The following is a 72,089-nucleotide window of genomic DNA, read 5'->3' as shown; positions in this document are numbered from 1 at the left end:
AGTCCTGAAGGAACATATGTTTCATTCTTAGGCTCTCGCTCAATGTCAAAGCCTCACTCTGACTCCTCCTAAATTGGGTTGGCAAAACAATTGTGTCATTCATAGACTCTGTAAAAGAAATCATGTACGCCGTAATCAAACTTTTCATTGACTTCTCAAAAGCTTGTGTATGTACAAGGGGTATGGTATTATCTATCTCATTTGTAACTATATACATATATCTCTCTCTCCCAATACTTAAAGTAGATTTTTCTCTTAAAAAAATTCATAGAGGCAACCATGCAATTAAGCAATGAGTCCCCTATAATTACATCTTCATGTTTGAGAGGAGAGGTAAAGAAGTCTTCTTTGTCCACATAACTTTGTACAGGAGTCTCATTTTCCCAATCAAGGGAGTGACCGAGGATTCTTGTCCCTTGAAAGCCCTATCCGCCTGCAAAGTATTCCCCATTTGATAAGCTTGTATCCCTAACTTGGTGGCTAGCTCAATTGATATGAAATTATGAGTTGAGCTAGGATCAAAGAGGATAAAAGCATCATGTTCCCTCACCTCGCCCCATGCATAGGCAAGTGATGACCCTTTGCAATGACCATCCTCTTTTGGAGTTTCAATCATAGAGGTTCTAGGTGGTTCATTGCGTACATTTCTTTGTGGGAAAGACTGATAGCCATGTCCTTTCTCCCCACACTTAAAACATTTGTTGTCCTTATGATAAAGCTCTAGCTCTTTGAGTGAGAGTTTATTTTTACATTTTTAAACAACTTTGCCCTTTGCCTTGTTGTTGTTGTTGTGGCTGTTAGAGTTGCCTTTGAAAGAATTTTGCATAACATTATTCTTCCCCTTGGGATCATTTTTGTCCTTAATTTTTGCGGGCTTAAAGTTATTCTTAGCCCCTTATTGGAAATTAATTCGTGAAGAAACCACGGTGTGATGAATGACCGCCAAGATGGTTTTGGTCCTTTGAGAATTGACATATTCATTCATGTCTTTGGGTAGCCCGGCACAAAACTATTGCTTTTTCTCTCCAAAGCCTATCTTTTTATAGGTAGTGGTTTTGAGATGCAGGTCCACTTATGATGGTTGTCGGTTTGTGAATTATCTTGTCTCTAGGATTCAACAAGCCATGTGAAATCCCACTCTTCAAGGAGAAGTTCAGCAACAACTTCATGCACATGGTATTCTTCCAATTCCCTAAGAAGAGAGAGCTCCTAGGAAGACTCTTGGTGGTGAGATCTCCAAAAGAGGACTCTCTATGGGTGATGAGAAAAATCTGCACAAAGAACTCCAACATCAAATTGGGATTGCATCTCCTCAAAAAGGAGATTTCATGCTCCAAATGACGAGCCTCCACCGATGGAGAGAAGTAGAAGTAAGTCTCCAAACACTTCTATTGAAGATATGGCTCCAAGAAGATGGTGGTCACAAAGGTCTCTAACTCCTCCAAAGAGAAAAAAATCATCGCATAACTCTTGTCATATTGATTCCAAGAGAGAAGAAATAACTCCCAATAAGAAAAAGTATAGAAAGAGGTCACCCTATTCTCCATCTTCATCACCCTCCTCTTGCAATGAAAGTAGCGGCTACTCCTCCAAGGAGCCTAAGAGGAAGGGACATAAAAAATTCTATGCCAAATGGAAAGGTCCAACACGTTCAAGAAGCTCAAAGAGGGAGGGAAGAAAATCACTTTCCTCATCTACAATGGTACCTTTGGTGCCACCGATACAGTCTTAGCTTTTATTCAACAATTTGATGTGGCCTTTGGATATAAGGGCTTTACGGAATCCTCTAAGCTATGACATGCTGCCATACACATTCAAAAGTCCACCAGGCAATGGTGGGCTAGTCTACGGGCTAATGGATAAGCTCTAAACACATGGAAAGCCTTAAGGGATTCCATTATGAAGCAGTTTCTTTCAAGCGATGTCAAAGTCAAAGTTCTCACTGAATGGAGAAGCTTGAAGATGTCTCCATATGACTCTATCCACAACTATGTAGACTAGTTTTGAGACCTACATCTCAAAGCAATGCCGAAGACAAATTTCACTGAATGCCGAAGCTTGAAGATGTCTCCATATGAGTCTATTCACAAGTATGTAGACTAGTTTTGGGACCTACATCTCAAAGCCACTGTCTACAAAAAGATAGGCTTTGGAGAGCAAAAGCAACAGTTTTGTGCCGGGCTACCCAAAGACATCAATGAATATGTCAATTCTCAAAGGCCCAAAACCATCTCGGAGGTCATTCATCACACCATGGTTGCTGCAAGGATTAATTTCCAACAAGGGACTGAGAAGAACTTTAAGCCCACAGAAATGAAAAGTTTGGTTTCCACGTACATGATTTTTGTTAGAGAGTCTATGAATGACACTGTTTTGCTAAATAACAATGATGAAAATCATGAAGATCTAGAGTTATCTAATTTCATAAACCAATTCCAAGAAGTTCTCATTGATGAAATCCCTGGAGAGTTACCTCCAAAACAAGGGATGATGACCATGTCATAGAGCTTCTACCAGAAAGTTCACCTCCCAATAAAGTTCACCTCCCAATAAGCCTCCTTATAGAGTCTCTCAAGCTCAACAAGAGGAGATTATGAGGCAAGTAAATGAATTGGTAGAAAAAGGGATGGTAAGTCCTAGTTCATCCCCATTTTGCTCCAATTCTACTAGTGCAAAATAAAGATGGCACTTATGGCATGTGTGTAGACTATAGAGCCCTAAATAGAATGGAAATTAAAATAGATTTCCCGTGCCTTGGGTAGAAGATCTATTTAATAAGTTGCAAGGGTCTACCTACTTTAGTAGGATCGACCTTAAAAGTGGCTATCATCAAATAAGCATAGTCAATGAAGATATTTTAAAGACCGTTTTCCGTACTAGAATTGGTCTTTATGAATATCTCGTCATGCCTTTTGGCTTGACAAATGCTCCATCCACTTTTAATTGCAGGATGGAGAAAACATTTGACCATATCTTAGCTTTAGTGGAGTATTTTTTGACGACATGATCATCTACTCCAAATCTCTTGAGGAGCAAAAGAAACACCTCCAAGTAATTTTCCAAGCTTTGAGATATAATAAGCTTTTCATTAATATGAGTTCCAAAGATTTATTGGTATGTGTGCATACTATAGGCGATTGATAAAAAATTCTCATTAATAGCCGGCGGTCCACTACATGACCTAACCAAAAAGAACATTAAGTATGCATGGACTAGAAAGTAGAAAAAAGCTTTTGAGATGCTTAAACAAAAGCTTATCTCTCAACCCGTGCTTATTTTAATGGATCTCACAAAGCCCTTTGAGGTCCAATGTGATGCATGTGGTAATTGCCTTGGAGCAGTTTTGCTTCAAGAAGAGCATACCATAGCATACGAGAGCCGGAGATTAAATTTTGACTAGCGAACATTGGGCATTTATGAAAAAGATCTATTAGTTGTTCTACATGTCCTAGAAGAAGGGCATGCCATAGCATATGAGAGTCAGAGATTAAATTCCAACGAGCGAACATTGGGCATTTATGAAAAAGAGCTATTAGTTGTTCTACATGCCCTAGAAACATGGAAGCATTACCTCTTGGGGACTCCATTTATTCTACGTACGGATCATCAAAGCCTCAAGTACTTCATGGAAATGAGTGTCACCCACTTACTTTGTGATAAAGTAATGTATGAATCTCATGATCCTCCTTATGGTGAGTTTGTAGGAGCCTTTCCATGCAGCATACGTTTTTTATGTCCCTTCCACTTCGGCTCCTTGGAGGAGTAGCTGCTACTTTCATTGGAAGAGGAGGGTGATAAAGATGGAGAAGAGGGTGACCTCTTTCTGTTTTTTTTTCTTCTTGGGAGTTCCTTCTTCTCTCTTGGAATCAATATGAGAAGAGTTATGCGGCAACCTTTTTCTCTTTGGAGGAGTTGGAGACCTTTGTGACCGCCATCTTCAATAGAAGTGTTTGGAGACTCACTTCTATTTCTTTCCACTAGTGGACGCTCTTCATTTGGAGCACGAAATCTCCTTTTTGGAGGAGATGCATTCCCAATTTGATGTTACAGCCCCGTTGGGAGATCTTCATGCGGATTGTTCTCATCACCCATAGAGAGTCCTCTTTTGGAGATCTCACCAAGACTCTTCCTAGGAGCCCTCTCTTCTTGGGCAAGTGGAAGAAAACCATGTGTGTGAAGTTGTTGTTGAAATTATCCTTGAAGAGGAGGACTGCCCATGGCTTGTTGAAGCCTAGAGACAATATAATTCACAAACCGATGGCCATCAGTAATAGCACCATCATGTGCAAAATCAAAGTCATCAACATTACTCTCTTCATTATTTTCAGCCATGCTAAGCAAAAATGCCTATGTAGTCTACCCTAGGATCTCTCTTCTTAAGCAAGAAAAGAGTAGCCTATGCTTTGATACCAATGTGTCAAAATTAAGCTAGTTTCCGTAGCAAAATTATATTAACAAGAGAGGGAGAGTTTCATTAAGGAGATTCCTTATGAGCAAAAAGAAAGCGTGTGTTTGGAGTCTATAACAAGAAACAACATAACTTGTTAGCTTGGCATGCAAAATAACTTGAAAAAGAGAGAGAGATTAAGATCAAGAACATTTGAGGAGCGAATTTACTTAGAGTTGGCGGTCCCCCCTCCAAAAGGAATTTGTATTATAACTTCTCCCATTGAGAGAGACTTGTTTACAATACAATATTTGTGTTCTTCAAAGCCCAATTGATTCCATGAAGATGGAAAGCTTCATGCACCAAAATTACACCTAATAGGGCCTCAATCCTAAGACCTCAAACACCTTCAAAGGTGGAGAAAGCTAGCATGAAGCGAGGAAAGAGGAGGAGAAGAAGAAGTATTCTTACAAGGAAGAAGTATTCTTCTCACATTAGTTCACTCATAAAACATATCATAGCATAGTAATGGAGATGGAGAAGAAGATGAGCATGCTTGTAAGCTTGACACTTGCTTGGATTTGCATTCCATGGTCAAGTGTTGTTGGTGTAGTCTTCTCCACTTCCCTTTTCCTTGAGAGGGAGTCTTCACACTGTGAGAATGAATTTTCTTGAGGTCCAAGAGAGAGAGAAACCCATCAACCCCATCTTCTTGAGCATGCTTGAAGGCTATTGGTCCTTACTTTGGGCTAGCCAATGGATGGCTCACTTCATTTCAAGCAAGAGGGTTAGCATTGTGACAAGTGTCCTTCATTGCCTCTTTGAGAAGAGATCTTAATTCTTTAATTAAATAAGTGTAAATTTTTATTGGCTCTCAAGGTGGGCTATCCAATGAGATTCAAGCTAGCTCATGAAATGCTCAGCCCCCCTCATTGGTCCGCTTGGTAGGCTACCCAATAGGATCAAAGCTTGCTCATGGGAAACTCTATTCTTATTGGTTCTCTTTGTGGGATATCCAATGAGATTTAAGCTTGTTCAAGGAATGCTTAATTTTCATTGGTTCTCCAAGATGGCTATCCAATAGGAGTCAAGCTTGCTTTGGGGCAACATAGCTAGGTGCTTAACGTTTGTCCTTTATACCTTAAGTGAAAGGGGGAGAGTTTGAATATGTGTGAGTGTCGACCTCTCTCTCATCTCCCTACAAGGAGGGCTTGCCCCATGTAGGTGGGAGGTGCAACTTGTCCACTTGGGCATCCATAGCAACCTTAGAGGTTACATTGAATGGTCTAAAATACCTAGAGTTGGCAATAGACTTTCCCATTAATCCTAGGCCCAATGGACTCTAGAACTATCCTTTGGAGGCTTAATGAAGCTTACCCTAAGGCCATTTAAAGCTTCATTGAGTTCACATTGCTCTTTGTTAGACTATCTCTCCTCTTCGTCCCTTATTGAGATAAATCTAGTAGCACATATTAATATTCTGACTCTTGCTCCCTTTATCTTCCCATTTTAAACAACCAATGTAATATGAGAAAACCATTCGGTAAAGTTAGATATTGTATTTTATGACACTACACCTGTGGTACTAGTAAATATACTCATACAATCGATGCTTCAAAATCAAAACTTGAGGAGAGAGATGATGCATCAATTGCTCAAGTACGAAAGAAGAAAATGCGAGGGAAGAGATCACTAAAGGCTACAAATTCAAATCTACTTCAAAGACTAACATAGGGACTGGTGATTACCCTGTATATATGAACCACCCAGAGATAATTCAAATTCAATCAAGACCATGGAAAGTAAGACATTTATCACATAGAGAAATCCAATGGGGTTCACCATGAGGGAAAGTCATGCAAGGGCACCAATAGGGGGGACATAAGGAAACTACTCCCATGCCACCAACAATTCAACATGTATCTCCAAGGCTATCCAAAAGGGATGAGAACCTCCAAGAGGAGCCACAAGTGCCAAAACCCAAGGAAACCACAAAGAAGATTGGGGCTTACCTAAACCCTATAGAGGAGATTGATGGAGTCAAGCACTTAAGAAGCCTAGTAGAGAAGACCCAAAGGGAACTAGAGCTAGAACGTAGGTATGTTAGGATTATAAACATAGTGTTTCCCATGCAACCTCCACCTCACAAAGACCACAAATCATTAGTTATACCTAGTATCATCAAGAACGAAAGCGAGTGTAAGTCATTGCAAACTAGGCATACACATTATTGACTTGAGAGGATGTCTAGTGAGGGAATACCTGATCCCATCAAAGAAGAGTACACCCCACCTTCACTAGCCTTAGGTCACAAAATAGAACCTCAAAAAGTACCATTGAATATTGCCAAATTAATGAGTTTCATGGCTTCTAAAGTCAGAGCCACTATCGTGTCTAAATTGTACAACATTTCTCAATGGAGAATTGAAAGTTGGGTTACCACAATTTGAGTAGATTGATAGGCCCAACGACATCACTACTGAGAAGCAATGCTTGGATCCACATCCCAAACTAAATGAAAGCTTTGTTGTTAAAATACATGTTAACAAGTTGGGACAATACTGTGAAGGTGATGAATCTAACGTAACCCTACCAAACAATCACTACTCACTAGGAAAAATATGAACGCCAAAAGGGCCCTTTAGCTTAAGTGGTGATTAAGCATGGACCAATAGAAAGAGGGTGGTGGCCACAACTATACCCTCTCAAAAGAGAGGGTAGTAGGGGGCCTATTTGTTCCCCTCATTATAGCTTTGTCCCCTAGAAAGAGAGAGAAGGGGGAAAAGGGGGAGGGGGGTTACCCTCCATTTTCATGGGCGCTCATAAAGTAACCCTAATTTTTTTTTTGAAAATCTCTAAATCTCACTTTTCACTGTCCAAAAGCTCTCCTAACCAAATACATGGTCAAAAACCTATTTTCTTTGACCAAAATGTGCATTTCTTAGCAGTACCCTCTATTCTACCTCTTCTCTCTTCTCTTTATCCTTTTGCCTCCAAGCTTTCCATATCTGTAGCACATGAGGAAGCTTTCCATAGCTGCACCACTTGTCTCCCCCTTTCATCCACACCATCCCTTCGAACTACTTCTTCTCCCCTTGCTCCACATTAGCCACTTCTCCCCCTCCCGCCAAGCTTTCCATAGCTGCATCACAAATGGAAGCTTTCCATAGCTGCATGACCTGTCTCCCCCTTTCATCCACACCATTCATTTGAACTACTTCTTCTCCCCTTTGTTTCCCATTCAACCATTCCTTCTCATTCATTTTTGAAACAAGAGGCCTCTCTCTTTAACACCACAACTCTTCTTCTTCTGGTGCTACCATGTCAACCCCCTCCACTTCAAGGAATCCAAAGGATGAGATAGAGGCGGTTTTCTTGCATAACACTAGGGATTCTGATGGAGAATGTGTGTTGCAGGTGTTTCCTAAAGGATCTTGGATCTTCATGCAACCTGCAGCTATTGGGCCGCCTCATCGAGTTCGAAACCGTGGCAACCTTGACGAACATTGGAAGGAGAGACTTCTTGGTTTCAAAAACCATAAAGTTAATGGCACGGTGGCCATTTTCAACACGTGTACTCTTGTCGTTCCATGCGCTTGAGGAATGGAAGCTCAAGAGATTTCCCAATACATTGTAAGTCGTAATACATTGTTGGTTGCTGATTGTAAATTCTTATTTTTTGTTTTTTATTTAATAGTTGTTGGTGTTGTCATAGATATATTCCCATCCGACATTGTTGAGGAACAACCAATCAAAAGTCTCACAGGAACCTTCAACGCTCTTCATGCGGACATTGGTGTTATGATTCTTCCCAACTTTCCACCTTCGATTCTGCTGCAACGCAAAATCTTCTTCTACTCACACAAGTATGTAATGCCAGCCTCGAAGGATGGATATGGTAAGATTATTGATGTTGACAAACCTTCATTACTAAGTTTGGAATGGCCACAACCCGACGCATGGTCACTTTTCTCAGTGAAGGAGAAGATGCTTTCCGATATTTGCTCCTCATTAAAATTTGGGAAGGCTTCTAGATTAGTAGGGCTTAGTTGGTGTTGCCCCGTGAATGTTTTTGTACACTTGTTCAAGAAATTTCCATTCTGTGTCACACCTACTGTGTTTTGTAGCAAGAATGTCATGTATGAAGCACTAAAACTGGTATTTGGAGATAATTGGGGAATGGTTGAGGGAGTGCACCAAGGAGATAAATACAAGTGTAAGGTGGGCGCTTCAGGTATAAGGATACGATATTTGAAAGTGCGCACTACTTTGTAATTACATTTTCACTATGAGCGTTGGATGTGTAAGAGCGGAAAGTGGATACCCTTACAATCTAGTGTTGCTAATTTTGTGACATTTGGCATCCTTGTTACTTTGTCAAATGGTGTTTCTAAGATTGTGAAAGTCAGTGAACACTGGACACTCACCAACATAGGGAACACTTGATTATCTTGGGCTACAAAGAAATCAAAGATGCTGACACCGGATTAGCCGCACCGCCCTCTAGCCCGGCCAAAGAAACTGAAGTTGACCGGTTTTCGAAACCAACACCGCAGCAATCAACTCCATTCGTGGAGCCGAAGGTAAAAAAAAATAAAAAAAATAAGGTATTATTATTGCCGCCACCAACTCGTGCACGTGAATTAGGCCGTCGTGCCTCCTTTTGGCACCACACACTCCCTCTCATCTTTTATTTTCCTTCTCTCCCTTCCACCAAGCCCATAGGGCACATAAAATATTTTCATTCTCTCTCTCCCTCGGCCCATCATGCAAGGGACAAGAACCTCTTTCTCTCTCTCTCTCTCTCTCTCTCTCTCTTGCATTATTCACACACACACCCACACTCTCGCCACCTCACCAAGCCCCTCTCCTCCCCTCAACACTCCCCCCCCCTTTGGCGGGCCGCCACTCATCCAAGCTCTCCCCATCACTCATTCCCATCTCTCTCTCCCTAGTCTCTCTCTCTCTTTCCCTCGGATATCTCTCTCTCTCGCGCTCTCTGTGTGAGCGGCCCCACGGGCCCAACCAATAATACCTCTCTCTCTCTCTCTCTCTCTCTCTCTCTCTCTCTCTCTCTCTCTCTCTCTCTCTCTCTCTCATATCACACAACACACACACCCTTCACCCTCTCTCTCTCACCCTCACCCCCCTTGCCCGCTACTCCCTCACCTTACCCCACCCCGTTGACTCTCTTCCCCCCCCTATCGTTCCTGTCGGCCAGGCAGCCCGAGCCCTCTCTCTCTCTCTCTCTCTCTCTCTCTCTCTCTCTCTCGTGCTCTCTGTGTCAAGCTTGCAGGTGAAACATAGACAGAGGTCTCTCTCTCTCTCTCTCTCTCTCTCTCTCTCTCTCTCTCTCTCTCTCTCTCTCTCTCTCTCTCTCTCTTACACCCACACTACCCCCTCACCCCCCTCAACATAGACAGAGTCTCTCTCTCTCTCTCTCTCTCTCTCTCTCTCTCTCTCTCTCTCTCTCTCTCTCTCTCTCTCTCTCTCTCTCTCTCTCTCTCTTTACACCCACACACATACCCCACACTACCCCCTCACCCCCCTCAACACTCCCTCTCCCCATCTCACTCCCACCCTCTCTGCCTCTCTCTCTCCCCTCGTCAAGCCCGCAGCCACATGCCGAGCCATTCTCTCTCTCTCTCTCTCTCTCTCTCTCTCTCTCTCTCTCTCTCTCTCTCTCTCTCTCTCTCTCTCTCTCTCTCTCTCTCTCTCTACACACACACACCCCCACACACTCAGCCCTTGCCATCTCCCCTCCCGCTCACTCACGCCATCGCCCCCCCAGCTTGCACGTAAGCAGTGTTTAATATATATATAAAATAAAACACCCTCTCTCTTGTTCCCATGCACTTTTGTTTACAAACACTCTCACACACTCTATACACGAGCACACACGCCTACATGCACGCATATAAACTCAAAAGCACGCACACATTTGAACAAGCACATGCATGTCATATGCACAACAAGAATAAAAAAAACAAAGAAATTCAACATCAATGCCATCGACAAAGGAAGAAGAAACGCCAAAAGCATGAGGAAATGACACTACATCAAGAAGTGACGTCGAAGGCACGCCCCGGTTGACACTGAAAGGAAGTGACACGTAGCATCTCGGCATCACGCAACAAAATACCAATTTTGGTAGCGTTAAACCTCGCACCGGCCACCCGAACCATCAACAAAACCCCTTGTAAATGCCCCGAACCCACTCTTCCCTAATAATCTAGCCAGTGGCTAGTGAATTGTAAAAAAACTCTCCCCACCCCACTCTTACCTCCTCTCTCTCTATCTCTACCTTCTCTCCCTCTCTATCTCTCTTACTAGAGAGGCCTCTAGACTCTCTACAGCGACTAGTGGATATTTGCAAGTACCATTAGGTAAGGACCACCTCTCAAGCCTATATAAAGAGGCCTCCGCTAAGCACAAAGGAGAGACACAAGTGAAGGAAGAACACACTAGCTCCATGCACTCTACATTTCATGCACCACTAAGCACATAATGCACCTCCCAAGCTAGGGAGATCATGACATCATGTTTTGTTGCAAGCATGGGTGTTTTAGCATTGGCAACATCACCAATCTCCACCCATGCCATAGTTGAGTTACTAGTCATGACCACCGCTTGCACATAAGGCACTCACTATTCCCACGCAAGGCAACATGAGCACGCTAGGATTGAATGCACCGACACCATGCTACCCCTGGCCACTCTTGATTCTGGTGATTGATGTCATCGGTGGCTGCATCGTCTTGATGTTTCCCTCAACTAACCTCCCACTAATGTGCTAACCTCCCACTAACTCCGAAGTTCGCCATGCAACATATGGCACTCGCATTCCATCATGCATCCCCAATGCCAAAATCAAGGTTTGGTAACAGTCGAGACCATCGTTTGTAAGCATCATCATCATCTCAATAAAAGTGTGCAATGCAGTCATGATCTTTGAGTCCATTCTCTTCTCCTTAGCTTTGTTCTCCCGATATCCGTGGGATGATTCATCTTTTGTATATCACTTTGCTTGTGCTTCATCACGTGCATCATCACCAATCAGTCATGCTCCATTCCGACCTTGTCACATACCTCTCTCGTACACACTCTCCTAACTATTGACTAGGAATTTTCTATATCCGAATGTTTGCTACACCATCATTTCATGTTGGTTACCTAGATGGCATCTCACTTTTGCTACCCTAGGTCATCTATGACTGCATCCTAGCCGCACTTATGCTAGGTGGCGCCCCTCTATAGTTATAGGATAACTCCTACCTTGAGATGATGCTTGGGGATGTTTAGGCTATGTGTGGTGTAGAGGCCACCCCATATGGCATGTCATTTTCGGCCATCATTTTCTTGGCTCCCCCACCGAGGATCCTTTCATGAAACCCTCCAATTTACAAGACTAAAACCCCTAAACTTTTGTGGATGGATGAATGGTTAGCAGGGTTTGCTAATTGGACAACAGAAGAAGAAGAGCTCCAAGCACAACTAGATGAACTTCGCATCTCCATTAAAGCTCGAGTGCCAGGTGTAATGGTAATCGATTTGCAGTGGGAGAGTCAACCAACACGTCAGACTTAGTGGATATACATAGGCCGTGTGCCGAGGATAAGGAGGAGGAAGTCGAGACCATGTCCGCAACCTACGATCAACCTGCAACGACAAGATGGAGGGAGCTCTGCACAATAGAGAATCAACACTATTCTACTTTGAGAATCGGGTACCTCAAGTCACCGAGGTAACTATCATAGTCAGTTTCCAAGTCGCACCTGATGCTGCAGTACAGATAATGGAAGCACATGGTCACGCTCTCACTAGAGAGACTAGGGATCTACTGAGCCGATTTCAGGAAAGAACACCACTCTCTCCCACAAGCTTGGACAATGAATAAGCACCTCTAAGATTCACATGAATCAGTACAACTTACCTCAAGGTAGATCACACATTCCAATACGAGTATGCTCAATCAAGGTAATACTGGACTGGAAGGCTCACGGGTCAGGCAGATCATACATTCCAATATGAGTATGCTCAATCAAGGTAATACTGGACTGGAAGGCTCACGGGTCACTACCAGCACGTCATCGACACCATGTTGGGTGGGGAGTGCTTCTTTGAGGTTCTGGCATCAGATCAGTCATTTGTCTTACCTTTGGTACAAGGCAATGTACCGTTTGAGATTTTAATTTATGTTCTAGTATAAAAAAGGGTATACACGCCTCCTTGTAAAGAAAATAAAAATAAAAATCTTTTGATTACATGCTAAGCAGTGTGTCTTTCTAGCTCTCTCTCTCAGTAATCATGGCAAGTGTTGCATTTCCAACATTTAAAGGAAAGAAGGGAGAGGATTTGGTAACAGATTTCTTAGATGACTTTGAAGTAGCATGTGCAGTAAACAACAAAGATACAAATGAGTTCCGTGTTAGAATCTTTAAGCATCTCATGAAGCTAGAAGCTAGGTTGTGGTACAACGCACTTCCACAAGCAACTAAGGATGACTGGGAGCCCTTAAAAACTGCTTCGAAGAGGCCCTTTGGGGGAGGTACCACTTCAGAGAAGCTGTGGGACAAGTTGAGAGACTTGAAGCAGGAGGGTCTTTTAGAGTATGCCTCCTATGAGTCCAAGTTTGTGGCTTTGTGGGAACGGTGGGTTGAGTCACTGGCAAGAGAAGAAGCTGCACCCGATTTCCTAAAAAAGGATCGGTTCACGCATGGCTTGTGGCTGTTGCTCAAAGAGAAGGTGAAGTGTAGATTCTCGACTACGTACGAGCTAGCCGTGGAGATTGCTCGCCTTAAGGACAAGAAGATGCGGATGAAAGCCAAAGAAACCGAGTCAATAGAAGTAGGAACATCACGTCAACCAACAACCATGACAACCACCATTCCTCCACCACCACCGGCTCCTAGGGTAAGAAATGACCAACAAGATATGTTGGCCCACATTACTGACCAACTGCAGAATTTTTCTGTCCACTTGATACAGTAAGGAAGGAATTAGGAGAGAGATCAAGACCCGGGAAGAGCACGACAACAAAACAGGGAGTATCACTGCTACAACTGCGGAGAAAATGGCCACGATATGTACTACTGCCCCAAACCGCGACAAACACCTCTAGACGAGGCCCATGAAAGTATTATTGGAGGCCATTTGTCTGGATTGTTAACTGCAAAGAAGGTGTTTCAAGTAGGACTTTGGTGGCCTATAGTTCATGTGGATGCAATGAGGTACACAACTCAATGTGATATTTGCCAATGGATTGGGCAACCGGCTCATAAGGATAGATAACCATTGAATCCGATTTTTCCACTCAAATCATTTCAAAAAATTGGGTTTGGACTTTATAGGTCCTATCAAACCGACAACAAAATGCTCTGAATGCAAATATATTTTGACGTGTATGGATTACTGTACAAAGTGGATCAAAGCTTGGGCATTGAAGGAAGATAATCTTGTTTCAGTGGTAGAATGTCTATGCCGAGATGTGTTTCCATGATTTGGTTTATCAATGGAATGGGTTAGTGATCGGGGTACGCATTTCTTGAATAAAGTGATATGAGAGTTATTGCGGACTTTTCGGATCATACATAAGAAGAGTACTCCTTATTATCTACAAGCTAATGGATTAGCAAAAAGTAGTAATAAGGTTATTATGCAAATGTTGACCAAGTTGGTATCTCTAGAACGTGATGATTGGGATTTGAAGCTTCGATGGCATTATGGGTGTACCATACCTCATTCAATGTGGCTAGGGGTTTACTCTATTCAAGTTGGCATTTAAAATTGAAACCATTTCTCCATTGGCCTTATTGCGATGATGGAGCGATTATTGCTCGCAGATTCAATAGTTTAATTCAATAGTTTACAGAATAGATCAATTACTGTGGTTGGAAGAGGACCGATATAGTAGTATAGTAGTTTTATGATGACAAGAGAGTTCCATTCAAAAACAAAAACAAATGGATCAAGAAATGTGATTTAAAATATTTAAACAAGGAGATTTGATGTTGATGTTTAATTTGCAGCAAGGGAAGTATAAAGGAAAAATTAAATTGTGGTGGATGTGCATTACATTGGGACGATGATTGGATTCAAACTGCATCATTGGTACTTTCATTCTTTGTCACACATGTGACTCCAAGAACCAATACACACTATGCATCTCTGTACATGCAAAAGAAAGTTTATTTAAGTGCGGAGAATTCATCGGCTTTACTTGCCGTTTTACTCTCCGCCTTGCTTGTGCACGTGTTGCTTATCTTTGAGCCACTCTGCATCATATACACCATGGCCCTCTCCCTACTCTTTCTTCAATTCTCTACATACACAGGCCCTAGAACCAATTGACAATCAGATGATTGAGGTGATGGAGATTTTGATGGAGCTCCAAGGTCTACTCAAATACACATTGATCAACTGGGCACATGTACATCCTCATCCACACACTACTCTTTTGATTGTGCAAGAATTAGCCACAAAGGACATCCAAGGCATCATTCACTTGCATGATGAGCCTCATCAATTTGTTAGGAAATACGTGTAGCTAAGTAGATGAATGAGTAGTTTACTTAATGAAGAGAGACAAATTATTAGACAAAATAGATTATAGAGGAGAGAGAGAGAGAGAGAGAGAGACAGAGAGAGAAATAGCACACATACAATATACGTGGTTCACCCAATGTGGGCTACATCCATGGGAAATTAGCCACTCAATGGCTTTAGTACTTCAAACAAGAAGTAGGTTACAAAGGGATTATACCCTTAATAGAGCTCCTGCCTTGCTTCACTCTGACCACCTCACACCCACCTTGTTGCATCAACTTCACACTCCAAAATGTATGTAGTAATGGCTTCCTTTTATAGGCCAAAAGGGCTACCCTCTCTCATGAGAGGCAGCCGTGTGTAGCCGCCCTTGTGTAGACAAGTCCAAATCGTACCCTCCAATTTTCCCATGTGTGGCCGCCCTTGAGAAGACAAGTCCACCTTTGAAATCGGCCACCAGCCATTGAATTCGGCCACCGTCCACCGGCCGTTGACTACTGGCCACCATCGGCCAATAGATCGGTCGTTTTTTCGACCACTTTTTGACCACCGTCCGGTCATAATATTCTGGTAAAAAGGAATATTCCGGCTTTGAAAATTTTGATTTATGGCGAGTGATTTTTCTTCACGAGCATGGCTTCTCCTCATAAGGGGACCTTACAAATGTGCGTTTTTAATACAAAAAATTACAAGGGATAAATCATGCTCCATACTTAGCACAATTCTCATAAAATATAATAACTAACTTTACCAAATGATTTTTTCATATTAAACTAATCATTTAATGTGGGAGAATAAACGGGAACAAGAGTTAGAATAGAGACATGTGCTTATAGATCTATTTCAGCAGGGGACCAAAAGGAGAGATGGTTACATCTCAATAGGGGTCCAAAAGGAGATTCTCTACCAAAGAGCAATGTGTAATAAGTGCTTCTAAACTTATCCCAACAAGGGACCAAGAGGAGATATGGTTACATCTCAATAAGGGTCCAAAAGGAGATAGTCTATCAAAGAGAAACATGCATCTAGTGGAGCTTAAAAGGCCTTAGGGTTAGCTTCATTAAAGACCTCCAAAGGTTAGTGTTAAAAGTCCTTAGACCTTAGGCAAGCTAGGGCTTTGCTTGAGGTGGGAACCCGGCCCAAGCTTGAGGTGACTAAGGTGCTTGAGGTGCTTGTCATGCTTGGTGACTAGGGTGCTTGAGGTGCTTGTCATGCTTTCCACTCACCCAAAGGGCATCCCCTTTTCAAGGGGCACATGGACACATGTCAGGCTCTCCCTATGCTTAGCCACACTGTGGTGTGCTTGAATCCTATTGGCTTGGCTAAAGAGGGGACAAATGAGCTTTTAGTTCAATTCAACAAATATCTAGATATTTTCAAGTTCTCTCTCTCAAAGAGGTAAGGAGGACACTTGTCCTAATGCTACCCATGTTGCTTGAAATACATTATGCAGGTGATTGGGGTCCAATTAGCTTCAAGCTTGAGCAAAAAGGAGGGGTCGACCAAAGCAAGCAAGGGGTGTGCTTGGGGGTATACACCCTCTTACACACTCATTTTTCACTAATTCTAACTTGGTGAAAGTAGAGGAACTCCATCTCCTTCTCCAAGCTTGAAGTGAGAACCTACACCAACACTCTTGGCTATGGAATGCAAATTCAACCAAGAGGCATGCTTCAATGCTTAAGCTTTCCATCTTCTCCATCTTCGTCACTATGCTATTATGTATGCTAGAAAGAAGAGTGATGATAAGTGAGAAACTAAATTTTTCTCCTATGGAATGTTTCTTCTTCCTCTTCCCTACCCTCATTCCCGGCTAACTCTCTCCACCTTTGAAGGTGTTTGAGGCCTTGGGACTGAGGCTTGGGATAGTTAATGCTTTCTACAAAGTTTATGTTATGCTTGTGATGCATGAAGCTTTCCATCTTCATTGCATCACCTAAGTCACAAGGAACACAAAGATTATATTATACCAAGTCTCTCTTGATGGGATAATCTATAATACAAAAGCCTATTGGGGGGGGGGGGGGGCGGCTCCACGTAAATCCGGTCCTCAACTATTGTCAAGTTCTTTAAACTCTCTCTCTTGCAAAAGTATTGTCCATGCCAAGTTAATTAAGTACTATATTTATGTTGCTACCATCAATTAAGTTCACCCTCTATGCTCTCAAAGTAATCTCACAAAAGTGCTTTCTATAAGTTTTCTAATTCCGCTACTCTCAAAGTCATAGGCCATTTCCATTACATTGGTATCAGAGCATTTGGTTTCTCTTTTCTTTCTTAAGAAGAGAGGTCCTTAAGTAGCCTATAAATGGTCGATTTTATTAATTATATTAGGGTATGTGGGACTGGGATCTATTATTGGTTTTGTTGAGCCCATTGTGTGGGATATGGTGCACACCTTGGGAGCTTTGGTCTTAATAATGGGGTTTTTTAAGACTTTCCTATGGCATTACCATTATTGAGTTATAAGAAGTCCAAAAGGAGCTATCCCTCGGCGATTATGCTATGCTAGACCCACTCCATGACTCTTTATAATTAACATTTGAGCCGTGGGTGTAGATACTTGAGTGCTAATTTTCAAAGGCTAAGAATAGTAGCAACTAAGGTTTTGAATTGCCAAAGCATACACTAAGTAAACACATAAGTTTAATTAACATGGCTGACAATAACCGAGAGAGTAGAATGAACATTGACAACTTTGATTTTGCACATGAAGGTACTAATGATGATGCCCCCATGTTTGTTAATTATCTTGTTACTAGGTTGCAACAAGCTATGGGCAACCCTGCTTTGCAAGCCGAAATTACTCAACAACTTCGTGCTTATGGGATTTCCCTTCCTCTCCAAGAGGAGAGAGAGCTTAGGAGGCCTCTTGATGAGACCCCCAAAAGAAGACTCTCTCCCATACAAGAGGAAGAATCCAAAGAACAAGAAAGTAATGAATCCCTAATTTCCTCCGAAGATGTGGCTCCACGAAGATGGCAGTCTAGACGTTCACCAACTTCTCCCAAGAGGAAACGGTCAACCCATAGTCCTTCTCCTCGTCACTCCAAAAGGTAAAAGAGGAAACAAAGGAAGAAAAGGGCAAGAAAGAGGTCACCCCCTTTTTCTTCTTCTTCACCTTCCTCCTCTTCCAACGAAAGATATGGCTATTCTCCTGGAGAATACAAGAGCGGAGGACATCGCAAAGCTTACCCTGCATGGCAAAGGTCACAAAAGGTCAAGAAGTTCAAAGAGGGAGGAAAGAGTATCTCTTTTCTCACCTATGATGGTACCTTTGGTGCTATCGACAAAGTATTGGCCTTCATCCAGCAATTCGATGCGGCCTTTGGAGACAAGGGCTTCACAGAGTCCTCCAAGCTACGCCATGTAGCTATGCACTTCCAAAAATCGGTTGGTGAATGGTGGGCTAGCCTTCGTGGCAACGGCAAAGCCCCAAAGACATGGAAAACTCTACAAGTTTCCAACATGAATAAATTCCTTGCAAGCGATGCAAAGGGCAAAGTGTTTATCGAATGGAAAATTTTAAAGCTACTCTCCAATTGGACTATCCACAAATATGCGAACAAGTTTTGGGATTTACATCTCAAGGCTATTGTCTTTCAAAAGATAGACTTTGCCGAGAAAAAGCAATAATTTTGTGCGAGACTACGTGAAGATATGACCGAGTATGTCAACTCTCAAGGTCTAGGATTATCATTGAAGTGATTCACCATACTATGGTCATTTCACAAATCAATTTCCAACAAGGGGCTAAAATGAATTTTATGCCCACAAAAACTAGGGACCAAAATGAAGCAAAGGGGAAGAACAATGCCCAAAACTCTTCCCAAGGAAATTCCAACAACAATCGGTCCAAGGAGAAGGGAGTTTACCAAAGTAAATATAAACTCTCTCCTAAAGAGCTAGAAGCTTTTTGTAAAGATCACAAATGCTTTAAGTGTGGGGAGCAAGGACATGGCTATCGTTCTTGCCCCAAAAGAAATACCCGCAATGAGACTCCTAGAGCTTCCATGATCAAAGCTCCAAAAGAGGATGCTCATTGCAAAGGATCACCTCTCTCCAATGCTTAGGGAAAGGTAAGGGAGCATGATGCCTTCATCTTGTTTGACCCTGGCTCTACTCAAAATGCCATATCAATGGAGTTGGCCACCAAGTTAGGCATTCAAGCTCATGAGATGGGAGATGTGGTTGTAGTAGCCAATGGAGCCTTCAAGGGGCAAGAACCCGTAGTTACTCCCTTGATTGGGAATTTGAGGCTTCATGTCCAAGGCTATGTTGACAAAGAAGATTTCTTTAACTCTTTTGTCCAACATGAGGATGTTATCCTAGGGGCACCATGGTTCAATCACATGGCTACCAACATGAAGTTTCCTGAAAGGAGAATCTAATTCACCTATAGGGAAAAGAGGATGTACATAGATGCTAATGAGTCAGGGAACACCATATCCCTGGTAAATACGCTTGCTTTTGATAAGTCCATGAAAAGATCTACTTTTGTGTATATATATGCTTTTTGTTTGAGAATCTGTAAATAATTCCAATGTTTTCACAAGTAGCAATAAAGGGAATCAAGAGGAATTAGAGCTGTTTGATTTCCTAAATGAATTCCAAGATGTTTCATTAATGGCATCCCTAGTGAGCTACCTCCAAAACGAGGGGATGATGACCATGCAATAGAGCTTCTACTAGGAAGCCCACCGCCTAATAAACCTCCTTATTGAGTTTCACAAGCTCAACAAGAGGATATCATGAGGCAAGTGCATGAATTGGTGGAAAAAGGGTATGGTGAGGCCTAGCTCCTCTCCATTCGGTTCACCATACTTTTAGTGCAAAAGAAAGATGGCACATATCACATGTGTGTCGACTATAGAGCACTAAATACGATCACTATTAAAAAAAAAGAATTCCCCTGCCGTGGGTAAAAGATCTATTTGATAAGTTACAAGTATTGGCTTGACAAATGCTCCAGACGCATTCAAACTCATGATGGACAAAAATCTTCAGGCCATTCGAACTCTCTTGAGGAGTACAAGCGACATCTCCATGTAATTTTTCAAGTTGTGAGAGAGAATAAGCTTTTCATTAATAAAAAGAAAATTGGTTTTTTTTCCTACAAGAGATTCAATATTTATGTCACATTATATCTAAAGATGGCACCCGTATGGATCCAACAAAGTTAGAGGTAATAAAAGGATGGCCTAATCCAAGGAATCTATAGGAGGTACTAGCTTTATAGGTATGTGTGCATACTATAGATACTTCATAGAAAAAATTCTCGCTAATAGCATGCCCATTACATGAATTTACAAAAAAGAACGTTAAGTATTCATGAACTACAAAAGTGCAAGAATCTTTTGAGAAGCTTATCTCTCAACTTATGCTCAAACTACTAGATCTCTCAAAGCCATTTGAGTTCCAATGTGATGCTTGTGGTGATTGCCTTGGAGCTATTTTGCTTCAAGAAGGGCATGCCATAGCATATGAGAGTCAAAGACTCAACTCTGATAAGCGAGTATTGGGCAATTACAAAAAAGAGCTACTAACCGTTCTATATGCCCTAGACACTTGGAAACGCTATCTCTTGAGGACTCCATTCATCCTACAAATGGATCACAAAGCCTCAAGAGCTTCATGATGCAAACCAAGCTCTCCGAAAAACAAATGAGATGAGTATGGTGTTGACCTAGAATTTAAGTATGTAATTGCAATATTTGCATTAGGGAAGAAAAAAGAACCATTCACCTTGAAGGATGGTTATCTTCCAAACGGCAATAGGCTATGTGTTACTCACCCATACAATAAGAAAGTCATGTATGAATCACATGCTTCTCCTTATGCGGGGCAAAGAGGGATTCCATAATCTACTCTTCGAGGAGTAGAAATGTATTTATGTTGGCCTACTATGAAAAGTAAACATACCATGAAGAGTATATTTCAAAATGTGTCGTATGCCAAAAGTCAAAATTTGGATGAGGGAAGCAACTTGGATTGTTTCAGTCGACAGGCTTAACAAGAAAACACACTCTATGCCTGTCAAAAAGATTATTAAGGCACATCAAATGACACCCCTCTTTAGATCTCAAATTTTCAAGCATCATGGCTTACCAACATCCATAGTATCAGACAAAGATCCTAGACTGACCAATAATTTCTAGAAGGGTCTCTTTGAGAATCTAGGAAAGAAGTAGATTAAATTTCACTTTTGGCCTATCATCCACAAACGGATGACCAAAGTGAAATAACTAATCTAACAATTCTTGATGCTGCTAAAAGCCTATGTCATAGAAGGAGATTAACGTTCTCAATGAGAGAAGTACCTACCTCTTATAGAGTATGCGTACAATGAAATTGTACATACTTCTATCGGGAAAGCACCTTTCGAGGTTAAAGAGAGAAGATCCAAAAGCCCCTTACTACTTAAATTACATGGGAAGATCTTCGCTACTGATGAAAATAGCCGAGACTCACAAGAATCTTTTCCAAAGATTAAAGAGGTTATATCCATCTCAAAGTAAAGGCAAAAAGGGCTACTACTAATAAGCACAAAAAAGCCTTAACCTTTAAGGAAAATGATTGGGTCTTGCCAAAGTTTCTCAAGGCTCGTCTAAGGCCTACTACGGGCAAGAATCCTACGGGCCACCAAGAGTATTATGATAAACTAGTAAACGATACTATGGTCCTTTTTAAATTCTTAAGCCAATCAATGAAATGGCTTATCAATTAAAGTTTCCCAACCATTGGCTGATGCACAATGTTTTCCATGAGAGCCTACATAAGCCTTACAAAGGAGCACCACCAAAAGAAGCAATAGTTGCAAACCCTCCAAAAATCAAAGATCAAGAAGTACTTCAATTTGAGTCTATCCTACGACATGAAGACAAGGTACTAAGAAACGGTAAGATTATCTGACGATATCTTATTAAGTTAAATAATTATCCTTTTAAAGATGCTAAATGGATGCAAGGAATCTAGCTTAAGGATAATATGAACCTTGTTAATGCTTACAATGATGCCTTACAGTAAGCATATGAAAATGCATTGTAAATGAACAATGTTTTTGTCTTATAAGACTAGTTCATTTTTTATTGTGCACAAATTTAAATAGTATGCATGCTTAGGATCATGTTTGTGGTGACGACGTCTCCCAGACACCAAGTAGAACTTGTCACTCTACTTTGGAAGTATGATATGGACTAAAGAGCAGACATGCTTGTGGCAAATAAGTCTCCCGAGCACCAAATGGATTAGTCATCCATTTTGAAATGATGTTGTAGGGTAAAAAGGATCCTTTACCTGCTAAGAAACATGGACTAATGACTAGGCTTTATCTTCTCTACCTCATAGTCGAAGACGACTATGATTTCAAGAGAGAGGTAATGTCATAAAATATAATATCTAACTTTACCAAATGATTTCTCATATTAAATTGATCATTTAATGTGGGAGAATAAACGAGAACAAGAGTTAGAATAGAGACATGTGCTTCTAGACCTATCTCAGTAGGGGACCAAAAGGAGAGATGGTTACATCGCAATAGGGGTCCAAAAGGAGATTTTCTACCAAAGAGCAATGTGTAATAGTGCTTCTAGACTTATCGAAGCTAGGGACCAAGAGGAGAGATGGTTACATCTCAATAGGGGTCCAAAAGGAGATAGTCTATCAAAGAGCAATATGCATCTAATGGAGCTTAAAAGGTCTTAGGGTTAGCTTCATTAAAGACCTCTAAAGGTTAATGTTAAAAGTACTTAGACCTTAGGCAAAGCTAGGGTTGTGCTTGAGGTGGGAACCCGGCCCAAGCTTGAGGTGCTTGTCATGCTTGGTGACTAAGGTGCTTCAGGTGCTTGTCATTCTTGATGAGTAAGGTACTTGATGTGCTTGTCGTGCTCGCTAACTAAGGTGCTTGAGGTGCTTGCCATGCTTGATGAGGAAGGTGCTTGAGAAGCTTCCCATGCATGGGGGGTAAGGTGCTTGAGTCAAAAAGAGACCCTAAAAAGGAGGAGAAAAGCCCCAAAGTTAGGGAAATCTTTGACTTAACCTTCCACTCACCCAAAGGGCAACCCCTTTTCAAGAGACACATACATGCTAGGCTCTCCCTATGCTTAGCCACATGATGTGCTTGAATCCTATTGGCTTGGCTAAAGAGGGGACCAATGAGATTCTACTTCAATTCAACAAATATCTAGATATTTTCAAGTTCTCTCTCTCAAAGAGGTAAGGAGGACACTTGTCCTAATGCTACCCATGTTGCTTGAAATACATTATGCATGTGATTGGCTAGAAGGAGAGGGGTCTGATTTTATGACATGATGACCATCGAATTGAGCTCCTACTAGTGAGGAGATTGGTATACATCCTCTCACACACTCATTTTCTGCTAATTCTCACTTGGTGAAAGTAGAGGAACTCCATCTCCTTCTCCAAGCTTGTTGGGAAGTGAGAGCCTACACCAACACTCTTGGCTATGGAATACAAATCCAACCAAGAGTCATGCTTCAATGCTTAAGCTTGCCATCTTCTCCATCTTCATTACTATGCTCTTATGTATGCTAGCAAGAAGAGCGATGAAAAGTGAGGAACTACGTCTTTTAGCCTATTAATTGGTTGGGCACATCAAGTTCTGGTGTTGCCTCTAGTTCTGTCTGTGTTGCACCCATTAGTAACATTGTTACTATTTTTGCAATGTCCAAGACAACTACAGTTTCTCAGGAAAAAGTGGGAGTGTAACAGCCGCCTGTCAAGAAGTGGAAGCAAGAGAGGATGGATAGGTGGCTCCAAGTGCTATCTACATCTCAATTTGTAGTGACAGCAATAGGGCAAACTACGAATGTCCATCAGAATACGTTCATACCAATATCAACCACTTTGGCAGTCATGCCATTGCCAGTTGGTTCAATGTCTACTATGGCTATGGTGGTCACTACTGAAGTGGCATCTACAAGTGCTTTAAGAGCCCGGAATAAGGAAAGGAGACGAGGCCAACACAATTTCTTACGGAGCTACAATAGCTTTTGTCTAGATTTGGTCAAAGTATGGGCTACCCCTGGTCCCAGTCTGGTTACCAGCTGCAAACCCAACATGTCACAGATTGTTTACAGTTTATGTACCAAGTGAGAAAACGTTGGCAAAATCAGCAGCAACAACTATAGGAGATACCCACATAGACCCAACAGATTATGAAACATGTTGCCTAGAACCAATCTCTGTCTGAGCGTCTGACAAAAATGGAAAAGCAACTACACAAGACAAATCACACACTTTTGTATTAGAAAATAGTGTGAAGAACAAGCCCGACGTCAAGGTCAGGAAGCGGTCGATGCAGCCACATCAACAGAAGAACGGCAGGCAATGTTCGCTAAGACTGTGTCGAAAGAGCTAGCATGACATCGTGTTGATTACTCTTTGAAGGTGGCTTATCAAAAGGCCAGTACATATCTACTCCCTTTAAATGAAGATAATATGGATGCTATCATCTCTCTATTAAAAGAGGAAATTCAAGTGCACTAGGAAGGACAGATCCACAAGTGGCAGTTGGCACTTAAACCGTTCTCTAGGGTTTTGGCACTTCCTGCACTATAGGGCCAATTGGGTGGGACAACAATCATCTTGGCACATTGGGGTAAGAGTAAATCTGGTATTGTAACCCCAAACCCCTAGAGCACTAATGCTTCAATCCCTGTATCCGATGCTGACCCTCTTAACCGATTGTAGAATCTAGAGGTGGCTCCACGTGTGGCGGAGATGGATCTGGACACCCTTAAAATGCAAGTGATGCTGAGCAAGGAGGAGGAACAACTAAACAAGGAAGTGATGACACAAAAGCAAAACATTCGGAAGTACAAAACTCTTTCCAATGAACTTTCTTTCTCAATCAATGTGCAATCTCCTTAAGTTTGTTCAATCCCCTAGATCCACCTTGGTGGACATAAGCTTTTACAATGTTGCAACAAGGTTACCCGAATTATCACCCCTTTGCATAGTTGCGGCCATATGTGAACCCAAAACCACCTCCCCCTATTATTTTACGTTTGGATTCCTTTGATGGGGAGTAAATTTTGTAATGTGGGATAAGATCCTCCATGCGTGCTAAATGTTAGGCCGAAGGAAACTTTAGTACTAGTATGAAATGATATGCGTGCGGATTGGAAACGATGCAACTGTCTGTATTGATGTGTTGAAATTTGGTCTATAATTCAGTTGTGCATTGCATATTGTGTATGTGTATGTAGGAAGGAAACTTATGTACTGAGTGACAGGGATGATGTACAGATGTATTATTCTCTCTATTTGGCGTATCTAATGATGATGAATAGCATTATTGTTCATGTGTTCCTTACTTGTCGGAAATGAAGTATCTCTTCTTTTGTTTTGTTTATTACATTGTCAAAGGGTGACAAGGAAAGATGGTCTTTGCTACTTTTCAAAAATTCCTTATGTTGATTGAGAACATGCAGTTTACATTATCAATTGATCTCCTAGTATGCCCTTGAATTTGAATTACAAGATTCCAAAGGAGATGTGGACTAGCAAGAAGACAAACTATGAAAAACTTTGTGTATTTGGGTGTGATGCATTCTTGCAGGTGCCTAAATTGTAAAGTGTGAGTCAAGGAGAGAAAAGTGGAATTATCCCACATACAGTGGTGCAAGGATGTAGAGCTACTTAAAGCTCATTTCATGAATGAATAAAATACAAGACTATTTTGCATTACATCTCCCTTGTTTATGGTGAGCTTGTGATGGCTTAGCAAATACTCAAGATTATGTTTACGAGTCCAAATTAATTAATCTTGGAACCTAATTTGCTTGAGTAATCTAGCCAACACACACTCACTCTTGTGTGCACGATGTTATTATTTCATCCACCCTAGCTAGCACGATCCCATTCCCATCAAGTGGTATCAAAGCTATGTTGTGCTAACTAGGGTTTTTTTGGGTCCTTAATCTATCATCACCTCTCTCCTTCCACCTCTAATAATCATCACTTAGTAATCATCACTAGACTAATTAGTTGTGAGCAAGCTCATGGGTTTGATTCCTATGAACCACTACTCTCACTAGTTAATCTTGGTGGTCAATTAAGCAATCTTTAGCTTTATTTGATTAATTGATTGCATCAATGGGTGATCAACCTCTTCAATTGCGTGCATGAAGTGTCATTATTCCCTAATTTTCATTTGCAATTAATTTCTTTAGCTTCACCATTAAGCTTCATCACCCTCACCGTCTCGAAGCACTCCTTGAAAGCTATCTATAGAGCCCCTAAATGCCCCATTTTGACAAGGGAAGCCTGCTCAATTTCCTTTCTAAAAATAGGTGTGTGTAGCCACTTTTACATGTAGAGCTCGGATACCACTTGATGGGAATGGGGTACTGCATTGCTTACATAAGCTAGTTGTGTGGTCATGCTTTTGAGGCGATTGACCAAGCTTGCAATATCTTTGATATGTTCCATTTGCAATTTGTATAGATCTTTCTTTAAGCTCACTTTGCTCTTCTTTTTCCTAGCTCCAAAGTTTTTTTCTGGTGCTTCCCATGCAGCTGATGAGGTATCACAATCATCAATAAAGTGTATATAATTGTCATGTAGTACAATGATTATGATTTCTAATACCTGCTCCTCCTTGGCTTCACTTTGTGCACTCATAGCTTGTGTCAGTACTTGTGCACCAGTAGTAGATGTTGGATTAGTGAGCATTGGCTTGACTACTCCCCATAACTGCTTTTTCATTAAGTAGACTTTCAACTTGGTGTGCCAAGTATGAAAGCCCTCCCAGTTAAATCTCCCAAGCCCCTTCTCTTCCATTGTGCTAATAGAGGGGTCTTAGCTTATGAGACTCTCCTAGCCAATGTCTACCTCTTTACACGAGCACGAATACTCCTTTGACGATTATAGGAAATTTATTTTGCAACTTATTGTTCTTGGCTGCAAGATTTTGAAGCTTTTTAATGAGAGAGAGGGGGAGAGAGAGAGTAAGAAAATCCTTTTGTGAAGCTCCTCTTCACACAAAAAAAAAGTGTAGTGCCTTTTGCTTTGATGTTTGAAGATAATCCTTTAATGCTCTTTGAATTGTGTGCTTGATTTGTGGTTTCCTTGGGAGGCTTTGAGCTTGCTTGTTGGTAAAGGCCCTTTGAATGCTTGATGCAGGGCTCGAATGTTCCAACTTTTTGAAAAAACTTGACTTTTGTCGATTTTCAGATGCTCACTGGCTGTGGGAGCAAGACCTTTGGAAGCTTTAGACCTTGGACTTGCGACTCCTGCTCATGGAAAAGACCCCTTGGGTGAGGGGTTAGCACTTGGCAGTGTGGGGAGCAAAAGGCAGGCCATGGGACGGTAGCCTTAGCAAGAGCGGGTAGTCGGGGTAGAGAGAGCTGGTCAGGCAGGTCTAGGGAGAGCTCGAGCAGGCGAGGACAACAGACAGCGGCCACGGGCAGGTGCGGACAACAGGCAACAATCGATGTCTGGCAACGTGGGAACATCCACCTGCGGACCCAGAAGGCCAAAAAAATTGGACCTTTTATGCTTGGCTCGCTTTCGGGTGAGGCAGGCTGCACGAGAGTCCACCCTATGGACGCACCCCGTGCTATAAGGTGTTCTTGAAATTTGGACTTTGGATCCGTTTGACTTCCCTTATCAAAATGTAACATAACAAAGATATTGCAAGCTTGGTCAATCGCCTCAAAAACATGACCACACAACTAGCTTATGTAAACAGTGCAGTACCAGAGGAGGACAAAATTGCAGTTCTTCTAGCAGCCTTACCGCCTAGCTTTGACCAGATCATGACCATCATTGAGGAGAAGGATCCAACACCAGATTTGCAAGATTTCATCAACTTTTTAATGTCTGAGGACAAGAAGCAAGGGAGGAATGCTACTTCAAGGGGAGGAGCTTTTGCAATTGGCTCTAGCAACAAAACTTATTTCAAGTGTGACAAAGAAGGGCACATAGCAAAGGATTGTCTAGCATCGAAGACTTGCAGCATTTGCGGAAAGAAGGGTCATCTTCCTTCCAAGTGTTTCAAAAGGGAAAGAGGCAACAACAACAAAAATCCAAGGCCCAAAGTGTATTTGGCAAAAGAAGACAAAGATGGAGATGAAGAAGAAGGTGGCAATAGCCTTCTAGTCTACGACGACATTCTCTAGCTTTTGTTTTGGCATTTACCCTTCAGGTGTATTTGTTTGGTGATAGCTTGGACCAGCTTGGTCTCTGTTTTATACATCTGTGTTTGAGGGGAGGTGTTTGAGTGTCTCTTGGATTAGAGACACTCAAACACCTTCTGGATTGGGGATGTTCTTTTTGCTCCTAGATTGGAGTGTGCCAGTGATGTCAGTTTTCTTCAGTTTCTTCCAAGTCCAAACCTCAAGGGGAGGATTGTGAAGTGTGAGCTTTTTCCTAAAATGTGAGTCAATGAGAGAAGAGTGGAATTATCCCACATGCAATAGTGCAAGGTTGTAGAGCTACTTAAAGCTCATTTCATGAATGAATAAAATACAACTCTATTTTGCATTACATCTTCGTTGTTTATGGTGAGCTTGTGATGGCTTAGCAAATACTCAAGATCGTATTTATGAGTCCAAGTTAATTAATCTTGGAACCTAATTTTCTTGAGTGATAATCTAGCCAACATACACTCACTCTTGTGTGCACGATGTTTCTCTTTCATCCACCCTAGCTAGCACGATCCCATTCCCATCATAAATATCTACGCAAAAAGCTAGACTTCAAATCACACAAATGCATCTTCCTTGGTTATGATGTCGATGGAGACATGGGATACCGTCTTTGGCATCTGATATCTTGACAAGTATTTGGAGTTTGCATGTCATCTTTAGTGAATCAAAGATCCTATGGAAACCTATCAAAGAGGTGGAATATCAAAACTTTGGATTCAAAGATGTAGCCTCAAATGAAATTAGACCAATAGCTCAGTATATTGGTGACATTCCAACCAGTAGTAGTGCTCTAGAGAGAGTAGATTCTAACAATCAAGCAGTGAGGAGATCTGTGGGAGTCTCTCATGCACATGCACGATTTTAGCCAAGTTTAGACTATCTATTAGTCAGTGACTACAGAGAGTCAAGCTGCTACCAAGAGGCTATTCAAATGAAAGATAGCGGGAAGTGATAGCAGGCTATGTAATCAGAATACAATTCAATTGTGCAAAATGAGGCTTGGGAACTAATAGAATTTCCAGAGGGTTGCCTTGCAAATGTGTGTATAAGAAGAAATATAGGGCAGACGAACCCACATCTAAGTATAAAGCTAGTTGGTTGTTAAGGAACTCAAGTAGAAGAAAGGCGTGGACTTCGATGATATTTTTTTTCCAGTAGTCAAAATGACTACATTACATCTCCCGCTTTTACTAGTAGCCACCGAGGACATGGAGCTTGTCCAAATGGAAGTGAAGACGGCATTTCTTCACGGAGATCCGAAAGAGGACGTTTACATGAAGCAACAAGAGGGTTTTGAAATTAAGCCTAACAAGCCTAGGAAGGCACAATTGGTGTATAGATTAGAAAAGATATTTTATGGCATTACACAAGGCTCAAACCAGTGGGAGAAAAAAATTGACAAGTACACACAATGCCAAGGTTATGTGAGGAGCCAAGAAGACCATTGCTTGTATACCCGAAAGCTTCGCTAATCATCTTGATACTTTATGCCGATGATCTGCTCATTGACGAGAAGTCTAAGGACACGACTGCCATCCTAAAGAAATCACTTCGCACACATTTTGCTATGAAGGATTTAGGAGATGCAAATCACTTTGTTGGTATTCTGTTGGAATTAGGGTTGCAGAGAAACACACACAGCTTGGAGAAGACGAAGGAAGCTCAAGGCACACAACTGAGAGTGTATTACTTAGTGTGCAATGGAAAGATAGATAGCCCTAGAGTGATGGTCATATATACAATGAACAGGGGAAAAAACCTCCTAAAGAGGGAAAAAATTCCCCGGCGGTCCTAGTGTGTTCACACACATCACTACCACATGTGTATGGTAACAAATCCCCCCTAGAGTGATGCAGTGAACGAGAGCTGGCACATGCGTAAAGGGAAGTGCCATGCCCTGAGGACATGATCAATCCACAAAGGGGAGTAAGCCCAAAGCTTTACGGAAAGCTTCAAGCTTCTCATGGGACAATGCCTTTGTGAAAAGATCTACAAGGTTGTCCTGTGTTGGCACATAAGCCAAGTTGATCTCTCCTGCTGAGAGCCTCTCCCTGACATAGTGGTAATGCACCTCAATGTGCTTTGTGTGAGCATGAAAAACTAGGTTCCTCGAAACTCCCAATGCGCTCTGACTGTCAATGTAGATAGTGTTGGCAGTGTCCTGTCCAACACTCAAATCAACCATAAGGCGTCTAGGCCATACACACTCAACCGTAGCTGTGAAGACTGCCTTGTACTCAGCCTCACAACTAGAAGTGGTCACAGTAGGTTGCTTCTTGCTCAACCATGATATTTATAAACTACCAAGCATGAAACAAAAACCACTTGTGGACACTCGCGTGTCAAAACAACCAACCCAATTTGAGTCTGAAAAAGCATGTAAGTCTGGCGGCAATGATCCCCCCTTGGGATAAAACAAGCCAAGATGTAAAGTGCCACTAAGGTAGCGGAAAATCCTCTTGACAGTCTACCAATGCTTAGACCCTGGGCTATGCATAAATCTGCTGACCTGTGAGACTACAAATTGAATATATGGCCTCGTGTTGCATACATAAATGAGGCAGCCAACGGCAGTTTGGTAAAGAGTGACATCAACAGGATCGCCAGCATCGTGTAGACTCAACTTCAAACCTGTTTCCATGGGAGTGGCAATAGGTTTGCAATCCTCAAGTCCAAATTTACATATCAATGTCTCTATGTAACTTTTCTGACACAAGGCAATACCACCCATCACACTGCTTAAACTCTATGCCCAAGTAATGATTCAATAGCCCCAAATCTTTCATCTTGAAAGTAGCATTCAAATCAGCCTTAAATTCAGCAATATGTCTCTCATTTGGTCCTGTGATCATCAAATCATCTACATAAAGAACCACAATGAGAAGTACATCACCCTCAAGCTTTACATACAATGTGCTTTCTGTTGGACTATTACGAAACCCCCGTTTGACCAAATGAGTGTCAGCTTTCTCATACCAAGCACGAGGAGATTGCTTCAACCCATACAAAGCCTTCTTACATATTCACACTTTGTCCTCTTGTCCTTACAAAACCGCGAAGCTACGTTACATAAACTTCCTCAAATATGTCACCATTCAAGAAAGCAGTAACAATGTCTGATTGATGTACATCCCAACCAAAATGAGCCGCCAATGCACATAGAAAACGCACAGTAGTCATACGACAAGTGGGAGCAAAAGTCTCTTCATAATCTATGCCTTTTTGTTGTGCATAACCCTTTGCAACAAGTTGAGCTTTATGCCGTTGGATCTCACCATCCGGCTTGCGTTTCAACTTGTAAACCCACTTCGTACCAATGGCCTTTTTGCCAAGAGGGAAATCACATAAAGTCCATGTGTCATTTTCTATAAGTGCATCATATTTTGATTGCATGGCAGCCATCCAATTTTTTGAATTATGTGCTTCATCAAAAGACAGAGGTTTCTCAACATCATGTAAGCTAGACACAGCCAAAGCATAACAATCTGATGCATAAGATGCATTGCGAGAGTTGAACGAGTATGACTAGACAAAGGTGCATCCAATTTACTGTCACGCAATGTATGCACCAGCCATTTTGGCATACCACTAGCGTGCTCATTTTCAGCCCTTTCCTCATCAAGTACATCATGTACATCTGCATCAGTAATAGGCTGATCTATAACATTTTTGGAAACCCCCATAGGCTGTACATTTGCCTCATTGGAATTTACATTCGAACTTCCACCACTGAAAAGAGGCAACAAAGAGTCATAAATGTCATGTAAGCTTACATTACTGTCTCTAGTATATAACAGCAAGGGGTGAACAGAATCTCACAAACACTACATCCCATGAAACCAAAATACGTTTTGTCTGCGGATGATACAACCTGTAACCTTTGCTTTCAACACTATAACCGAAAAAAATACATTTGACAGCCTTATCATCCAATTTTTTGCACTGTGTTTGTGGCACCAAAGCATATGCCAAAGAGCCAGAAACACGCATGTGCTCAATAGAAGGCTTTCTATCATGGCATGCTTCATATGGAGTAATAGATTGCAAACCTTTCGTAGGATGCCTGTTAAGTACATAAGTGGCACACATGATGGCCTCAAGCCAAAAAGAATGCAGCAAAGCTTGACTTTTGACCATACATTGTGCCATTTTCGTAGGTGACCTGTTTTTCCTCTCAGCTACACCATTTTGTTGAGGCGTATAAGGCATTGTACATTGGTGTTTTATCTCATGATTCAAAAATGCATTACATTCATGAGACATATACGGGATCCCCCCCTCGATCGGAATGGAGGGTGCCCATAAAACATTTCAAGACATTTTCAACCATAGCCAGAAATTGTTTGAAGCACATAAAAACTTCGGACTTCACTTTAAGCGGAAATACCCATGCATGCCTGGAGTAATCATCAATGAAAGTCACGAAGTACATGTAATTGCCCAAGGACGGAGTTTGCATGGGCCCACAAACATCACTATGCACAATCTGCAACCTCCATGTGGCCCTAACTGAACCATCCTTTGGAAACTTAGAACGCTACATTTTACCCAAAATACAACCTTCACAAACACGTTTGACAGGTGCTTCAAGAGGCGGCAAAGAAGCAACCATATCAGATTTCTGCAAATACAGCAAACTGGCAAAATTCAGATGCCCAAAACGTGCATGCCACAATTTTGCATCTGAAACAACCCTTGAATCTGCAACTGCAACTGCATTTGCAAAATTTTGTCCACACTTTTCATACAAAGTGAGCTTATACAGCCCACGGAACAAATGGCTAGATGCAACAATTTCATCACCAAAACTGAGATCATGAACTGTACATCTGTCATCCACAAATTTGACTACAAGTCCAAGTCCAGCAAGTGCGGATAGAGACAAAAGATTCTTCTTGATCCTAGGTACATAAAGTGCATCAACAAGTGTGAAAGAACTACCATTTGCAGCAATAAGCACAATCTTTCCAACCCCTGAACCAGATAAGAGGCATTGTTGGCACAAGTGACTGAATTCCCATGAGGGACAGACTCGAGAGAGGTGAACAATTCACGATGTGAGGTAATGTTCTTTGTAGCACCACTTTTAAAATACCACACATGTGAATCTACAACACCTGACATGCATGCATCATGGACAACAGGATTGTAAGTGCACTCTGCACTAAAATCCCATTCTGCATCAACATTAGCATCACATTCTCCTTTTCACATAAGACTCAACAATGGCTGCATTTGTAGTGGAACCAATAGGGCTTAACCCCAACAACAAAAAAGATTCTGCCATTTTTTTTGAGATTTATTGCCGTAGTTTCTTGGTATTCTCGCCATAGTGCTTCTTACAGTTATAGCCTCTTTTTTACGAAGTACATTTACAACATAAGAGGACAAGACTGCAAAAGTAACAAGGTTTACTTGATGAAGAAGCTATTTAAGCTTTGCATGAAAGAACATGACATAGTTTTTGAACACTTAAATACGTTCAACGTACTTTTCAATCAATTGACGTCATAGGGACTCGATTTTGACAACGAGGTGTGGTATAAGTTCTTAATGTTCTCTCTACCTTCCCCTTGGGACACTTTTAGCACAACCATAAGCAAATCTACGCCTGAGGGAAAATGTTTGATAATGACATCGTTGCTAGTTTATTTAGTAAAGACATTCATAGGAAGTCTATGAAGCCTTCCAAGTAGGGTGATGCATATAGCGCAAGTGGCAAAGGACAGAGGGGTTGTACTCATAATCGTCATGCTAAAAGCAAGAATCATGAAAAACTTTTGTAGAAAATATATGGGTTCTTTGGGCAATGTTACATGATAAGTGTGTGCAAAATTTTGCAAATGCAATTGTGGATTCTAAGGCTATTTCTGATGCAAAACTTTGGCATGCATGTTTTGGGCATTTGAATTTTGCTAGTTTGTTGCATTTGCAAAAGTCTAATATGGTTTCTTCTTTGCTGCCCCTTGAAGCACCTGTTAAGCAAATTTGTAAAGGCTGTAGTTTGGGTAAGATGTAGCGTTTGAAGTCTGCAAAGGATGGTTCAACTAGTGCTATCATTGCCACAATAAAGGGCATTGAAAGAAAGATTCTCGTGTATGACAAAGAAACTAGAAAAGTATCAAAATAGCAAAGAGATATAACAATGATGGAAAGGGAAAAGCTAAGATTGAGGAGCTCAATATAGTAGTCTCCCCAAGTTACATGGTAACCTTGTTATTCTTAAAGATCAAAAGCATGGAACACTCTTTTTATTCTATATGTGTTTTGTGTATAAAAGAGGATTGTATATCCATAGCCAAATTATTGTTTGTTGAGTTGTGGTATAGTTGGCTAGGCCATATGAGCCAAAAGGAAATGAAAACATTGGCACATTTTGGTTACTTATCAGTGTTAAGTTTTTTCGAATGTTTTAATTATACGTGAACACTTTATCTTTGGAAAACAAACTAAAAACACTTCATCGCCATCAATTAGAAAGCGTTTATAGCCATTAGAATTTGTTCATTTTATGCTTGTTGTCTTTATAGACTATTCCACGAAGAAGGTGTGGGTTTATCCTTTGCATCATAAGGATAAGTATACTCTACTTTCCAAAAAATCTTATTACTTGTAGAGAATTAGTTTGGCACAAAGCTAAAAACATTGACGATTGACAATGGTGGAGAGTATGTCTCCAAGGAGTTTGATAATTTTTGTAGCAAAAGAGGTATTAAACGATATCTCACTACTCCTTACACACTTAATTATAATGGGTTTGCAAAAAGGATGAATTGAAGGATTCAAGAGCAAGTCACATCTATGATTTCTATGGCAAATATACTCAAGGGTTTTAAACACAGAGATAGCACTGAAATTAGTACATATCAGTAAGAGGTATATTAGTACGCCATGAGTTACCAGGTTCTAAAGGAGTTGTGGTCCAGAAAGAAACCACACTATAAAAATTTGTGTTGTCTTTGCATGTGAGGCATATGCACATGTCGCTAAAAGAGCTGAGAAAAAAGTTAGATCCAAAGACACGTTTGTATTTTCCTTGGTTATGGTATAGATAGAGAAATGGGATATTGTCTCTGGTACCCGAAATCTCATAAATCATTTGTAGTTCACACGTTATCTTCAACGAGTCAAAAGTGCAAAAGAAATCTTAGGTTGGACTATGTAATGCTGACTGACTGTGGTGAGTCATATTGTTGCAAAAAATCCATACAGATAGATGACAAATTCAAGTGGGAGAAGACCATGCAATTACAACAATGAGACATGGGACTTGATTGAATTGTCAAATGGCAAGGAGGCCTTACCTTGCAAATGTGTTTACAAAAAGAAGTTATTCTGGTGATCCTAAGCAGTAGAAGGGAATTGAATTTGATGAAATCTTCTCACCCGTGGTCAAGATGACTACACTAAGTACATTGCTTGGACTAGTAGCCATTGAGAAAATGGATGTGAAAACAACTTTGCTTCACGATGATCTTCAGGAGGATGTTCACATGAAGCAACTTGAAGGTTTTGAGTAGTCTAATAGAGAGGAGCTTGTATGCAAACTCAAAAAAGCACTTTATGGCTTAAAGCAAAGTTTTTATGCAATGGTATCAAACTTTTGATGCTTTTATGTGGTAGCAAGGGTTTAGAAGGAGTCAAAAGGATTACTACTTATTTGCACAAAAACTCAGTGATGGTTCATTGATCATTCTCATCTTATATTATGTAAATGACATGCTCATTGTAGAAAAGTTCACTAAGGATATTGTCAAATTGAAGCAAATGTTGATGAGTAAAAACTTTGTTATAAAGAATTTGGGAGAAGCAAATCATTTCTTGGTAAGCGTATCAACAGACAGAAAAAGAGTATTCTTGAGTTGTCTCAAGAATCTTATATCCACAAGGTCTTGTAGTATTTCAATATGCAAGGGGGGAAGGTTGTGCATACCCCATTATCGTCATATTTTAAACTAAGCAAGGAAGATTCTCCCAAGTCGGATATTGAAAGAGAAAAATTGGCAAGTGTACCATATTCTTCAAGTGGAGGTAGTTTCATGTATGGTAGCTACAAAGCCAGACATTGCATTTGCAATGGGAGTGGTTAGTCGGTATATGGCTCAAATAACATTGGATAGCAGTGAAAAGTATCCTCATGTACTTGAAGGGTACATTGAGTAGGTGTTTATGCTTCGGTATAGTGATGCATCTATTTTGGTTATACAGATTATGTAGGTTGCAAAGATAGTAATTCTACATTTAGCTACATATTCATATTTGTAGAAGGAACCATTTTTTGGAGGTCATCTCTCTAAAAATTGTACATCTTCTTCCACTATAAAATTTGAATATATTGTAGCATCAGATTGCCAATAAGGAAGCTATATGATTGACATGTCTAGTGGAATACTTAGACACTCAAGAGGTTCCCGTTTTGCATTGTGATATTCAAAGTGTTAATACTTTAGCAAGTGTTTCACTCCAAGTCGAAGCACATTGAGGTGAAATATCATTTTATTTAGGATGCATTGATGAATAAGCGGTTGGAGCTTATCAAGGTCCACACTGATGAAAACCCAACGAATGCTCTTACAAAGAGCTTGGCTACGGAGCGATTTGCGCATTGCATTGAGTTAATGGGCATAGGGTGAATACAATTTGCACGAGGACGAAGCTATAGCGATTCATGGTTGTACGTCTTAGCTTTAGTCATAACCACTTACTACCACATTGGCCTTTAAGTGGGATAGTAACTCACTAACAATTTACTTCTTCTCCTTCAAACATAATAAAGGAATCCACTCTCACACCTCCACTTGGTGAGTGGTTTCCCTATATATCGTTTCTTCTCCCTTCCCTTCCCGCTTCACACACGCATGCATTACAATAATCAACCATGGTGAGTCACAAACCAAAGTGGTTATGGTCTATATAGGTAAGACTTCCAATGCATGGAGTAAGATATGGGAATCACACAAGGTCTCACGGACATACCAAAAAGAATGCAATACTCAGAAAGTGATGCAAAAAGTGAAGGAGTCATGCAACACTTACAATGGAAGGTTGAGCCTGCCAATGAGTCAAAAAGGGATGGAGACATCTTGGTGTCCCAAGGACGATGGCGATGTAGAGACATAATAAAAGAAAGAGTCTCCCTTCTTTGAAAATAAAAATTTCTCATTTGCCAATCAATGACTAAAGCTAGAGGGGGAGAAAAAACCAAGAGACGTAATAAAAGAAAGAGTCTCCCTTCTTTGAAACATAAAAATTTGCCATTTGCCGATCAATGACTAAAGCTAGAGGGGGAGAAAAAACCAAACAGATGTTGTACAGTGCAACGACCCAAAAAGGGGAGCGCAATTCCATCATTGTCGATTCGTGCTCAATAGCAGGCTCAATTTGCATAGGGAAGGAAGAAGAGATGAGGTAAACATGGCACATTAAAGCTACGGTAAGGTTGCATTTAAATGGGTTTTTATTAATCCTCCCTCCCATATTGTACAAAAAATGCCGTAATGGTATTCAGTACTATATACTCATTGTTAATTATACGCACACACAAACACACATACATGGATGTATGCATGCATGTATCTAGGATTGTGTGTATATATGATGTATTCTTGCATGCGCGCGCGCGTGTGTGTGTGTGTGTGTGTGTGTGTGTGTGTGTGTGTGTGTGTGTGTGTGTGTGTGTGTGTGTGTGTGAAAGCATATAAGGAGACATTTATATGCACAAACATGCATAAGCGGACATGTATGTCTATTTGTATGCGATACCTAACAATTTTTTCATAGTGGTAGTGATTACCCATATTGTACAACATTTTTTAAAGTTTTTTCGTAACGTATTTATCATACCTATCCACCTCGAAGCTACCAAACTCCTATGTAGCCAACCACCATTATTCAAGAGCCAAAGTGGAGGTGGGATCTGTTGACAACCCAAACGGTGAGAGTTGATTGATAGTTGGTTGTGTACAAGTGACAATCCTATAACATGAAAGAGAGGAGATCATTTATCAACTCAAGCTAAAGCCACATGAAGTCTCATAGGCCAAGGTATCATTCCTTTAGGCAGTTTCTCTTAAGAGCTTTTAAACACCTAAAAGGTGAGACATGGAGAGAGAAGCCTTAATTAGGTAAGGTTTTCTCAAAAGCTTGACATCTTATCAAGCAAACCCTAAGTAAAGAGTTCAAACCCCTATGAGAGAGTCTGTTTTTAGATGGGCAGTAGGTAATCTATTGTTCAAAAGTGCTGTTGGAGCTCATAAGAAGAAGCACCCTTTAGAAGAAGATCGTTTTAACGTCGTAGGAAACTATCCCAAGAGACCTTAGAGAATAGACAAGGCGTGAGTCCTTATTAAAGATGATGTTGATCATGAGGAGAAACTTACTAAGTAGGGAATGGAAGTAGTGTTAACGCATGAGGCATAATGTAGATGTGTGTAATCTATATGGATTGCACAATTCATTGGCAAGATAATTGAGAACCATCCATAGGTCGATAGTAAAAGTATGCTATTACAAAGTTTAATCACCTAAAATGATAGCAAGGGAGTGTCCCGTGGAGTCCAAGCCATATAAAATTGATGAGGGAGAAGAGATTCCACAAGAAGCAACCCCATATTTACAAGTTACATGGTAGAGGACTGAGAGATTACTCATCCAATGAGGAGGAGCACTGCAAATTAAATAAAATCCCAAAATTTAGGCAAGGTAACGATCCAATAAAAAAAAGACCACTATGTGTATGTGCATATGTATTATGAAACAAATATGCATCTTTGTATGCAACAACATGATGCTCATTAACCTTTCTTTGACCGATTGTTCCGTGCATTTTGTCTCTTTCCATCTTTTTAAAACTCTTTTGCTTCTTAACATTGAAAATTTGAAAAACATGCAATTTACCTATAAAAAAATTTAGCATTGACAAACAGACAAAGAAAAGATTAAAAATGCGCAAGAAATACGTCCCACTTGAACATTCACTTTCAAGTGAACAGTAGTGACTCCCATTGCCTACAGCAACAAAAAGGGAACAAAGAGGAGAAGAAGAATAAGAGGGGGACAAAGAGAAGGGCGGCGGGGGGGGGGGGGGTTTGGGGGTTGCCAACCATCAAGCTGTGTAGCTTAGTTGTCTGCCATCGCTGCACTATCAGCTACAGTGGTGATTGTGGTTCATCAGGCTACAGGGTAGGGGTGGTGGCCAGTGATAATGTGTGGGCAACTGTATTGGGGCACAGGGCATAATAGGCGGAGGCGGACTTCACTGCCAGTCTATACCACTGCGTCCATTTCGGAGATGGTACAAAGAAAGGGACGGATGAATGCACACACATAGAAACATATCACCCCAAACCATCCATACAAAGAGATCTCTCTCAGAAAACTTCTACTTTTTGGAGCTGATAATGGCCTCATTGTGAGCAGCTTGAGTTAACAGATTCCATAGTGGTTAACACACATTACAAGGGCCAGACAAAGATGTATGCTATGAGAACACAATCAAAGCCCGGCAACACAACACAGAGTCGTATAGAGAGAGAGAGAGAGAGAGAGAGAGAGAGAGAGAGAGAGAGAGAGAGAGAGTTGTTCTTGTGATAAATGAGAAACCTTTCAGTTTTCTGCTGCATATGGAAAGAAAGAGCGACAAATGTGATACGCTACCACTAACTCTTTTACAAGCTGGTCTCTCACATGTAACATCGACCATAAATACATGCGGCTCCGCACCTCCTCTGGAAACTATGCAAGCCAGCCTCCTCCAACTGCTGATCAACAAGCTGGTCTGTTACATGTAACATCGACCATAAATACATGCCGCTCCCCACCTCCTCTGGAAACTATGCAAGCCAGCCTTCTCCAACTGTTAATCAACAAGCTGGTCTCTCACTTGTAACATCGGCCATAAATACATGCGACTCCCCACCTCTGCAAACTATGCAAGCCACACTCCAACTGCTGATCAATGGGCGTGTGATGCAAGACTCGTTGGCAATTCCTGGGACTGAGCCTATGACCTAGGTGCTGACAATGCTCAGCTAGCCGAATGTGCTTTCTCCAGCTGGAACAATTGAGAGTTAAAGATTTGGAACATCATGGGTTACTTGTCCCCCATCTCAAGTTTTTCCAATAATGCTTTGTATGAAACCTTTATGAAGCTTTATATTTCACCTGCTCAGCTTTCTGCAAAAAAGAAACCCATCAGGCACAGGCACTGGCTGGAAAGCGATTGTAATTTTAACTTCAAAGCTTAACATAGGCCAGTTATAGATTTGATACGGAATTATCTGCAGAGCACACGGGTCGGGGCACATGAACAAGAGAGAGCCAGTATTTTCTATTTCCCATAACAGCATTTGCCATCCTACACTTCTACATGTGACTGCTGATGGAAGTGACATTAGCAGAGCACACGGGTCAGGGGCACATGAACAAGAGAGCCAGTATTTTCTATCCTACACTTCTACATGTGACCGCTGATGGAAGAGACATTAGGACACGTAACCTTTCAACTCCTTTTCCTCTGAAGAAAAGACGGGGCTGTATTACTGAGGGTCCCTGAGGGTCCCTAAGGGATGGGTCAGCCTGTTCTCAGCAATCCGTACAAACCAAGAAATCGTACATTCAAGGTGACCTGTAGGAGTCAATACAATGAAACCAAACCCAAAGATAGTGGCTAATAGTCTCATCTACATGCGACGCACATCTCGAGCAAGTCCGATCATATCCAGCACTGCCAGCCCATGTCCCTACGAGCAAGAGCATCATCCACATAAGTACAGTATCCAGCGGCTGAGGAAGAACCAAAATCTGGACATGATGGCATGAGATAGACCAGCATCCAACAAAGACTGCAACTGCATGAACCGATAATCCAAACTATGCTGAGGAAGAAAAAAAACCTGGACATGATGGCATGAGAAAAGCTGCCTAGCGTAAATCACGGAAATCTGTACACCTACCACGTCAATAGCACAAATCGCGGAAGTCCGTACAGTTTGTCACGTGGCAAAACATGGGCATCCGTATAGCTGCCATGTCATCAATTTTTACACTATCTTGTGTGTGTGTGTGTGTGTGTGGGGGGGGGGGGGGGGGGGGGGGGGAGGTCCAGCTTTATTTATCGTCTTTGTGTCACTTGGGCCCCATCGGACGGGTCCCATAAGTTGGCGGGAACTCCTCTTCAGAAATAGGCCTCTCGACAAGACTTTGTAAGTTGGTAAAACTTCTTCCGCTGCTTGTTCTTCTTCTACTGCTTCTTCACTTCGGGTTTAGGCTCCTCGGCTGGGAACTGCAGGTTGGCTCCGTTCTTCAGTGGCTTGATGAAACTGGCCCGTAGGGCAGTGGACGTAGGCTTTCACCCGAAATTCTTTACTTTAGACTTTAAGACACAAAGGAACTTCACGAATAAGCCTGTGACTGGAATTCAACACTTCAAGACAAACCATGGCCTAGCAGCTAAAGCGCTACCAAGTAGACATCGACACCCTGTTGGCCCCAAAGATTGGCACCCCTTTCGGTATTTCTTTATTCTTATTATACTTGAGAAAAACCTGTAAACTTCTACAAGCTGTCCCACTTTTATCGGGCTGAAATTCCTCTACTCCCATCCGATTTCGGCAAACAGTAGAAGTCTCCACGGACAAAATCCCAAGCAAACATAGACTTTCCACGCACTTTAGAGCTCTTTGCAAAACCTGACGAGAAATTGCAGCTCACTGAATTATCTGTTTTGCGCTCCGATCTGCGTGCCGATCACTTTTCTGGGTAGCCCTCAAGCTCTCGCACCTGTAGGGTCACTTGCCCCTTGAATTAGACGAGATTCCTCGCGGGAAATCTCTCTAAATTGTCCTATACAAGCACCCAATGCTTTCCTGAGGCTCTCCTAGCAAATAAACGATCCGAAACCTTGCACCTAGCCCTCACCAAGTTGTCCAGACCTGTCATGGCTGTAATTGCATGTTTTTGACCCAATTTCGCTAATATAACGACACAAAAATCCCTGTAGGTCAAAAGTACACGTCAAGGACACTTTCCCTTGCAGTATCGAAGCTTTCCAATGAGCTGCAGGTCAATTTCAGCATGCTGTAATTTTCTATTTTGCCATTGTTAAATGCCTACTGCCATGTACACACATCCCAAGGCCTTTCCGAGGCTCACCTGGCAATTCCCTACAGTTTAGGTGCGAAACCCTAATCCTGCAAAAAAACACAGCAGGCTGTAATTCTCTGTTTTGGACCGTTTCGTGCGAAACGAGCACGCCTAAGAGTGTCTCATGTGCGGGAGCCGCACGCAATGGGACAGTTTCCCTGTAAATAGGACGAGTTTTCATGCAAAAAAACTCTTTGTTTTCGCATTCCTTCACGATGGAACTGTGCGTACTTGAAGGGGATTAGCAATTAGCTAATCCGGTTCCTGTACATAAGGCTCTTGCCTCAATGCCTTGGCAAACGCGCATAAACCCCCAGAACTGTATATGGTCATCTGAGAAGCCCAACTAGTGGGACATTACCATATGTGCAAAAGGGGGAGAGATGCACGAGAGCAAATCGTCGCACTACATGGAGCAAGGGAGAAGGCAAGCTTTCCATTAAAGCTGTGAGCACCTGCACCCACTACTCACACACACTGTAGCACACTCTACAAGTCAAATCAACCCCCTCTCTCAAATTGGGCATCCCCTCTTCATGCAAATATGGCAGATGCATCTGGTGAAACCGGCCTGTTTAATCCAAAAAGGGCGGTAGACCTTAGACTTAAACCTTATTTGCTTTCACCCATTTAATTTGTCGCCCACTTTACCTGTACTTTCAAGACACAACAAAAGGGGAAAGGCATACAAGCTGCTAGATTGCACCTGTATGAGAAGACCGACACCAGACTAGCCCCTAAATTAGGGAATAAAAGCTGTGATTCCCTACAAGCTGCCCCTGAATTTCAACTGTTCTGGCCTGATTTCGGCAACATAACTGTACTAGGACCCTTCACAATCAGTATTCCCACACATTGGATGACTTTCCCGACGCATACGGACACTTTGCAAAACCTGGTGAGAATCTGCAGCACGCTGAATTCTCTGTTTTCTGCCCCGAAAATGCGCCAGATCACCTGTACAGCAGTCCCCTCGTGCCCCTGAACCTCTTGGGGGTATTAGGGTCCGTTTAGGGCCAAAACCCTAAACCTGCAAAAATACACAGCAGGCTGTAATTCACTGTTTCGGGCTCTGTTTTGCGTGCCGGTCGCATCTGTAGCAAGTCCTCGAGCTCCTGCACCTGTAGGGCTACTTGCCCTTTGAATCGGACGAGATTTCGCACGTGAAACCTCTCCGAATCACCTGTACCTGCGGGGGATTAGCCGCTAGCTAATCCAGTACCTGTGCAAGAGGCTCTTGCCTCGGCAATCGCACATGAACCCACACAACTGTACATTGGTCAATTGAAAAGCCCACTAGAGGGGCATAACATACTGCCATAGGGGAGAGAGAGGGCAGTGCGTAGCGTGCAGGGCATCACTCTTGGCACCGCACTGTACATAAGAGGGAAAGGAAGCACTCCATAGCTCTCAACCTGTGACAAAAACTGAAAATGAGCCTGCTTGCTCCTAAAATCAGCGCCACTTCTTCCTGCATGAGGAAAGTGCACAGAAATGTGCCACTTGGCACATTTACAGGCTATTTCCCGTTTCGGGGTTGCCGCCTAAAAATCTCCCGACCGGTTGCCCAGTTGACTTCACGACAGAGTAATAAAATGTTCCCCTTGTCATTCCGGAGGTAATGACGCAAACACATTTTTCGGCCCAAAATAGCAGTTCCCTAAATTTTAGGAGATGCTGCCATTGTATCTTTCTAGGTCATTTGACCCTCTTTGTACACTGCAGCCACACCAAGAAGGATTCCACTTTGGCTAGTCAATGACCCCACCTTGGCTAACCATAGTCTTTGTCCAACCTTAGTGCTCTCTTGCCCTCGGGCCTGGACTCCCTCTGAACAGTTCCACACTAGCTATGCAATGCAAGGCAGTTAGATTTCCAGAGGCTGTCACATTCCAGGCGTCCCCGTAGGACACAGCCCGTAGGCTGTGTCCAAATCCCGGACAAATTCATCCACTGCAAAGATCTTATCCTTAGTTAAAAGGATAGGTGGAAGCAAAGGCTTACCATAGAGAATCTCAAAAGGTGCTTTCCCCATCGATGAGTGTATGGTATTGTTATACGTATACTCGACAAGAGGCAAATATTTCTCCCAGTCAGATTGCCGGTCTGACACATAAGCTTTTAACATGTTCAATACTGTGGAATTGGCTATCTCACTTTGCCTGTCCGTTTGAGGATGGTAGGCAGATGAAAAATTCAGTTTTGTACCAAGATTATCCATCAGGGCACGCCAAAAATTTCCTGTCATGCGAGGATCCCGATCACTCACAATAGACTTAGGCATTCCATGATGCTTAAAGATCTGTGCTAGAAAGACCCTAGCCATATGATCTGCTTTGATCGTTTTCTTGACTGGTATAAAGTGTGCTTGCTTGCTAAACCTGTCCACAATGGTCCAAATCGTGTCATTTCCAGTCTGAGTTCTAGGGAGGTCCATGATGAAGTCCATGGCAATACTTTCCCCCAAGGTTCATTAGACACAGGCAAAGGTTGTAGCAACCCAAGCATCTTATGCCGATCATACTTCACTTTTTGGCAAACCAAACATTCCCTGACATACTTATCAATGTCTGCTTTAAGGCTAGGCCAAAAGAAATATCTTTCCATTGCTAAGGTCGTAGGGAGAATACCCCGATGACCCGCATAAGGCGAAGCGTGTGCTTCATCCATGATCTTCTTTCTTAATGGTTCCGCCACACATATAGCCTGATGGTGGTAGAGATAACCGTCCCGAATGGAATAGGGAAACTCATTCTCTCCACGATGTAGCTTTCCCCAAATGGTGGAGAAGTCTGGATCATTCGGATACAAATCCGGTAGTGCTTCTAATTCTTGGTGATACACCGAAGTGATAGCGTTCACCCTTGGCCGCCTAGACAATGCGTCTGCGACCACATTCTTACTCCCAGCTGTGTGAAGGATCTGGAAGTGAAACATAGACAAAAAGTTTGCCCATCTCATCTGCTTCTCAGATAGTTTCCTTTGCGTAAAAAAATACCGCAAACTCTGGTGATCAGTCTTGATCACAAAATCCGCTCCTAGAAGATAGTGCTTCCAGTTGGATAAGGCGTGAATCACAACCGTGAGTTCCTTTTCGTAGATTGATGCATGCAACTCTGCATCCTTAAGCCAACTGCTTTCATGAGCCACTGCATGGCCTTCTTGGTTTAACACTGCTCCGATGCAATCACCTGAAGCATCGCAGTGAACCTCAAATGGTTTCCTGAAGTCAGGCACTATCCAAAAAGGTCCATGGCTTAGCAAGTACTTGAGCCGATCAAAAGCTCCTTGTTGTCTCGATCCCCATCTGAAAGGAATCTTCTTCTTTGTCAAATCATGAAATGGTCCTACTACATGAGCAAATCCTCGGACAAACCTTCGATAATATGAACATAATCCCAGAAAGCTACGTACATCATGTACCGTAGTGAGAATAGGCCAATCTTCTACCACTCGGATCTTGGCAGGATCCATACTCACTTTATTGTGGGAGACTATATGGCCGAGATAGTGTATCTCAGAGAGAAAGAACTCGCTCTTCTTTGCATTCACATGCAACTCATGCTTTCGCAATTCTTGAAACACTAAGTCCAAGTGCTTGCAGAAACACACTTCTTCATTTCTTTCTGAATGGAGATATGGCTTACAATTGGGAACTGCCAATCTCCTGCATCAGCTTGAATCTTTATTTTCTTACCCCCATGATCAAAAGTGAGGGTCTTTTCCACATAATCGGGAATAGGTGTCATGTGAAAGTGCCATGGCATACCCAAGATGATATCACATCCCTCGATGGGTGCCATCAAAAATGATTCGCGGTCCTTGTACTCGCCAATCCGAAGATTGAGTTGTCCTTGCACGAGAGTTGCATTGGTTGTCAACCCCTCGAATGCCGATCCGGATGTAACCGGTGTGCCAAGCTGAGCCGGTGTAAGGCACAAACGTTCTGCAGTATCCAGGGAGATGAAGTTATCCGTGGATCCTGGATCATAAAGAATCAGTACTCGCTAGTTGTTCAAAGACCCCCAGCCCTTCAGAAGTTGACGCTTCCCTTTCTCTGTTTCTGTGTTTCTTTGAACATCTGGAATTGAGTTCAAGCTTGGTGGTGCGGGTTCCTTCCTTGCTATCTCTTGCCTCGTAGAGGCTTGTTCTTGCCGTTGCTGCTTTAGCGGGCAGTCCGGTTTCATATGTCCTTTCTCGCCACAGTAGAAGCATCTTCCTTCCTCTCTGAAAGTTTGAAGTTGAGTAGGAGATAGATACTTAGTTCGCTTGCCAGTGCCCTCTGGCTTCTTAGAATGATCATCGTCCCTCGATGGAGGACGTTTTCTTCCTTGGCCCCCTTGGTCATCGTAGACCCCTCTTTGTCTTGCACGGTAAGTGCTATGCTCCATCTTTCTGGGCGTCCCAGTTGAGTGCAAATCCTCTGCAATGATTGCTGACTCCATCATCCTCTCAAGAGTATCATGCGGATACACCTTCATACTCTTTCGAAGCTGCGGTTGGAGACCCGCTTCGAACTTTCTTTTCTTTTCCTCGTCGGCAATCTTCATGAAGGGAGTGACCTTCAGAAGAACCGACCAATACTTGTCCACATAAGTCGTTACTCTTTCATGTTCCTTCTGGGCAAGCCAGTCCCATTCCTTCCGTATGTCCTGCTCGAAGTCGGGCGGAAGAAATTGTTCATAAAATTCAGATTTGAAGCTCTCCCAAGTTCTGGCCTGAGAACCTTCCAGAATCTTGGCTAACCACCAATTACTTGCCGTTTCCTTCAGGTGCATCCCCACATGGCGTAATTTGGATTTTTCTGTGAAGTGCCCATTGGTAAAGGCGACTTCAAACTGTCTGATGAAGGACAGTGCTTTGGAGATGTCTCTCCGTCCGTTGTAGGTTTCGAACTTGATGTCCTTGTCGCCTGATTTGAAGACTCTCATGCGATGTTGAGACTTGCGACCTTGCTTCTTGAATCGAGGCTTATCTTTAGGTTGATGTATGGTAGTGGCGGTAGTAGCTGCTTCCTTCTTCTGACGAGATGATCAAGAAGTAGAAGTCTAATCAGGAGAGTACGATGGAGATGAGATAGAGATGTCCTTGCTCTCGTCTAGCAGAGAGAGCGCTTTTTCCTGGCCTTTCCTTGAAGTAGGCCGTTCATTCCGATCCGAGACCCTTTGTGCACCTCGGCACGTTCTTCTCTTGCCTCCTGTGGTCTCACGCCATTAGTGTTGTCTGGATGCTTGGCTGCATCAGTTCCATTCGTTTTCTTCATTCCGCCCAAAAGCTTTTGGACGTCTGGCAACAGTAAGATTTGTTGCAACTCCGCAAGCTGAGCTTGCACTTGTTGAAGCTCCTCTTCAACGCTTCTCCCTTGGCTCGACATGGTTCTTCCCGGAATCGTCCTTCTTTGCAGAGAAAGAGAGGAGTCCGAGCTCTGATACCATTGTCACAAAACGGGAGCGTACACGAGCACTTAGAAATCTGAAAAATTATAATACTTTGCAAAAGGGAGAGAAGGGAGAAGATCGACACAGTATTGGGGACCAGAAGATGGGCTGGTCCACCCCCGTTAAGAGTATTCTTTTATTCAGGGAGAATTCTTTTACAAGCACGAGAACCCGAGGAAACCCCTCCGTTTTGTAATCTTAGACCCGTAGGTCGTGCTTTCCCCGTAAAGGGCTTGGGCACAAGGCCGTTCCTTCCCGTAAGGGACTTAGGCACGAAGCCGTACTTTCCCGTAAGGGACTTAGGCGTGGAGCCGTACTTCCCGTGAAGGGCCTTCCCGTAAGACGGGAGATTCCTGCAAAACAAACCACACAGAGCAACAATTCTCAATGCGTATCAACACCTTATACCTGTCGCTCCTTGCTCGGAGAATCGACCTCCGTACTCAATCGTCACGCGAGCACTTGCAAATTCTGTCGCCAGTCTCTGCTCCAGAATCCCAGCGCTTGCACTTCCTGCTGCTTTCGGCTCCTCCAAACTGAAACGTTGGCTACCCTTTTATAGGGTCTGACATCCGGCAGGAATAGGGGTCCAAAAGCAGAGCTTGGCGCTCCTAGAGAGAGGAGAGAGAAAATCGCGTTTTCTAGAGAGAGGAGAGAGAGAGATCGCAATTCAGCCCCCCCTACGTTGGTTTTAGCGCTGGCTTTTTCTATAAGAGCCTTGCCTTCTTTAATTTATTAATAAAGGGGCCGGTCACTTAAAAGTGACCGGTCACTTTATAAAATAAAGTGTGAACCTGTTCAAACTTTAAAAACTCACTCAGTTAGTGAAAACAATGCTACACGGACACATTCCAGGCGTCCCCGGGTGCAGGACACGACACAGATGCAATGCAAACACAGACTCATCGCGGGAAAACATCTGTCCTCCCGCGACTGTTCCTGCTTTTCATAAAAAGCTTCATTGAACCCATCTTCATTCTTGTGCTTGCGTTCTTACGCGTATTTTCTTACTCAGTTCGGATTTCCTCCTTAGCCTACGGGATGCCCCCTCACTGATGCACCCGTCACCCATCATGTGACGCATCAGGGGCACTCGTAACCCGGCCCTTTCCACCGAACTTACGAAAACTCCTCCACGATGTTTACCGTCACCCATCAAATTACACATCAGAGTTTGTCCGTTCTTGATGGCAGTTCCTGTAGCTACAATCCTTTAACAGTTCATAGTGCACATAATAAAATATCCTAAAAAAGAGATTAATCATTAAAAATAAGAAAATAGTCCAATTAGCAACAGGGGTGTTTCCAAGAAGTGAAAATGATAAATAATAAGAAAGAAATCAACAAAAAGGATAGATAGTAGTCACACGCTGGTGACATCTAGAGCCGCCATGTGTCTAGTTTGCCTCTTTCCTACCAACTTATAAATGTCGCGAGGGGCCTAAATGACTTTGAGCTGAGCCTAGACACCCTTTTACTGCTCGGATTCCAATGCCGAATGACCCGACCAACTCGTGGTGACCTGCCCTTCCCGACTATGGGTGAAACTCTCGGCCGTCAGCCGTTTCACACTGGCCATACAATGTCCGACGGTTTGCAACTTCAAAAAGAGGGTCCCAAAAATTAAACAAAAATCATCGGAAAAAAACCAACAACTCAAGTTAGCAATTGCCACGTCCTTGTGACACCCCACCCTCTTAAAATCGCTAACGTCCTCGATTGCGTGCCATATTTTCATGCCATAGATGATTTAGTGTGGTAAGCACCCTTTTATCATCACATATATCTGCAAGAAAGACTGTGTACAAATGACTTAATGAGACCTTCATACTTTTGTCAAACAATGTACACTGCTCTTGCACTGAATCCAAGAGTACATTTGATATGCTAGTTCTATCATTCCCCCTACTTTGCAGACGTTGAGTTGGAGCATACGTAGGTTGTAACCCAAAGGCCTCAAGGTAAAGCTGCAATACATTTGGTGACTCTGATAGTTCATGCTCTTCCATCCACTTTGCATCCATAGGTAGATAGTTCTTGAACTTCACCAAGTAGCATCTTGCAACCTGTCCCTTAACTTTTACGTGTGCAAAAGGCTCTTGCCTTTGCAAACGAGCATAATTCCACAATACTGTGAACAATCACATCATCTTCATGTGCTCGTTGCTGCCCCCCCCCCACGCGTGCAACTCCCTCGCCATTGCTCCCGCCTCCCCCCTCCTTCGCGCTTCCCTGCCCGCCGTTGTCCAACCCTCCAGCGAGCTGCCGCGTTGGTACAGCCAGCCCCCTCGCCTCCATTTGCCGCCGCTACACCTACCCGCCCCCTCGCCTCAGCCCTCTTACTCCCCCCCGCCCCCTATTTCCCTCCCTTTTTCACCTTCTATGTGCCTGTAGGCTATTTTTGCAGCTTGCTGGCATTCGCCTCGACGCCGACCCTATCCTTTCAGCAGCAGACATAGAATGGCGGCCTCTGCTCCACCTCAGAGGGACTCCACAGAAGCCCCATCGCCCGACACCGCGGAGTCGACCCTTCGACTTGCTCCTTCGCCAAAAGAGCAAGCGAGCTTAATGGCCGAAGTGGAGCGCTTGCAGGCCACTTCGGTTATCTGTAAATCATTGGCACTCGGCAAAGTTGGAGCGAAGTTCGGGATTTACTGCAGGCCCGTCTTCTCTCCGATGTGGGCAAGATCACAAATGTCCAGATCCTCGGGAGAGGGTACTACCAGGTCGAGTTTGAGTCTGCACATATGGCAACCAAAGTGATTTCGATGAGCCCGCTCGGCATCAGAGCAGAACCTCCTGGGGGTATTAGGGTCCGTTTAGGGCCAAAACCCTAAACCTGCAAAAATACACAGCAGGCTGTAATTCACTGTTTCGGGCTCCGTTTTGCGTGCCGATCGCATAGTCCTCAAGCTCCCGCACCTGTAGGGCTACTTGCCCTTTGAATCGGACGAGATTTCTCACGTGAAACCTCTCCAAATCACCTGTACTTGCGGGGGATTAGCCGCTAGCTAATCCAGTACCTGTGCAAGAGGCTCTTGCCTCGGCAATCGCGCATGAACCCACACAACTGTACATGGTCAATCTGATGAGCCCACTAGAGGGGCATAACCATAAAGAATAGGGGAGAGAGAGCAGTGAGAGGTATGCAGGTCATGACATCCTACACCTCACTGTACATAGAGGGTAAGCCAGCACTCCATTGAAGCTCTCCCACCTGTGACAGCACTCAAAAACGAGCTCACAGCTGAAAATCACGTTTTTGCCTTCTCTTTAAGTAGTAAATTGGCCTCAGAGTGCCAAGTGTCACTCATTTATGCATTTTCCCGCTTTAGACCCTCGGGTCTAAAAATATCTCACCTGCAGCCTTTGTTGACTTGGCCGCAGAGTAACAAAATGATCCCCATGTCAAACTGCACGTAATGACGCGAAGACATTTTGCCGTCCAAAAATAGCAGTCCCTAAAATTTAGGAGTTTCTGCCATTACATTCTTCTAGGTCATTTGACCCTCTTTGTACACTGCAGCCACACCCAGAACTGAAATGTAGCCTATGTAGCAAAGGATTCCGCTTTGGCTGGCCAATGACCCCACTTTGGCTAACCATAGTCCTTGTCCAACCTTAGTGCTCTTTAGCCCTCAGGCCTGGACTCTCTCTGAACAGTTCCACACTGGCTATGCAGTGCAGGGCAGTTAGATTTCCAGAGGGGTGTTTCCAAAAGGTAAAACAAACGAAATTCCCCAAAAGAAAGAGAAAATAAACAAAAATGGAATTGCCACTGGCTGGTGACATCCATAGTATCACATACTAAGCTTTGCAAAAAGCCTCTCCTTTCCCTTTTTCTTTCTCAAGCGTGCCTTCTCAAAACGTAAGAGCACCCAATCATCCTCCTTCAATTTCAAATCGTGACGATGGCGATTCGCTGCCTTTTTCTGTCTTTCCTGAGATTTCTGCAAAGCTTCGCCGACCTTGGCAAAAGCCGTGTCTAAGTCGCGCGTATACTCATCAGCTTCAAAAATCTTATCTTTTTGCTTAGGAAGGGTGGAACCTTCGCAGCACCTTCAACAATCTCAAATGGTGCCTTCCCGTCGAAGAGTGTATCGTGTTGTTGTAGGCAAATTCCACCCAAAGGTAGATACTTTTTCCATTGAGGCTTCTGATCCGAGATATAAGACTTCAATAAATCTAAAACCATTGAATTGGGAATCTCATATTGCCCGTCAGTCTGCGGGTGGAAAGATGACGAGAACTGCAACTGCGTGCCAATGTTCTCCCAAATTGCCTTCCAAAACAAACTCGTAAATCTGGGGTCCCTGTCGGAGACAATCATCTCAAGCATGCCATGCAATCTGAAAATCTGGGCCACAAACAGTCTCGCTAAGTGATCCGGCTTGACTGTTTTCTTCACTGGAATGAAATGAGCCTGCTTGCTAAATCTGTCAATAACAGTCGAGATACCATCATGACCACTCTGTGTTCTCGGGAGATCAAAAATGAAATCCATTGCAATACTTTCCCAAGGGCGGGTGGGTATGGGCAAAGGCTGTAACAATCCCTGTGCTTTATGCTTGTCAAACTTCGACCTTTTGGCATACCAAGCACCTGCGCACAAACTCTTCCACGTCCTTCTTGAGTCTCGGCCAAAAGAAGTATCTTTCTACCCCTTTCATGGTGGTAGCAACGCCGAGGTGACCCGTAAAAGGCAGACAGTGGCATTCAGTCATAACCTTTTCCCTCATGGCTGTGTGACGCACAACATGGTTTTCCTCATCAAGTAGTCATCCCGAATGGAATATCCCGCTACTGTCTCCCCATCCCGTATCAGTGTGAAAACGTCTGCAAAATCCGGATATGTGGCATACTGGTCGACCGTATCCTCGAAGCTCCTATGATGTATCGTGGAAATAGCCAGAACCAATGGTTTCCAAGACAAAGCAGCTGCCACCAAATTCTTCTGTCCCTGAACATGGACAATCTGGAAGACTGAAGTGAAACTGTGACAAGATGTTCGCCCACCGCATCTGCTTTTTCGATAGTTGCTTCTGTGACAAGAAGTAGCGCAAACTCTCATGGTCTATAAAGACAGTAAAATCCGCTCCGAGTAGGTAGTGCCGCCACTAAGTAAGAGCATGGATAACCACCAAAAGCTCTTTCTCATAAATCTATGCTGTCAATTCCGGCCTTGAGAACAATCAACTCTTGTAAGCAATGACATGGCCTTCTTGCATTAAGACTGCACCGAGACTACGACCACAAGCATCACAATACACTTCAAATAACTTCTGCAAGTCCAGCAAAGTCAAAACTGGTCCCGTAGTCAATTTCTCTTTCAAAGTCTAAAAGGCAATCACTTCTGTGGGTCCCCACGAGAAAGGGACTCCTTTCTGTGTCAAAACATGCAAAGGGGAAGCAACCTCTGCAAACTTTCTAATGAACCGCCTGTAGTACGAACACAATCCCAAGAAGCTTCTAACTTCATGGACATTCTTCAAATCGGACCAATCACGGATAGTCTCTATCTTGGCCGGATCCATTTGCACTCCTGCTGTTGCTGACACAATGTGTCCCAAAAAGTATATCTCTCGTAGGAAAAATTCACTTTTCTTTGCATTAATCACTAACTTGTGATCTCGTAATGCCTGAAAGACCTGAAGCAGATGAGCTCTATGTTCTACCTCATTCTTGGAGAAAACAATGATATCGTCAAAGAAAGTGCCAACAAATAGCCTGTACTCTCGAAAAATCTTGTCCATAATCCGGTTAAATGTCGCAGGAGCATTGGTTAAGCCAAAAGGCATCACCAAAAACTCAAATAACCCAAAAGTCGTCTAAAAGGCTATCTGTAGACATCTCTTGGCGCGATTCGGATCTGAGAATATCCAATCTTTAAATCAATCCTGCTAAAGCACGAGGATCCCTGTAATCTGTCGAGTATATCATCGATCCTAGGAATCGGAAATCTGTTTTTGATGGTGATTTTATTGAGAGCTCTATAATCGATGCACATTCTCCAAGATCCGTCTTTCTTCAAAACCGACAACACTGGAGAGCAATACGGTGAAGTACTAGACTCGACAAGACCCTTTTCCAAGAGGTCTTTCACTTGGTTCATAATCTCTTCGTTATGTGCTCGGCTCACACAGTAAGGTGGCCGGTTTGGTGGTGTGCTTCCAAGAATTAGATTAATGGTATGATCTTCAGGACGAGCAGGTGGTAACTCGCCGGGCAAGCCCTCTGAGAAGCAATCAGCATGAGAGTGGAGAAAATCTTGGCGTTCTTTATCAAGTTCAGACATATTTGTCCTATCCTCATCATTCAACTCTTTCAAAAAGATCGAGTAAACAAACAGACTGGATTTCATTAACTTTGAAATGGCCGAAGCCGATACAATAGGGACAGACTCACCCTTAAGTTTGATGTCAAGTACAATGGTTCTACCCTTCTCTGTAATCAATGTCGCTTTCCTCACCCGATAGTCGACCACGGCGTTGTTCTTGTGGTACCACGGAATTCCCAAGAGAACATCACAACCTTCCAAAGGCATTATGTAAAAGTCCTCATGTCCCAAATACCCCTGACAATGCAACCGAAGTTTGCCAATGACAGGTGTAATGGCTACGTCCCTGCCGGGTGCCGCTAGAACAGCCTCCGCAAGTGGTCCCATCCGATCGGAAGTGATCTCGAGCCGCGCTGCCAATTCCGGTGAAATGAAGTTGGCCTTGGCTCCTCCATCAAAGAAGATCAGGGCCTCTTGGTCTTTCACTTTGCCCCAAGCTCGGCAAAGTTTTGTACTCTCGTCCAACGTGCTGGGATTGGTACCCACGCAATCTGGAATTAGTCCTGTTTTCATCTTGCCTTTTCTTCCACGTTCCTCAGCTGCTCTCGAACTCTCAGGCCTTTCGTCGTCCTTGTCGTTCTGTTCTTTCTGTTCCTTTTTAGGGCACTTCGCGGAGATATGTCCACTTTCCCCGCATCCAAAGCACTTCCCTTCCTTGATGAAGCGAGCTCTCTCCTAAGGAGTAAGCTTGGGCAGTGCATCTTTCTTTTCTGGGTTGCTCTTTCTCTTTCTATTTTCATTTGTCGAAGTCTGTTCGGCTCTTTGTGTCATGATCTCATCGGTGGGGTAGGTCATACTGCCAAAGTGAATGGCAAAACCCCGTTTTGCATGACTCATCAACTCCTCAATGGAAGCTGAATTTTGTTCCAAGCAGTGCTCTCGGATCTCTGTAGGTAGACCCAAGGTAAACCGCTCAATCTGTTCCTTGAACGAGATCTTCTTAAATGAAGAGGCGGATAGAAAAGAGCTCGAAAATCTCTCGCAATAAGCGTCCACTATATCCTTCTTGGTCATCCAAAGATGGTTCCAAGCAGTTCGTATATCACGTTCATACTCTCGAGTCAGCCATGAAGAAATAAAAAGCCTCTTGAATTCCAGCCATTTAACTGGCGGAGTCTTGTTTAATAGAAGCGTGGACCACCAAGTTCGAGCATTCCCCTTAAAGTAAGAGGCAGCTCTCTGAATCTTAGAGTGCTCTGAGTAGCGTCCTCCCACGAAAGCGATGTCAAACTGCTGTACAAAAGACAGCCTTCGAAGCATCTCTATAACGAAAAAACGTGTTGAATTTAATTGATTGTCCACCTTCCTTAAACTCTCGCACTTTCTTGCTTTTGTCTTCCAGAAAGTCATACTGGTTGGCTTTATAAAAATTCTTCTTCTTTGCATAAAAGTTGCTGTTGTCAGAGTCTGAACTGTCTGTAGACGAGTCCTCTGTAGAACTGTCACTCACGGGGCGAGATTTAGACTTCTTTGCCTTTTTCTTGCCCTTTCCGAAGCGTTGCTTCTTGCTTCACTTTTTGCCTTTTCGGTCTTCTTCGCTCGAGTCAGATGAGCTAGAAGAACTATTAGAAGAAGAAGAAGAAGAAGAACTGGGTACTCCTTCAAATCGAACACGCTTCTTCTGTTTCTTTGCCTTTTCAAATGTCGACTGACGACCCAAATAACCCGGGAAGTTAGTGCCTTTCTTCTGCTTTTGTCGTGCTTTTCAGCCTTGTTCTGCGTGTCAAAAAGCTGAGCACTTCATGCATCAATCACCTCTTCTAATTCCTTCTCTGTATATTTCTTGTGAGCGGGTTTTGGAGGTGGTGTTGTGGTTTTTTGCCACTGTGCGTGCACCTCCTAAAAAGAAGTTTCGCTCATATATTTTGCAAATTTTGGGTCTTTCACAAAATTGAGCATCATCTTTGTTGCATCGCTGATCAATTGACGACGCTCCATCTCTCAACGCTCCACCTGAGTAGGCCGAGGCACGCCATACTCCTTGCCGGAATCTTCGTTGTGATCCCTTCCCGCATCTCCAGATGCAGAGGGAGTCGATTTATCTTTGCCTAAAGCCATAGGTGCCGCGGAAAAAAAAAAATTGGGATCAGATTTCCCGTAGAAGAGAAATCGGCTGTGCTCTGATACCACTGTAACAGACTTGGACACTCCAAGTCAAGAATCTACCACGACAGCACCAAATAACCACTTCAAAACAGTTCACAGTTCACAATTTATTCGACGCTGGCCCGGCGGAGTTCCGTGCCTAGAGATATTGGCCCCAAAGACTAGTGCCCCTTTCGGTATTTCTTTTTGTATTAATCTGAGTTCAAAGTACAAGAGTGCAGGCAGGCGCTCACACTCAAGACTCTGCGTCCAGATGCTCTAAGTTGTGAGAGACCTGCTCACAAATTTAAAGGTTACAAGGGGTGCTAAAAGCAGAGCCCAAAAGCTGTCCATAAAAGCTTTAAAACATAAAGCAAAAGAGCCCTCTTTCTCTCTCTATGATTCTCTTTGTAGAATAAAGCAAAAGAGCTCTCTCCCCTTAATTTGCGTAGCAAAATTACGTTGCCAAAAGCTGGCTGAATTGCGTTCAAATAAAACAGCCTTAGCATAAGGATTTTCAGCCATGCGTGCGTAGCAAAATTACGTAGCCAAAAGCAGCCAATGCTTTTTGCGCTGCAGACTTGCTTTCCGTATGCTGCTCCGTGGATCGCGCCGCGTTCCGCGGGGAGACTGCCGTGCAGCCATGCCACGTCAGCATTTTATCGGGCTTGCTTGTCCACCGGGACTATTCCATGCCAAAAGGGAAATGTGTGTGTGTACTGGGCAGCCAAGTCACCAGTTTGTGACAGCCACCAAACCCGCAACTCGGTGTGGCTCTCAATGTGAATGAGCTGGGAGTGGCCTACTGCCCAAGTCGGGGGATAAGTCTACTGTAAGATTACCGAGGGTGACTGTAAGCAACTCTGAAGGTAGCAATCCAAATGATCAGGAGTGTAGAAGAGCAACTGCACTACCATCCAAGCCAAGCTCCGGGTGACTCCGGATGTAGTCACGTAATAATGCCTCATCTCCCGCATCTTACGGGTAAACTCTCCAAGAGAGTCCAAAGCACTGAAGTCCCACTCCAGTTTGTAGATCCAAGCTATGAACCTGTCAAAGAAGAGATCCAAGATCCTCTCCCTAAGTCCATGTAGATGCTCCTGTGCAAGTGATCTGACGTGCCGAGGTCAAGTGGTAAGTGTCTGTCCACCCAAGATGGTGGTGTCTTCCATAGTAACACGGAACGGAAGGTAATCATACCGAAACGGCGTTCCGATTGGTTCTGTGCGCCAAAACGGTGTCGGGAATGGAAAAGCATTCTGGATCCAGAACGTAACAAGGGAACGGGTGGAACGGGCATCCGGAACGGCCTAGCGGGACGGGCAACAAAATTGAAAAAAAAAAATAGAGAGACATAGAGAGAGAGAGAGAGAGAGAGAGAGAGAGAGAGAGAGAGAGAGAGAGAGAGAGAGAGAGAGAGAGAGAGAGGTGACAGTTTGGGGGAGATTCCAAACCTCTCAAGACTAACACAAGGGAAGGGCAGGGGTCCTTTTTTCTTTAAAAGGTATCAATATGGCTCAAGCGGAACGGGCAACCATCAATATGACTCAAGCCTCAAGGCTCAAGCGCCATCAATATGGCACAAGTGACAACTTACAAGCTTCATTGGGGGGGGGGGGGAACAGGCCCTCCCCATGGCATATTTTAGGTTTACTCTTCTGGCCCCTGTTCCCGTTCCGCTGTTCCGAGGCCCTCCCCGTTTTGGGAACGTTTCGGAGGCCCCCGTTCCCGTTCCCGTTCCGTGTAACTATGGTGTCTTCTCTAGGAATGTCGGAATCCCATATGCCATGAGCATGACCATATCTCGTTCGAACTCCTCTGATAAGTGCATAGGTGTGTCCACTGTCCATAGCAAACCGACATCCCATATGCCATGAGCATGACCATATCTCGTGTGAACTCCTTTGATAAGTGCATAGGTGTGTCCATAGCAAACCACAAGTCACCACCCCCTCTCGAGTGGGTAACCGCCCAATGATGGCTGGAATGAATGGGTCTCCCAAGGACCGTACAACCGTGGATGATCAAGCCGATGTCAAAGCTACCGTGTACTGCAGCAGTCACTGACAGACCGCACGGACCACCACCGGGTGGTGTCCTGGTAGGAGGTAGCAACGTCCTCTATGGAAAACACAAGGCATGTGGCTGCTGTCCACCCAAAAACACAACTACGAGGTGATGAAAACGCTGCTGTCCAGCGATTTTCAGTGTGCTCGTATACTCCCGGCAGGGTCAGGAACAGTTCAAAGGGTGTGGGGAGGGTGGGGAATCAATATAGCGACCCAAAGTGGGCTGAAAACAGAGAAAACAGCAGGTGTTTATGGCATCTGCCGGAAATGGAGAGGATATGGGCCGGCGCAAGATCGGGGGTAGAAAGCCCAACGCTTCCCCCTCTATGTAGCAAACGCTGCCTCCAAAAACGCAGATCTGGCTGAAAACGCAGATGGAACAAAGGGGTTTTCTAGCGATGTAAAGTCCCAAAAAGGGTAGCGGTGGCAGCCAGAAGCAAAAACGCCATGTGGAGACAAAAAACGCAGGTGGAGAGGGTCCTCCGCGATGAAAACTCTCCAAGTTCCATCACTTGCCTGGCTTTTGCAAAACGCTGGCAGATCTGCAGAAAACGCTGGCTGATCTGGTCTTCTTGGGAGGAGGCAGAGAAGAGTTGGTCCCATGGAGAGCCTGAAGTTTCTCATACCATGTGAGAGTGCTATGTGCGGAGAGAGAGAGAGAGAGAGTAGACCACAAATGCAAGATATGGTGAAGAGGGGGCTGATGACTACCATGAGCAGAAGACCCAATACACAATAACCATATGATGGAAGTGGGTACCCCCCTGGCCCCATAAATAGGTGCCCAAGGGGAGGCAGGGCAAAGCCTAGAAAAAATATGTCACAAATTGCTGACGTGTCAAAGCCTTGAAGAATGGAGCCAACTTGCAGATCCCGGCCGAAGTCTCAAGCACGAAGGGAGTTGATAGACATCGACGCGACTTGCAATTGAAGGAAGATGATCGGGTGCTCTAACGGCTTGAGAAGGCACGCCTAAGGAAACAAAAGTTAGAGGAGCGGCTTTTTCCAAAGCTAGGAAATGCAGTACTATGGCCCTTTCCAGATTCAAGAGAAGATAAATGATGTATCCTTCAAACTGAAGTTGCCAGGTACTTGGGAAGATTCACAATGCTTTTTATGTGTGTAACAAACTGCGGGGCCTAAACCCTAAGAAGAACAAGTAGCAGAAGAAGAAGAAGTCCTATTAACTTATGGGGACCCCGTCCGATGGGACACCAAGTGACATAAAGGATTAAAAAATAAAGCAGGATCCAAACACACGCCAAAGCTGATGACGTGGCAGTTTTCCGAAAATTGCACTGACATGATGACGTGGCAGGCTGTACGGATTTCCGTGTTTTGCGCTGGCTGATGACGTGGCAAGCTGTACGGATTTCCATAAATTGCGCTGGCAGCTTTTGGCATTGCTTTTTGGATCAAAAGCTTTTGAGTTTTGAAGGCTTTTCACTGTAACTGCTTTTCAGGCCAAGGGCCTTTAAATATGAGGCTAGGGCTCATTCTCTGGCATGCTTCTTGGCGAAGGTGCAGAGTCTGGAGAACCGGCTTGTGCTGTGTTGATGCAATATAAAGAAATACCGAAAGGGGCGCCAAGGTTTGGGGCCAATACTCTCTGGGATGGGATTCCGCCACTCCGTGTCGCGCGTCGTCGCTCTTTCAGTTCAGTTGTTATTGAAGTGTTAAAAGTCTGTTCAGTCTGTTCTTTTCTATTGGCACGTGGTGCCCGTCTTGTGACAGTGGTATCAGAGCATCAGGCGTGTGCTTTTCTGAAAGCATACCGGTCCTTCAAAAGAGCAGACAAAGCTTTTGGAATTTTATTCGAGGTATCCTCGCCCTCCAACCCGGAGTTATTAGCCGCTCCCACCCTTACTTCATCGCGCATTGGGCGCGCTCCCGTCTTCACCGCAGTGTCATACAGGGCATAAGCCAATTAAGAACCCAATACTTGGAATTCATGGATTTAGCAGAATATTTGCAGTTCCTGCTCAACGAACTCCACGACATTTTTTCGCGGCATCCTCAGCAGAATCTTTCGATGCTGCAAAGTTTTCAACAATTTTTGAACTACATGTTACCCCCTCTGATGCCCCAGGTGGTACCTCCTCCTCAAACACCAGAAAGTACGAGAGCTTCCAACCAGCAACCTTCTCAGCCGTCTGTTCCAATCGTTGGAGTCTTCAGGAATATGGTGCAGCCATCTGACCCTGATCCAGTGCAATCGCCTTTGCCACCGCCATTGCCCCCACCTCCACCACCACCGCCACCAGGGTACAATGGTTGGAGCCCATATGGATGCCCTTATTATCCATACCCGGGATATGCGCCTAACCAACCCAAAGATTTCAAAGATGGTGGCACGACAGTCAAATTTTCACTTTTTCCGGGGTGAAAGATCGCAAGAAAGCATTGCAGTTCCTACAGCAATTTGACAACATCTATGCTTTAGGAAACGAATCCAAGATTTCTCGAGCAGCGGGATTTCTTAAAGATAATGCTATGCAATGGTGGAGTTCAATCGCGACACAACATGCTCCAAGGACCTGGCAAGCCTTCAAGACAGTTTTTGCATGTAGTTACATGACTTCGATGTTTGAAGTCCGGATTTTGGCAGAGTGGGGCAACTTGAAAATGCTTGCCACCGAAACCATGGACGAATATAACCAAAGGTTTCTCGACGTGTACCTTCCGGTGTCTTTTTTTAGATCTGTTCCCTTGGAGGCCCAGTGCGAGCGATACACCATTGGTCTACCATCACCATTGCAGGAATATTGTCTATCCAAGCAAGTCTCTATCATGCAAGAACTTATGGACCATGCCGCGGTCGGCTACAAACTGATGAAGGGAAAGCTAGAGTTTACCACAGAAGAATCTCCCACCACTAACCACAACTCTCGGCAACTACGAACAAATTCTCGAGTCTCGTGAAAGTCAACCACAAAGGCCTCGTTTGACACCTCACAACGAGACACCTTACTACAAGAAGGCCAATATTTTGGATGCTTTCAAACAGGACATAACTATTTTGGTTGTCCCCAACGCACTGACAGACCTGCGGAGCCGACTCCTGCGTTGACGATCGACAGAAACCTAGGACCATCTCCAGTCAATCTCCAACCAAACGAGCTAAACCGGCCATTGGATTAGTACCTGACATCTATGGTATACGCCTTGAAAGTACAAATGAATTGTGTCGAGCATATGGCAAAGTCAACGGTTTGAAAGCCCTAATTTTCTTTGATCCAGGAGCTACAGAGAACTTCATCCATCCACAATTCTTGAAGCAGATGGACTTTGATTATGATGCAAAGGGTGGAGAAATTGAAGCTCAGCTAGCCACAGGGCAAACTCAAAAAGTGGTACCACTCATTGGTGCTCTTTCAATGACTATCCAAGATTATCATGGAAAAGCCGATTTCCACATTATGAAGTTGGGCAATTGTGACGTTCTATTAGGCATGCCTTTATGACCAGAACGATGCGACTCTCCAAGTTCGGAACCGAACCATCACCGTGATGTAGAAGGGCAAGCCAGTCATCCTCAAAGGTTCGGTTGTCCGAACAAAACCCTGAATGAACTCTCTAGTTGTTCTATAGTTAGATACTTTTGAACTTTGTTTGAGAAAATATTGTTTGAAGCTTTGTTTGAAATGGATGGTATCTGTTTTGAACCTGTCTTGGTGCCCATTTGAATTGTTTTGACTCTCGGTTCAATACTGGTTTCAATGATTGGTGATTTTACTCCCGGGTGGAGTAGTGAGAAAAGATGTTTGAGAATGCTTGTTCATACTCATGGCCCGGACCCTTGTGGTTATTTGCGGGGGGAGTATTGAATGATTGAAAAGTGTTTTTTTTACTCATGGCCCGGACCCTTGTGGTTATTTGCGGGGGGAGTATTGAATGATTGAAAAGTGTGGTTTTTACTCGTGGCCCGGACCCTTGTGGTTATTTACGGGGGGAGTATTGTTGTTGTTACTCATGGCCAGGACCTGTATGGTTATTTACGGGGGGAGTATTAAGAAGTCTGAGCAGTGGTTACTCTCAGCACCTCCAAACGACGAAGGCTGCGGTCTGGGAGGCGTTTGGTTGTAAAAGGCCTCTATATCTCATGGCCCAGACCTTTTGCGGGAGGAGTGATGAGAAAGTCATTGAATAGCTCATGGCCCGGACCTGGATGGTTATTTGCGGGGGGAGTGTTCATCAGCGGCCTTATGTTTCTATGTCTCGTAACATGCATATGTGAGCATTTGTGTTGCATTGTGATGTGCCAATTACTGAATATTCCTAATTGGATGAGATTGCCTGGGTATGTAATTTTTTTGTGCATCAAGACACCCGTGGAAGATCAGTACAGTTTGGGTGTGATGGCTAATTTTACTACGCCGGAATATCAAGAGTTTCGATTTGGACGAAAGGAGAAGCTAACTCCTTGATCAAAAGAGCAGAAAGGAGAAGCTAATTCCTTGATCAAAACAGCCGAAAGGAGAAGCTAACTCCTTGATCAAAAGAGCAGAAAGGAGAAGCTAACTCCTTAATAAACAGAGTAAACTGATTATCCCTCGGAATGACCCTCAGAATTTTATTTTATTTTTGAGCTAACTTGAGTTGTTTTGCAGATATGCTGTAATCACGAACGATTACTCTCTTTCAAGAAGGGGAGATGTAACAAACTGCTAACGTGGCAAAACCCTAAAGAATGGAGCCAACTTACATATGCCGGCCGAGGGGCCTAAACCCTAAGAAGAACAAGTAGCAGAAGAAGAAGAAGTCCTATTAACTTATGGGGACCCTGTTCGATGGGGCCCCAAGTGACATAAAGGATTAAAATAAAGCAAGATCCAGACACACGCCAAAACTGATGACGTGGCAGTTTTTCAAAAATTGCGCTGACATGATGAAGTGGCAAGCTGTACTGATTTCCGCGTTTTGCACTAGCTGATGATGTGGCAGGCTGTACGGATTTTCGTAAATTGCGCTGGCAGCTTTTGCCATTGCTTTTTGGACCAGAAGCTTTTGAGTTTTAAAGGCTTTTCACTGTAACTGCTTTTCACGCCAAGGGCCTTTAAATATGAGGCTAGGGCTCATTCTCTGGCATGCTTCTTGGCGAAGGTGCAGAGTCTGGAGTACCGGCTTGTACTGTGTTGATGCAATATAAAGAAATAACGAAAGGGGCGCCAAGGTTTGGGGCCAATACTCTCTTGGGTGGAATTCCGCCACTCCGTGTTGCGCGTCGTCTCTCTTTTAGTTCAATTGTTATTGAAGTGTTAGAAGTCTGTTCAGTCTGTTCTTTTCTATTGGCACGCGGTGCTCGTCTTGTGACGATGTGAACCTCTTTAAAACCTTTCAAGGGTGAGGTGTGAGTCAACAGAGAACTTGAGGAGCAACCTCAAGTAGGAGATTCTCGTTTCGGAACAGATACCGGCTCACAAGGAAAGGAAAGAGAAAGGTTAAGTGTACGGCGGTTCTTAGTCAAGAACTGCCCGGCATTGAATGCGAGGTGGATGGAGGAGAAGGACCTAGCAGATACTCCTCAGATATAGGAAGTTTACCTTGAGGCTTTCGGTCTAGCTTTGACTACTCTGAGAGATCTCGCAGATCAGCGGGGTTGAATCTAGTGCAGACGGGACTGCACAGGAGGGGAGGCACTCTGCTCCTTTGTCACAAGTTACCCAAATGGAATCAAGTCACTCATTTTCCTTTCGATCTCAGGGATACTAATGGGCTAACAGCATGGTTACTCGGAACGAGAACGGGAAACGGGAACAGGAGGGTATGGAAGGGGACGGGGACGAGAACGGGGAGGCGGGGGGGAGGACGGTCGACTAGAGTAAGGCTTGAATTACCTCCATTCAGGTTAGTCCCAAATCAACTCCTAAACAACCCCAAAACTGTCCCCAAATATACCCTCAAACAACCCCAAATATGTCTCCCAAACAGCCCCAATTCTACCCCCAAATGCCTACTTCTTTGCCCCCAAATGCCTACTTTTGCCCGTTCCACCCCGCATTTCGCCTCACGTTCCCCCCCGTTCCGAAACGGTGTTCCATTCATGACTCCGTTTCGAGAAGGGACTCGTTCGGAACGCCGTTTCGAAATGTTTGGGTTGCGTTCCGCCCGTTCTCTTTTACACTAGCTGGCAGTATTCTGCTGGATGACTTTATAAAAGAAGTACTTTGACATGGAAATTCCCAAAAATGAATCTGATTTATGTGTGCTCAGTCATGTGATTGTGTTAAGTGCAAGTTTGAAAGACAAAATGGCTGCAACATTTCGGTCTTGAGATTCTATGGACATGATCGCAATAAGAATTAGATAATCCGACATCAATGAGGTCCGGTATGGATCTAAATGCGATTGCTAAACACGTTGCCAGGAATCATGGTCCTAAATCTCGATGGATTCTATGAGATTAGATGTTCAGTGACTGTCGTCTTGGTGCAAGTGCTGGATTTGTGTCGTCTAGAGCGTCGGTACTTAGAGTCAGTGTCTATTGAACCGGTTTATGGCTTATGTTTGATTTTGCAGGCGTAATCGAGAGCGATTACAATTCTTTCAAGAGGGGGGTATGTCACAAAGCAATGACGTGGCATGACCATCTGGCAAAGAAATGGCCAAGTGGACAAGAGAAACTGAACGAACTAACTTGAAGAACTTATGAAGCACCGGCCATGGGGCCCGAAACCCTTAAACACAAACCCTGAAAGGGATTTTCATAAAATGCGTTGACATGCCAATGTGGCAGATCGTACAGATGCTGACATGGCAAGGCCGTAATTTCCGCAAATTACGCTGGCTTCTTTTGGGAATCTCCAGCGCTAGCTTTTGGGTGTAAATGCCTTTGAACTAATTACTTTTGGGGCTCTGCTTTTGGGCATCCCATGTACTGTTTATAAGAGCCCTTGGTGCCTCACTCTGCAGAGCATCTCGACGCAGAGTCTGAGAGTAGAGATCTCTCAGGAGTTGTACTTTGCAATGATTAATGATAAAGAAATCCCGAAAGGGGCGCCAGACTTTGTGGCCAATACCTCTATACACGGAACTATGCCGGGGCGTGTCGACTCTATCTATCTATCTACCTATCTACCTATCTATCTATCTACCTATCTATCTAGCTATCTACCTACCTAGCTATCTACCTATCTACCTATCTATCTACCTATCTACCTACCTACCTACCTATATATATATATATATATATATATATATATATATATAAAATTCAGTGATTTTGAAGTTTCTGTTCGTGTGTTGCTATCGATTTCTCCCTTGGAGTGTCCAAGCCTGTTTACAGGCAAGCTGCTCAAAAATGCCAGAGCATGCTCTCTGACGACTCCTATTCGCCATATGATGCGACCAAATCTTGATACTCACAACCACCATTTCATGTTTCCAATGCATGTTAGCAGCAACGCAATGGGTAACATCGCAGAAGTAAAGGCTGCAAATAACCATGCAAGGCCTCATTAAGTCGAGGTGGTAAAGCCCTCACACCAAAGCAACAACACACTGCACCTACGTGCTATGGTAACTTTCCCATGCTTATAAGTGTCACCGTATTGAGAAAGACCACCTCACATGGCCAAGGACTGCCACAAAACAGTCCTCTCCTATATTCCACCTTCAGAGATAATGGGGCTCTAACAACATCATCGAGGAGGTGGAAAACTATAAGACACCTATTAAGTAACGACTGTTTTGGCTTTTGTCCTTTGCTCTTCCTCATCTACAATTTGGGACCTGCAGACCACATCAGTGTTCATTATAGGTGACTCACCCCAGTGTATATAGTATATACTTCTCGGTCAACGAGAAGAAAACTTTTGGATTGATCATGTCTTAAGTAATAGTACGGAATGGATCAGAGAAAATATTAAAGCAAATGGCAGCATATGGAGAGAAAACTGGCGCTGATAAATGCATGTATGACTTGATGTGTGCCCTTTGGGGTAAGTGATGGGAACACACTTTGAAAGATAGAACATATGATAGTCATTCACAAGATCAGATGGATATATTTTGGACTTTCTTGCACCAAACAAAATGGATATAATCTCCAAAAGAGTAACTAGGACTACATTGATATAATCTCCAAAAGAGTAACTAGGACTACATTGATACTCAACAAAGAAGGAAAGAAAGAAGCGACAAAACATCTAGAAGTAAGCACAATACCTTTCGCATCTTCGCGAGAATTGAATCTTCATGATCATGGAATGCATTACCCACAAGGCCACCAAGACTACTCTCTTCTGATTCTTTCGAAGATGATACAAAAGTATCCGCAAAGGCAGCACCAGTTTGAGGCACCAAAGGTACAACAAATAAAGAGCCATGGGGCTGTCTAGAGGCAGTGAGCTGTGTTAAAACAAAACCACAGAACCAAGAACACATAAGCACAGGCAATGACACAATTATATCCAGATTAGAAAGAGGACTATCAAGAATGATCTCACCAAAGGAAATTAGTCACTTACCACTTCCTCTCTAGAACTCATGACCACCAAAGCACCCTTCTTATTACGAATGACAACATCCTCAACTGTACCGAACTCTGAAAAGTGATTCTTTAGCATGACTGCTGAGTAGTCACTCCCCCCTCTCTTTGCTGGTTTCCATGAAACTTTCAACATTTTCTCATTTTCTTCTGCCCCATTTGATGTCGCTGTGCTTTCAGGTTTCTGAAACATACTCCGCTGTCCACGTGTAGCACGAATTCGTGCAATTTCATCTTGAAATCTTTTGACTGCCTTTTCTTCCTCCTCTTTCTCTTTTGACTGCTCTCTGGCTAGGTTCTCACGCTTCTCTAAATCCTCCACCATCTTCCTCCTCTTGGAATCAGCCCTGCTGGCCTTCTGCAACCTTGCTTTTCTGACACTGAGTAAATCATCATAGGCTTTCCGAGCCTTTTCATCTGAAAGTACATCATAGGCTTTCTGAAGCCTTTGGAACTCCGCAGCTGCAGGGATATATAGAACACGATTACAATTCCATAAGAAGGAAGAAAGTTTTTGACAGTGATAGCTCTTTCGAGATGAAGCACAAAAATCTCAAAATCTCTCTCTCTCTCTCTCTCTCTCTCTCTCTCTCACCTGCAAGAGGATCATCAGGCCTCTTGTCCGGATGGCAGAGTAGGGCTCTGGCGCGGTAGGCCTTACGGATGGCCTCAGAGCTTCCTTGCAGACCAGGCTCAACCCCGAGGATGGCGTACAAATCCTCGTTGTCTTCCATCGCTGTGAAGGTGCTTACAGCCTTAGTGCCTCGAAAAAAACGATTAATTAATTCAAGCACCCCCAACGAAATTTTTACTTCGTTAGCGTAGTAGCGAATTTCAAATCTCCGCCCTCTCATGAACCCACGTGTCCGACTTTCCCGTTTCCGTTAGCGTAATAGCGAATTTCAAATATCTGCCCTCTCATGAACCCACGTGTCCGACTTTCCCATTTAATATGGCTCGTATGCTTTTCGACAGTGCTACGCCATCATATTCTGCCTCTATTTGACTGTGGCTTCTGAATTCTCTTCTAACCTCGAATTTCAAATCTCTACCCTCTCATGAACCCACTTGTCCGACTTTCCCGTTTAATATGGCTCATATGCTTTTCGACATCGCTACGCTATCATATTCTACCTCTATTTGACTGCGGCTTCTGGATTCTCTTCTGACCTCCATCCTTGAGCTAATTTCTCTTTGCCTTCGCACTCTAGCGGAGCTCTTGGTGCTTACAAGCAGGCCCCTTTGAAAGGAAATTCATGAGACAGATGCTCGTATTAAGCACGCGTTCTCCGAGGATCGAGTATGTCGACCGCCATGAGAGGTTTGTTTTAACTGGGGTGAGAGACAAGCCTCTTACCTGATATCGAGGCATCACCCCCTCGGTCCTCCTGCCTTCTCTTCTCGTCGAGAAACAGGACGAAGATTACCTGCTTGAAAGTTCTTCAACAAACCTCGTTGTGCAATAGCATCCCTTAAAAACTACGCTGTCAAAAGCTACCTGATCTTCTCCACACGCAGTTCGCATGTTACAAAGCTTGTTGGCCAGTATGTATGTTAAGTGCGGTTCACTTGTCAGGGCACAACAAGTTGTTGATGAGCTTCCAGTCCGGGATGTCATCAGTTGGACTGCACTTCTTGCAGGATATGCCCGACATGGGCAGCGTCACGAAGCTATGGGTTGTTTTTATCGCTTGCGAAGCAAGGGCCTCTCTCCGGATGCAGTCAGAGGTTGTTGGAGAAGAATGTCGTGCTTGGCAAGGCGCTGTTATACATGTATGCTAATTGTGGTGTACTTTGGAAAGCACAACAAGTTCTGGACGAGCTTCCCACCCGAGTTGTCATCTCTTGGACTGCATTAATTGCAGGATATGCCCAACAAAGCCAGGGCCAGGAAGCTTTGAATTGTTTCCATTGTATGCAAAGTGAGGGTTTCTCTCTAGATGCAGTCCCCTACGCTTGCATTTTGAAGGCATGTGGCATTATGAGAGACATTGATATGGGCAAACAAATTCACTATGAGATTGTCAATCAGGGGTTGTTGAACACAACTGTCATGCTTGGCAATGCTTTGGTTGACATGTATGCCAAGTGTGGTGTACTTTTGAAAGCTAAACAAGTTCTTGACGAGCTTTCTGATCGAGATGCGGTCTCTTGGAATGCATAGATTGCAGGTTATGCACAACAGGGGCAGGGCCACGAAGCATTGGGATGTTTCTAGCGGATGCGAAGCGAGGGCTTCTCTCCAGATGCGGTCACCTATGCTTGCATTTTGGAGGCATATGGCACTTTGAAAGACGTCGACACAGGAAAACAAATTCATGATGAGCTTGTTAGTCGGGGGCTGTTGCAAAAAACTGTCGTGCTTGGTAATGCTTTGGTTGACATGTATGCCAAGTGTAGTGTACTTTCCAAAGCACAACAAGTTCTTGACGAGCTTTATGTCCGGGATGCAGTCTCTTGGAATGCATTGATTGCAGGATATGCCCAACAAGATCAGGGCCAGGAAGTGCTTCGTTGTTTTTATCGGATGCAAAGTGAGGGCTTCTCTACGGATGCGGTCACCTATGCTTGTGTTTTGAAGGCATGTGGCATTATGCAAAACGTTATCATGGGCAAGCAGAGTCATGATGAGATTGTTAGGCAGGGGCTGTTACTAAAAGATGTCGTGCTTGGCAAGGCTTTGATTGACATGTATGCCAAGTGTGGTGTACTTTTGACAGCACAACAAGTTCTTGACCAGCTTCCTGTCCGGAATGAAGTCTCTTAATTGCACTGATTATAGTATATGCCCGACAGGGGCAGGGCCAGGAAGCTAAGGGGTGTTTTCAATGAATGCGGAGGGAGGGTTTCTCCGTAAATGTAGTTTCTTTGTTGCACTTATAGGAGGATATGCTCAACAAGGGCGGGCCAACGTGGCAAACTTTCACACGGGCTCCATCGTTTGATCGATGCACCTAGGACAACGATATGCACAGGGAGAAGGGCTGAAGCGTGGAATCTTGGCTATTTTTACAAGTTTGAAGGGAGATGCAGGGCTCTCTATAGCTTTCTAAAGCCAAGGCAGGAACACAGCCCAGCCCGCGTTAGAGGCTGTTGAAAAAAGTTGTCCTGCTTCGCATTGTCTTGAAGGGCCAAGTTTTGAAAACAACGAGTGAAGCGAGGGCTTAGTGAGGGCGGCCTCTCTTTAGATGGAATCACTTATGCATGCATCTTGAAGACTGTGGCTCTATGCAAGATGCTGATGTGGGCACAAAAAATTAGCAACTATGTTGTTACTCATAGGCTCTTGAAAAGAGGGCTCTCTACAGCTTTGTAAAGCCAAGGCAGGAATGTAGCCCGACCGCTAGAGGCTGTTGAAAAAAATTGTTGTGCTTGGCACTGTCTTGGAGGCTCTTGAAAAGAGATGATGTGCTTGGCACTGCCTTGGTTGACATGTATGCGAAGCGAGGGCCTCTCTCCAGCTGCAATCACCTACACATGCATCTTGAAGGCATGTGGCTCTACGCAAGATGCTGATACGGGCACAAAATTCACAATTATATTGTTAGTCAGAGGCTATTGAAAAAAGATGCCGTGCTTGGCACTGTCTTCGTCATAATGTGGTGCGCTTGAGAAAGCACAAAAAGTGTTTGATGAGCTTGTTGTTTGCCAACACTGATTGCGGGATGTGCACAAGAAGAGCAGCTCAAGAGGCTGTTGAGAAAAGATGTCATGCTTGGGACTATGTTAGTCAAGATGTATGCCAAATGTGGTGCACTTGAGAAATCACAAAAAGTGTTTGAGGAGCTTCCTATCCAGAATGTTGTCTCTTGGAATGCACTGATTGCAAGATGTGTGCAAGAGCAGCAACTCCAAAAATCTCTAGGCTATTTTTAAGGGATGCAAAGTATGGGAATGCACTGGTCGCAGGATATGCACAATAGGAGCAGGGCCACAAAGGTCGAGAATGTTTTTCGGTTTCTACACAAAGAGTGGACTCTTAGATTCCACTGATTGCAAGATTTTCCATAGGAGAAAACTCTAGTCTGTTTCCACCAGATGCGATCACGTACGCGTGCATTTTGAAGGCATGTGGCTCTACGCAAGATGTTGATATGGGCAAAAAATTTAGGTTGATATTGTTAGTCAGGGGCTGTTGATAAAAAAAAGATGTCGTGCTTTGCAATGCCTTGGTCGATATGTATGCTAGATGTGGTGTGCTTGAGGAGCTTCTTGCCCAAAATGCCACCTCTTTGAATGCACTGATTGCAGGATGCGCACAACAACAGCATTGCCAAAAAGTTGTAGGCTGTTTTCACCTATACTTGCACCTTGAAGACTTTTACATGGGTATCAGAATTTACAATGAGATTTCTCGTCAGGGCTTGTTGGGGGTACAATGTCATGCTTGGTAGTAATTGATCAATTTGTATACCAAATGTGGTGTCCTCACAACAGCACAAAACCTTCTTGAAGCTCATCCTCCCTGGGATGTCGTCTTTTGCAACAGGTTAAGTGCAGGAGATGTCTAACTTCATTGATGCAAGGAAGTGCATTGGTGATAGACATTCAATCACGTGGTGAGTAAGCATTGTCATTTTTTTATTTTTGACACTGAGAACACAGTTAATGAACACACTGAAAATTGCACGATGCCGTGGGAATGGCACGTTCCCTCGTATTATAAAAATTGGGGAGGACTGTGCAAACTCCCCCATGCAAGGAGAGTTGCATGTTTTCTTTCTTTTTGAAACATAAAAATGGAACAACAAATAATTAATAAAATTGACATCTTGTATGATCATGAACGATGAGCTTGAAAAAACTCTAAACACTCCTTGTGGTTTTTGGTGAGGTACCCTTGAGAAGCACTATGATCAGTATCCAATTTATGCGGAGCTACACCTGTGGACCACGACGATCGATATCCCAAACACTCTCAGGTAGAAAAAACTAAAACGCTCTCATGAAATCAATCTCTCTCTCTCTCTCTCTCTCTCTCTCTCTCTCTCTCTCTCTCTCTCTCTCTCTCTCTCTCTCTCTCTCTCTCTCTCTCTCTCTCTCTCTCTCTCTCTCTCTCTCTCTCTGTTTCAATGCGAACGCAACTAACGAAGCACTCTAGTTGCAGTCTTGGTTACCTGATATTCAAAACGTCGTTAAAGAGTCTATTAGTCTTTGCTTGCGCCCCTCTTTACTTGCACGTAGTGTTAGGGCGTTTACAGACTGCCCCCATGCTTGCCCGTCATTTTTGGGGGTGGGCAGGCATGCGTTACACATTGAGTGCTCTTTATTTTAAAAAAGCGAGGTCAATGTCAGCTCCACCCCCTTACACTATTGGTTTGACGCTTTTGCCTCGCTGAGTTGGCAGCAGTTTGATGCCCGCCCATCGTTGGACAGGGGGTCGAGGCTGTCTAAAACTTTGTCTAGCGTCACTTTTTTGCAAC

At 43.5% G+C, this 72,089-nt stretch overlaps 1 protein-coding gene and 1 pseudogene across 1 annotated transcript; one reads left to right on the top strand and one right to left on the bottom strand.

Annotated features, from left to right (window-relative positions):
* The first annotated feature begins 7,977 nt into the window (after positions 1-7,977).
* LOC147428458 (uncharacterized) lies at positions 7,978-10,200 on the top strand (annotated as a pseudogene).
* Positions 10,201-39,675: 29,475 nt separating this feature from the next.
* Positions 39,676-67,452, bottom strand: LOC147428457 (DNAJ heat shock N-terminal domain-containing protein). Its single transcript, XM_086496654.1, has 4 exons — positions 67,262-67,452; positions 66,647-67,128; positions 66,345-66,527; positions 39,676-40,281 (listed from the first exon to the last, which is right to left on the bottom strand). Exons 1-4 carry the CDS (start codon positions 67,398-67,400, stop codon positions 40,249-40,251), a joined length of 837 nt encoding a protein of 278 aa, XP_086352780.1. The 5' UTR covers positions 67,401-67,452; the 3' UTR covers positions 39,676-40,248.
* Between the last annotated feature and the right edge of the window lie 4,637 nt (positions 67,453-72,089).

The sequence above is a fragment of the Adiantum capillus-veneris genome, chromosome 23, assembly GCF_014529385.1.
Source record: "Adiantum capillus-veneris isolate H3 chromosome 23, ASM1452938v2, whole genome shotgun sequence".
NCBI classification, from domain to species: Eukaryota; Viridiplantae; Streptophyta; class Polypodiopsida; order Polypodiales; family Pteridaceae; genus Adiantum; species Adiantum capillus-veneris.
Note: the sequence above shows the minus strand (reverse complement) of the source record. Positions and strands in the feature narration are given on the sequence as shown.

What these genes read in the sequence shown, in the direction of transcription:
- LOC147428457 (XM_086496654.1), bottom strand. Translation starts at nt 67,400, where the DNA reads ATGGAAGACAACGAGGATTTGTACGCCATCCTCGGGGTTGAGCCTGGT. An exon ending in TGAGTTCTAGAGAGGAAGTG is followed by an intron (nt 66,528 to 66,646) that starts GTAAGTGACTAA and finishes GTTTTAACACAG; the next exon opens with CTCACTGCCTCTAGACAGCC. An exon ending in TTCTCGCGAAGATGCGAAAG is followed by an intron (nt 40,282 to 66,344) that starts GTATTGTGCTTA and finishes TCTTTTTTGCAG; the next exon opens with AAAGCTGAGCAGGTGAAATA.